Source organism: Sebastes fasciatus, chromosome 2, assembly GCF_043250625.1.
Source record: "Sebastes fasciatus isolate fSebFas1 chromosome 2, fSebFas1.pri, whole genome shotgun sequence".
Lineage (NCBI taxonomy): Eukaryota > Metazoa > Chordata > Actinopteri > Perciformes > Sebastidae > Sebastes > Sebastes fasciatus.
This window is the reverse complement of record NC_133796.1, coordinates 17,212,860-17,284,948: the sequence shown is the minus strand read 5'-3', so window position 1 is coordinate 17,284,948 and position 72,089 is coordinate 17,212,860. Positions and strand designations below refer to the sequence as shown.

Here is a 72,089-nt window from a genome sequence, read left to right as displayed (position 1 = left end):
GCTCACAATGGCCTTTACACAGCTGGCTTTGTGTGGGAGATGCAGGCTATCCAGTAGATTAGATTAGAGGGACCTTGAGGATGTGCCTGATATCAAACGTGTGAAACTGATTCTGTCTGGTGATTGGAGACACTGAGACTGACTCCATTAGATATCTCCTTATGATGTGTTACACACGACTGTCTGTCGAACATATACGCTGGAAAGACCAGATTTGTGTTGAAATAGACAATATACTCAAGTAAGGACAACTTGTAACGAGGAAAGTTTCCTTATAACAATTTCTGGTTGAATTTCCCTGCAGATATAGGGAATGTACGGAGCTACGGTAGACTATTATTATCTGTCACCGGTCTATTCATCTGTCATCTGTCAACCGTTCATCATCAGAAATGTATAAAGTACGTGTGAAAGACAACTCATATAAAGAGAGGCTGACACAGGCAAAGGGGCCATATATTATACAATTAAAGTTAGTTAATGATATCAATTCTTATGAATAAGGAGATCGATAGTCTGGCGACCTGTCCACGGTGTACCTCGTCTTCTGTGGTTAATACTGCATATTTAATCTACTGGTATCTTGCAAAATGAAACCTATGACATAAGCCTACCTTTGTGTCTGACTGTATACTACTACAATTCAGCTTTTGAATTTTATTCACTCTGCAGTGTTTTGTGTTATCTTTTGACACTTGACACTTAAACAGCCAGCGGATGGCACTCTTACCCTTTACCCTCCAAAAATGTCCGACTAGCTGTCGGTGACGTCACATTCCCATTTCCAAGTTCAACTGTATTGAACCTGTACCATTGTTTCTTCATGTGTGTGCTCAGATTGGTCTGATAAGTGGTATCTGTCTGATTGTGGGGACAATGATTGGCTCGGGCATCTTCATCTCTCCCAAATCTGTTCTGCTGTACTCTGGAGCTGTGGGACCGTGCCTCCTCATCTGGGCGGCCTGTGGCGTGTTAGCCACTCTCGGTGAGAACAACATCCAAACCAATACATCACTTTACAGTAATCAGCATGAGAGATGTCTGTCTCTGTGCTTTGATTTCTATATCTTAATATAGAGACTGGCTCAGAGATTCATAGTGCACTTAACCTAATACACATTGCTCTTGTCATATTTTTGGCATCTTCTTATGGGATTATTTACTTGATTTTAAAGCAAAAACATACATTACTATGTACGTAGTCATTGCTAACACACAAAAAAGATCTGTGTAATGAAACAATTATGAGCTGCAGTTCGTTTGGCTTTGAACCTTTATGACATATAAACTTTATTTCAGATTAGTTTTCAGGTCACTGTGATCTTGGCACGTTTACTTGACCATTCCAGGGAAAACACTGGATCGGATATGGTTTACGCAATAGACTCATTTGTATTTTGTTTTCTAAAGTCTATTATTATATTTCCCTTTAATCCCTTTATTTCCTTTTCAATAAAAAAAACTAACAATTAATGTGAAATGTGTTGTATAATATTTCACATAAACTATCACCTTTAGTCTTTTAGTCTACTCTCTATCATTGAGGTTGCGTTATTATCCTTGGGGATAAAGTTATTAACACAGATCTGGCTTTAAAGGGTGTATGCAGAGAGGTTGTTTGAACCTGTTTCTTTGTAGGAGCAACTTCTGATCTTTCCTTGATTTTTTCTACCAGATGCAATTATAAAAGTCCCCTATGAGTTTGTTTTACATCTCTCCTCTTCTCTCTGTGTGTATCTGTATGTGTGGCTACACAGGAGCACTGTGCTATGCTGAACTTGGCACCATGATCACCAAGTCAGGGGGAGAGTACTCATATTTAATGGAGGCGTTTGGTCCCCTCCCAGCCTACCTTTTCTCCTGGACCACCGTCATGGTGCTGAAGCCCTCGTCGTTCGCCATCATCACTCTGAGCTTTGCAGAATATGCCTCTGCTCCTTTCTACCCCGGCTGTACTCCTCCTCTTGTTGTTACCAAGTGTCTGGCAGCAGCAGCTATATGTAAGTTTTACTTTAATCCTTGTGACTTAAAGCTGCAGTGGGTAGAATTGGAGCAAATATAATTTAAAAAAGTTATTTTTATAAAACGGTCACTATATCCTGACAGTAGTGCATGAGACAGGTAATCTGAAAAAAATAATGTGCCTCTGTGTCCTCCGGTGCTCCTAATAGCATCTGCAAGATTTCACAGACCGGAGAAAAACAACCAATCAGAGCCGAGCTGGAGCCTGCCGTCTCTGAGCAGCTGTCAATCAGTCGCGACCTCTGATCAAACGGTCAAACTAGGCAGCAATGATCAAATATGAATCAATATTCTGTTACTGTAATGCCTATTTCTCGCCTCAAATGTTTTCAGAAACATCTTGTAGTGTACTGTTTAGCTGTAAAATGAGAACGTTTGTGACCTGGCAACCATGTTGAGATAAGCTGAGGAAATACCGAGCACCAAAACACTGGCCAACTATTTTTTAATTAAAAATTTGCAGATGTGAATAAAAAATGACCTAAGTTTAAAGTTATAAGAAAGACAGCTTGCCTGGTGAATGATATACTGTATGTTCAGTACAGTTTGTAATTAGCTTGTCTGGGGACTCCAGGACATAAGAGGCAACATAGTTCACTGACAGCTTTGACTATATGCTATATCTAATTCTCTACATCATTACAACAGTTTAACAAGACAAAGGAAAACAATTGTGAACTATTATATATATTATATAACATTGTTCACATCTACGTCAAAAGGAAAGGGACATTTTTTAAGTAATAAAAGTATAGAAATAACTCTTCTTTGAGATATGCAATTAATTTCAAATGTCTAAGAAAGAACGTTGTTCTGCATTTATATTCTTAAATTTCTTGTGTCTTCTCAGTTTTGATCGTCTCCATCAATTGTTTGAGTGTCAAACTGGCGAACTACGTGCAGAACTTCTTCACTCTCGCCAAACTTTTCATCATTCTTATCATAGCGGTAGCTGGCATGGTTATGTTGGCACAAGGTGAGCCTGCTTGTACTACCAGTGTCTTGAATATACAACTCTTTACGTTTAATAATAACAATTAACATTACATACGTATTGTTGTGTATTTGTGTGCAGGAAACACTGAGAATTTGTCAAATGCGTTTGGTGGCACATCGTCGTCTGTTGGATCAATCGGACTTGCATTTTATAATGGGCTTTGGGCTTATGACGGATGGTAACGATTATACTTAACTTCACTTTGCCCTTTAACATGATGTATAGGATTGACCACACTCCTCTCTAAAGCTATGCATTGAAGTGTGCTTTCTCAACCGATACGATGAGCCTTTTCCTGCTATACTGACTTTACATAAGGAGCACTGTGACCCCTCTCAGCCTTTCTCTCTTTCTCTGCCCTTTCTCCAAATGTGTGGATTCAACCCTCGGAAAACCAAAGAAATTTGTATTTCTTATTTTATGGCATTATGCTACCTTTAAATGACACATATTCCTTGTTTTCTTAGGAATCAATTGAATTTCATTACAGAAGAGCTGAAAAACCCATTCAGGTAAGACAAATTAAGACTCATCTTTCATTTTGAAGAGGTCTTTATCAGGGCTGGCTTAAGGCAGAGACCATATAGGTGGTCAACTAGGGCGCCACTTTCCTGGGGCGTTGGTCCCCCTTTAAAATAAGTAAATAAATAAATAAATAAATAAATAAATAAATAAATAAATAAATAAATAAATAAATAAATAAATAAATAAATAAATAAATAAATAAATAAATAAATAAATAAATAAATAAATAAATAAATAAATGCCAGTGAGTGCCCTTGCTCTTTTTTTGCATTGAGAAATGAACAAATAAAGAAAGAAAGAAAAAAATACACTTTTCACCCCTGTAACTCTCGTTACAGCAAAAATGATCAGGGACCAATTATTTATTTATGTTATTAATGAATACAGTTATTTATAGAATTAAAAATGTTAATTTCACTCCAAACCATTGTGATGTCTGATGTGTGTTGTGGTTTATGGGGCCAGGGTTAGGTTTCTAGGGGGTTGAACCCTAAACCTAGAGTGACGGGGCTCCAAATCCAAATTTCGCCCAGGGCTAGAGCCGGCCCTGGTCCTTTTACTTCTCATTGGTTTTAAGAGGTATCTATACAAGTTTTTTTTTAATTGTGTAATTACATTAATTATGTAATGGTCATTATAAACAGTCAGAGCAGCATGTCTGACAAGGTAGGCTGCACTTGAGTAAATCGATTTTCTGTCAATTCATCTCAGGAACTTGCCACTGGCCATCCTCATTGGGATCCCTTTGGTATCTGTGTGCTACATGTTGGTCAACGTCTCCTACTTCACTGTTATGACCCCCACCGAAATGCTGGTGTCTCCAGCTGTTGCCGTGGTAAGAAGCATAGAAGGTTGCCATGGTTATAGGTAGAGACGTTGATAGCCAGGGAGTTTTGAAATTAGATTGCGTCCGTAAATCCATACTAACATGCCACTTAGTACGCTAAAACAGTATGTGAGATATTCTAGTACGTCCGAAGCCTTAGTATGGAACCAATAGCTAATTGCATACTATTTCCAGTGAAATATTACGCTACGGCGGCATAAATATCAATGCAATAGTGACTATTTTAAATTAATTCACACTATGATACTAACAAACCGTCAATTTGGTCACATGAGGTTGGCCCAGATCACCATGGTTACATGGTTACAACGATAGTACACATATTGGATATGTAGTGCACAGTGTAAGATTTTGGACAAAGCCTAAGTTTGTAATGTCTTGGTGGTGTTCGCGCTGTTAGCACCGTTAGCTGTGAGCACCGTTAGCTGTGAGCTGCTGGCTCAGCCGTCGCCATGTTGAGAGCTGTGCGGAGGCAACAGAAATGCTCCCAATGTTGCATTTAGCACCTTTAAATTAAAAGAAGATTTACAGTAGGGGAGAGTGGGGTAAAATGAGCCAGTGGGTAAGTTGACCCACCCCCTGTATCTTGGCAACTGTGATTATGTTTTGTCATGTGACCATAAATTCAGGAAGTACCCATCATTTCTATCTTGCTGTGATGGAGTTAAGCACATGGGAGAAGTAGTAAGTACTTTTTTACACCAAAAACAGTTTTTTCCCTATCAAAGTAAATTTTCTGCATGTCAGGAATAATGAATGTTAGGTCAAAGCAAATTTATCCAGGTCTAAAAAAATATATTATACACGTTGGTGATTTACTCAGGTATAACACCATGTTAATCCCTTCGCTAAAGATTAGCCTGAATTGCTAAACTGGGCCATTTTTTTCCAAAATGGTAGCTATGGGGCAAAGTGAGCCAAAGGTTATGGGGTAAATTGAGCCAATGGCTCACTAATATTCTACTATTATTCCGAGCCACTGGCTCAACTTACCCCACCATAAATTAACCAAATTAATTCTCTGATGTATAAAATGGTATTACCGTTGAGTGTTACACAACTTGGTTTGATTTTTTTATGTGTTAACCTTTATAGAAGAGGGAGATAAAGGAAGTTAAAACAGTTGGTTATAGTGGAACAGCAGAGGCAAAGAGGGTCCTCACAGAGGAGGTAGAGAAGGAGCTTGCAGACCATATCAAGAAGCTGGCTGAACAGTTCCACGGCCTTACTCCAAAGAAATGCTGTGAACTGGCATTGGAATTGGCAGAAAGAACAACCTTCCTGTCCCCAACAACTGGAAAGAGAAGGGTTTAGCAGGTAGGCCTAGGTCAAACCAAAGACCAAGACGAAAATCACAGCGTACAGCAGTTCTGAGGAGAGTGTGATGCCATCCCATTTGATGACACTTCTGAGCATGAGAGTTCTAATGATGAGAGAAGTGAATCAGACATCTCAGATCTGTCAGTTGGTGACTTTGTCATAGTAAACTTTGTATCCAAAGGCAGAAGCTACCATTACATTGGCTTGGTTGAGAGCCTGGAGGGCAACGAAGTGAGTGCAAGATTTCTCAGAAGAATCCGGGGGAACACTTGACGTGAGAAGCCCACCTTTGTATTAAAGGAAAAGGATGAGGCATCTTTTCCACTGAGTGATGTGCTGAAGGAGCTACCTCAACCTCAAAAGGCTGGAGGAACTGCAAGGAGGGAGCAACAGTTCATATTTCACTGCAACCTTGACGACTGGAATATAGTCGAATATTGAATGATATTTTGATTGTTCAATGGTCTTGAAACTCACTGGTGGTTTGTTCTCACAAGTTCATAACTGTGAAACTGTTTATTAACACACTTATGCTGAGGTTTAAACTTAAAAACTCAGATGTTCAGTTTACCCCACGATGGCTCAACTTACCCACTGACTCGGATCAACTTACCCCTTACCTGGGGCAAGTTGAGCCACAGGAGCACTTTTTTTGGGAAGGTCATTTTTTCCAGACAGCTTTGTGATGGATGCATGCTGATCATTTCATTTGATAGGAGAGATCCTGAATTTAAGGTTCAAGTTTTCATTCTGCTTCTGTCTCATTTTTCCTAACCTCGAGGACAGCATAAGTAAAAATTGGCTCATCTTACCCCACTCTCCCCTAATGAGAACTGCCTACAGCAGCCAATCGTTTTTTCACATATGTTTACAGTATGTGTATCATTTTTGGTTATTCCAAAAAGATTTTTCGATTAAACCTCTTACAGTTCAGTATTCCCTTGTCTTTTCTGAAGGTTTTGTTTGTGCCTCCTTATAGACTTTTGGAGACAGAGTCCTTCACCCTCTGTCCTGGATCGTTCCTCTCTTTGTTGTCTTCTCGACATTCGGCTCTGCCAATGGAAGCTGCTTCACCGCTGGCAGGTAAAATAAACAAATGTCAAATTATTTACGAAATACAGTAGGTGTAAAACAATGTGATGGGCATATTTGTAGGTGTGAGAAAGAAAGCACAAGTAAACAGACTTTGAATTAAGTGAAAGCAAGAATACTGATGTGGCGTTAAAGACTTTGACAGACAAGAGGAAAGAGATAGAAGTTAAAAAAAGAAAACTCAAGAAAGTGCAGTACGAATACTCAACAACCCAAAACATATTTCTATCTCTTTCTTCTCACAGGCTGGCTTTTGTATCTGGCAGAGAAGGTCACATGGTTAAAATCTTATCCTATATTAGCCTGAGGCGCTACACTCCAGCCCCTGCTCTCATATTCAATGTGAGTCCTGCATATTTAATGATTCCCTTTCAGTTTAGTCTTACATGATCAGCTGACTTTTTAATGATTAAATCACTGCATGGTCGTTCACTTTGTGTTAAGTATAGTTTGTGACAATTTAAAGCTTATAAATTTTACAATATATCATGCAAGTTCTGATAAATAATTGATTCACTGTGTTGTTTCCTCATAAGTAGACAAATATTTCTCGGTTTGGTTTCTGTCTGTTTTAGGGTGCGTTGGCTATTCTCTACATTATCCCAGCAGACATCAACACCCTCATTAACTACTTCAGCTTTCCTCATTGGGCGTTTTATGGTCTGACAGCGCTGGCTTTAATAGTCATGCGTTTCACCCGAAAGAAGCTCCATCGACCAGTTAAGGTGAGGTTTCGCTGATCCAAGAGTTTTCAGTTGTCTTTTTTTGGAGGAAGCTCCTCTTTTATAGTGGTATGACTCAACAGGTTTATGGTTTCTGGTGCTTTGTGTTATCTTGAAACTGCAATCTGTATCTTTACGCACAGTCAAATGAGTCTAGTGCCGCTTTTCTGTGATTGTTTCAAGTCATTGATGTTGGTATGCACAGTGATAGTGTTATGAACTGATTAGGTGGCGAGACAGTGAATATAATATTTGCTGAAGAGGTTAATCTAGACAACATCTGCATTTTTAACTGGACAGGTGTTACCCGATCAACATTTCTTAAAGGTACAGTGTGTAGGATTTGGCGGCATCTAATGGTGTGGTTGCAGATTGCAACCAACTGAATACCCCTCCGCTCACTCCTCCCTTTCCAAGACCGCAGTAACGTAACCCGCCAAGCGCAAAACCGTGGTAACACCATTCGCCTGGCTCAGAGGCCATCCATACCATAATAACACTACTTTAGGAGCAACGGAAGTCAGATGGCAGCTGGCGGTACCAAGGTTTTGCACTCTGCGGCTCACGTAACCGCAGTTTCACAAATGTGTCGGAGAACTACGGTGGCCTTCAGGTAACACACAAACATGAAAGGCTCTCTCTAAAGCCAGTGGTTGGTTTGTCCGTACTGGACTGCTGTAGAAACATGGCGGTGCAACATGGCGGATTTCACGAGTAGGACCCGCTCCATGTAGATATGAAGGGCTCATTCTAAGCTAACGAAAACACAACACACAACACACAATGATTATACACTAATGAAAACATGGTTATGAATATTATATTCCATTTCTGCGAAATCCTACACACTGTTCCTTTAATAGAAACCCCAATATAGGCTTGAATTTTTAAAATGAAATCAAGCTTTTGCAAACACACTGTCTTTTTTTGTCTCACCTCTATGCACTAGATCAAATTTTAGTCTTATTTTTTGCTTATATTTTTGCTGGTTGAAAGTGAAATGCCACCAAGTTGATTTTTGACTCTCAATAGGCTAATGCATTATTTGTTTGCAGTTGTAGAAATAATGAAAGTGTCCGTTTGGAGCTATAATTTATATAAAATAATATTGTATACTATTTAAGGGAATTCAGGTGGGGTTGTGATCACGGGGCAGAAGCACAAGTAAACACTTAACAGTCGACGTTGTGTAATTGTGTGACTACTCGAAGGTGCCGATTGTCATACCAGGCCTGATTGTCCTGGTGTCCTGCTACTTAGTCCTGGCTCCCATCATTGACAAGCCAGAGCTGGAGTACCTCTACTGCACTATCTTCATCTTCGGTGGACTTCTCCTCTACTACCCTTTCGTCCACCTGAAGGTCAAATGGGCACGCAACATCATGAGTAAGTTTACTCTTCATTTTTACTGAAATTCAGGAGTTTCTATCAAAATTGAAGTTATTGAAATATGTCTGATAATTCTTGACCAACAGTATCCTATAGAATAAAATGGGTGCTCAAAACGTACAACTCAAATTAATTAAATACAGTTTCATGTTGTGCTGACGACGACATGGAGACCTCATGACCTCCGTTCCCCTGTAGGGCCCATCACCATCCACCTCCAGCTGCTGATGGAAGTAGTTCCTCCTGAGAAAATCGAATGAGGAGGGACAGAACTGACAACCAGGATAACTTCTGCTGCTTGTCGTGAAAAACATGTCGAGGCTGGTTTTGGAGAGAGCGGGATACAACTTTGGTGCCCAAAGTGGATCAGAGCCAAAATAATCAGAGCTCACCTCTGAAATAAATCACTGACAAAAACTTTTATTAAAGAACTTAACCACACCTTTAGCAATCATTAAGCAACCGTGTTAAACATTTTCATAATGTGTGCAATATAAAACGTTTCCTGGGCCAAAGATCACCTATGTTTCATGTGTAGCTGCTGAAGGAGTTACTGTAGATATGCATGAATCTGCCCTTGACCAAAGGGAAGGGGTAAACGTTTTAAAAGGAGACAACATGAAGGGTCAGCAGATCATGCAACAAGATGTGGAAACATTTATTTATTTACGTTGCTCCTGTGGTTGTAAACTCAAGCTGTCAGAGCTTCTTCAATGATGTTTGTGCATTATTTAAAAATACTCTCACTCTTATCTTTCACACTGGAATGTGCTGGAACAGTACTGCATTGTGTAAGCTGCTGGTTATTAAACGTATCAATCTTGTAGATCATAAAGTGGACATGGGTAAATAAACAACTTGTGATTCCAGTAAATATCCCTACTGTGTCACCCTGACCTGGCTGCTGCTTTAGCTCTGTATCCTTTGTGAAACTGTGTGTATTCTGTCTATTGTATATAGGGTATAAACTCACAAACAATACAGCCAAGTGTGCTGTGATTATGAGATATTATGAGATATATCTGCTATTGACTAGACACCACAAGCTGTTTCCCTAAAATGTGTTGGAGTTGACTCTATTTCTGGTAGTCTTAAACATTATGAACTTCACCAAGTTGACACAAAATGCAAATATCTCACACTACTCTTGTGGTAAATATGAATTTGGTGGTCTATTTATATAAATGCATAAATGTGTGGGCTATGTATGAGTTTTATTTATTTATTTTTGGATTTATTTAACCAGAAAAAGCCTCATTGAGATTCAAAATCTCATTTTTACGAGTCTCCTGGTCAGGACAGCAGCAGCACATAAACAACAAACAACAAATAACAGTTACAAAATTTTCAATTTCAGGTCACAGCATAAAAAATAAGATTCTGGTCATCATATTCTAGGGGCAAATAGATCAGAAAAAGCGTTCACAGCCTGATACAGTGTTCCTCAGCTCTTTCAAACTATGTTTAAAAACACTTAAAGAGACCAGCTCCCCTAGACCCAAACCAGTCTGCAGTAAATTCCAAGCTACTGGAGCAGCGTACCTAAACACCCTTTTTCCCATTTCAAGGCAGACGTTGGGGACATATAGCAAAAGTAAGTGTTGTGAATATGTCACAGAGCGGAGATGATAGCTTCCAGCATTTTTCAGATGGATACATTTACAAAGATATGAAGGAAGCAAGTTAAGAATTGCTTCATAAATAAGGACATGCCCGTGATTAGTTCTATGGGCGGACAATCCAGGCCAACCAACCCTAGCATACAGGGTGAGTGAGGGCCTTAAGGTTTGTAATGAACCTCAGTGCTCCATGATACACAGTATCTAAGGAGTGAAGGCACTGAGAAGATGCATGCATATATAAAAAAAAAAATCACCATAGTCAACCATAGACATAAAAGTAGCAGCAGCAAGTCTTCGTTTTGCATCAAAAGAAAAACAAGACTTATTTCTGAAATAAAAACCCAGTTGCAGCTTGATGCCAGGGAATTTCAGACCTTTGCTTATGGAAAAGACTGGCTGGTTATGTTTGTGGCCACAATTATGAGTTAAGAGCAATAAAATGAGTGATTTGACTGCATCAAGGTCCCAATTGTCCACCAGATGTCAGTACAGCACTGTCAAACAGAACTGCAAAATGATGATGTATCATTATCATATTTCTATAGTAGTATTATTACTATATTATGTCTTCATGTATGTATATTTAATATCTAATATTACTTTAATGTTATTGTGATTAATGGCAGTGGTGGAAGAAGTATTCAGATATTTAACTTGAGTAAAAGTAACAATAGTGTTAGCATGAAAATATACTCAAAGTACCAAAAGTAAAAGTACTCATTATGCAGAATGACCCATTTCAGAATAACATGTATTAAATTACTGGATTATAATTATTGATGCATTGAGCATCACTTTAATGTTGCAGCTTGTAGCTTTTCTTACCTAATATACTGCTGGGTGGCTTAACCTGTAATAATACATCATACTTTATATAAGTTGATATATTTTGTATTAATAATTCAAACCTGCAAAGTAACTAGTAACTAGAGTTATCAAATAAATGTAGTGGAGTATAAAGTACAATATTTGCCTTCAAAATGTCGTTGCACAAAATGGAAATACTCAAGTAAAGTACAAGTACCTCAAAATTGTACTTAAGTGCAGTACTTGAGTAAATGTACTTCATTACATTCCACCACTGATTTATGGTAGTAGTGGTTGCTGTAAAAGTAGTGAAAGGGTGAAGATGTGGAGCAGTATTCTTAATGATTGTTGTCATTATTGTCATAATATGAAGTCAACACCTTACCTTGGACGGCAGAATGAGTAAATCTAAGTAAAGGTAATATGTCTCTGGCCAAGTATATTGTATGTTAACACTATGTAGTTTCAGAAATAACACAGGCATGTGTAGAAACTGCATTTGGTCTTGGTTGCCCTCTAGGGGCACACAGTCTCTCCACAAATAGAGTCAAACTATATCCCCCAGTGCGATGGTGTAAAAGTGAAGGTTTTCTATTGCAGGAGCCACTAAATCTGCATTGGCTGGTCTGAATGAGAGGAAGCTGCTCAGCAACTTCTGCCAAATTAGGTTGGAACTGTTTAGAGAAGCAGCATGTTGGTTATGTGGCCTGTTGCGTTTGGCTCCGTTTAAATGTTCATGGTGCTTCTGATAAAAAATGCTGTTGTCCTGCAGAATAACCAAGTCAACGGGTCCCACATGAAAGCTGAGTACATGTTGACAAGATGCAGGACTGATCTGATGCCCTGGCTTACTTCATTATATCGCCTCCTATATTTTTGGGCTTTTGGAAATGTTGGACTGAACAGCCAGACGAGCAGTTACGTTGTGTTTCATCACTCTTTAATGGGCATTGGGTCCCAGGATGAAAGAAACAACATTGTTCATTTGGGTCCTCGGAAGAAAAAAGTAAACCTCTGAATTTACAAAAAAAAACCTTTATGATGCAAGACAACTCTCCACTCAGTGTCAGTGGAGTTCAGGGAGCTCAGGGATTTGATGGCATTAAACCTGCAGTAGGCAGAATGTTTTTGGCATTATTGGGCAAAAAATCAATAAAGATCTTTCAGCATATTGTAATTCAAGTGCTCTGAGAGAAAACTAGACTTCTGCACCTCCTCATGGCTCTGTTTTCAGGCTTTAAAAAATATAGCGACGAGAGACTTTGGCCAATCACAGGTCATTTCAGAGAGAGAGCGTTCCTATTGGCTGTTAATTCAACGGAGGCAGCTGTCAATCACTCGCGAACTCCGACGAAACGGTCAAACTAGGCAGCGCTGATCAAATATGAATCAATATTCTGTTACTGTAATGCCTATTTCTCACCTCAAATGTTTTCAGAAACATCTTGTAGTGTACTGTTTAGCTGTAAAATTAGAAAGTTTGCTCTGGCTGGTGGGCGGTGCTTGGTATTTCCTCGAATTATCTCAACATGGCTGCCGGGTCACAAACTTTCTAATTTTACAGCTAAACATTACACTACAAGATGTTTCTGAAAACACCTTCGGCAAGAAATAGACATTACAGTAACATAATATTGATTCATATTTGATCAGCTCTGCCTAGTTTGACCGTTTGATTGGAGTTTGCAAACGATTTACAGCTGCCTCCATTGAATGAATAGCCAATAGAAACAGAGCGTTCCTATTGGCTGTTCATTCAATGACTTGAGACTTTGGCCAAGTTAATTTCAGAGAGAGCCTCTCTGAAATTAACTTGGCCAAAGTCTCCCGTAGATTTTTTAAAGCCTGAAAACTGAGCCATGACGAGGTGCAGAAGTCTAGTTTTCTCTTGTTATGCTGAAAGATTATTATGTAATTTTTGCCCAATGATGCCAAAAACATTCTGCCTACTGCAGGTTTAATGCCTGTTTGATATTTCAATAATTGTCTCAGTGTTAAAAGGATCTGACTATATGTTTTATACACAGTGCTCACAGTCTCAGCTGCAAATCTGTTTAACTGAAATATCACAATCTGGTAAATAAATATATAGTCTGTGATTCTTGCTTTATCACAAACTATTTCCACATTTTTTGGGAATATTTTCTTCCTCAGTTAGTTGATATGCAGCACTGAAAGTACACTCAATTGTTGCTATAAATGCACAGTCAGATCTTAAGCCCCAGTGAACGTGTCTGAAACTTTTTTTTGGTCATACATTTTTGTTCTCTGGGTTACTGAGTTCATATGTTTTAGCAGATTACCATGAGCAGGCGAGGCTGGCTGTCTGCGGCCGCTGTTCAAATTCTCTTACAGGCTTCATAAAAACATGTCATTTATATTTCAACAATGCCTCAAGAGCTGCAGCCATCAGAGGAGGTCAGTGATACAAAGCAATAGTAGATGAGACAGTAAAACTTCCAGATTGTTGTCATTTGACTAGCCTATACGTACATGTCCTGTATTATTTTGTTAGACTTAAATTTACTTTTATAAATAGTGTAAATAAATAGAGCACAGTGCAAACCTGCTACTTATTTCTGTTTATGAGACTATATCATACTACACCCTGCGCATTCATCAAAGGCTGAATTATTGAAGTTATTCCTACCTTTGATTTTAAATGTTAAGAAATTCAACTTAAAGCATTCCTCAAAAGTCATACATGTGCTATTGAAAACAATCCACAGATCTGCACATTTTAGTGCACAAATTTCTTCTTTTTGTCCGACTATATGAACTAGTTTGTCTCATATTTATAGCTCAACCCCTTGTCATTTCAGAGGCTTTAACAGTCTGCAACAAAAAGCTGGAGCTTACACACACATGCAACGAAGCTGAGGCTTGACATTTCAATACAACTGATGCTGAAGTGGAGACTAATAAAATCTGATAATACACTGATAAAAAAAAAAAGGTCTGCTCAGGGAAATAAAACAGGAGAACATACTGTAAAGCATTAAATGCAAGTTGTCTGACAGAGAGAGACTTTTGAAGAGAGGCAGACTAGAAAGGGAATGTAACACACATACACAAATGTACACACACACACACACACACACACACACACACACATGCAGGGGTGTCATGTGTCCTTATCAAAGAAGCATTGTGGAGGCTAGGTACGCTCAGCGAGGAGGAAGTTTCTCAATGTTTTCTGTTGAAAATTGAAACTGTCCTGAAAGTGTCTGCAGAGCAACTCTGCTTCACCCACCTCCCTTTCATCCAGGGCTGTCCAGGATGTCCAATCAGATGTGAGAACCTCCCACTGGAGCGGTGTGCTCGGTCACAGGGAGCCCCAGGTTTTCATTTGTATCAAGACATTCCTGCTCTCCTCTGTTGAACTTGACCCAGTATCATTTGTGGGTTGTTCATATCTCTGTTACCTGCTGGGGCTTGAAACATTCAAGGTTCATGGAGCATTACTGAGGTGGTTTTCGTCATATGTGAGTGAAAGATTTGTTGAAATATGTATTTATTCATCTATTTATTGTCATGTATCAAGATCAACTTCTTTAACTCAGCTTTATCCATTACATTACATAGTTATCACAACATTTTGAAGTTAAACACTAACATATTGACTGAGTGTGGTCTATACTCTCTATCTAACTATGTATTTATCTATCCATCTATCTATCTATCTGTCTGTCTATAAAATTATATCACAATCAGAAACTGGTTTACACAGGGTACTTCTTTGAATATATGGTGGTCCTCTTACAGCAAAATTAAAATCCACCCTAAACCAAAATAAAGAATTTTAGCTGCTTTTCTGTAAACAAAAGTCTCTTTATAAAAGACTAAACCTGTCAACCCTTTTGTGAGCTGCTCCACTGACAGTTACAGTTTTTCTCCATCGCTTTGGCTCATTATCTTTTTTAAACAGTCTTAAATTTCTCTAAACTGTAAGTGCAATTATCACAACTGTTTGATGGGACAACACAACTCTATTTGCATGTTTGCAAAAGGTAGTAACTCACTCAAAACACTTCATCCATGCTTCAAAACCTAGTTATTGTGTCAGTAAACTGGCCAATGCCACCAAAATGAAAATTGTTTTGTCATCATGTGAGCCGTGCTGGTCAAAATGTTTACATGTTTTTTCACCAGTCAACCCTGTAAATTATTCTTATACTCTGTACAAATCTCTGTTTTGTTGATATTGACTACTTCCTGCATGCTACTATACAAGAATGTCAGTTTTATATAGCTGAAGGTTCACACTGAGCTTTTCAGATTCAACAGTAGGTCAAAGTTTACTGAGAAAAGTCAATACTGTAGTATGTTGAAACAGTAATAGGTGTGTTTATACAGTAAATATATGTGTAACAATGTGTTACATGTATTTTAAACTCACCCTTGATCCTTCATGTAAAGTCATATACAGTAAACAGAATATGACACAAAATGACGTCTATGCCTAAAAACAAAGCCTGCAACAATGAAAAAAATAGGTAAGAAACAACAAATTGTACCTCCTCACAGTACGTAACACCATGTCATTATGCGATATACATGTAGTCTGGCAGATTTTGACAATTGAATGGATCATTTTGCATGTGATGGCTCAAACGATGAAATAATGTTTAGAAGTTATGAAGAGTATTCAGACAATTTCTCTGAGAGTCAACTCCTCAGTTTTGATCAGAGAGACGTGTGCAAGTGGTTATTGTGCAAATTGTAGACAATTGTTCTTTCTCTTTGCACACATGTGCCAAAACACATGCAATTTGCTTGAATGAATGAGCAATTCTAATCTGTTGTGAACAACAAACAAATTGTTCAGAGATTTGAACCTATTGTTTTGAAAAAAATAATTCTCATTTGAGAATTGAGCCAAAGCAAATGAGAAAAACTATAATGCTGTAAGATATCACTTGGTATGTCTATACATTTGTGGCTCAGAACCACTGTGCCACAGTGAAATATTCATAAACCTAAAGAAACACTGTGCAAAGTCAAACTCAAAGTCAAAATCCGGATCAAAGCCTTTTACAGTAATACAATCAGTAAAATCACAGGATTAACAATGTAAATACAGTGGGTGTTGGATGGAAGTTGTTTTGCTTGTGTGAGCCTCATTGTTTAGCTAAATGAGAGGAAATTATACTGCAGGTACTAGCAGGTCACATTGTTTCCTTGTAAACCTTATCAAGATTAGATAACTTAACAATGCAACATAAACTAATGCAACTTGTGTCATTAAAAAGTCATGTAACTTGTGTAAAATGTGGTCATGCATTTGCGTTTTCTCATGCACTAGCAGACTGAAATGGATGAAGACAGATCCATGAAAAGGAAGGAGTCACAGAACGGCTCCACCGGCCACGGCTTGGAATGTCTGACCAAAGACAAGAAGCCTGTGAAGGCTACTGTGCTTCAAAAAGATGTGAGTGTGTGTATCTGTTTGCCTGTATGCGTGTGTGTTCCTGAGAACAAGTCTGATTAGGTGTTCACACAGTAGGATCCCACCATCCGTACCTTTTCGCAGTAATGGGGACTTGATCTGAGTACCAGGGAGTACCACAACAACCGTCTCTACATATTAACTCCACAGTGATCCACTCAGTGGGGTTGTCCAGACCCCCTAAGCTCCCTAAGCCCTAATGTGAATTTACAGGGACTGAAAGGATAAATTTCACTGAATAAATTAGAATTATTATGACAAATTAAAAACTAGCACTACCTAATTTCCCCTCACTCTACTAAAAGTGTATTTAAGGTGACATATCTGGTTAGTTGAGATGAAAAACAGGCCATCATGATGAAATCCACGAAGTGTCTATGTTGCTTGTGGATGAATTTGGATTCTTTCTAAGCATCCATTCCAGTTGCAAATAACCGCATCATAGTGGTCATTAATCATTTTTGCATGCTCAGATAAAACAAGACCAAAGTACAGCCATACGAGCAGCTCTGTAAAGCTGGACTTTTGCACAGTGGTGCTTTAAGCTAAATACTAAGGTTAGCATGCAAACATGCTTGGTAATGTTTACCATCTTAGTTTAGTGTTTTATTATGCTAACATTTGCTAATCAGTACTAAACACAAAATACTCCTGAGACTGGTGGGAATATAGTAGTTAGTGGGTCACTAAAGTCATTAGGATCAGTGGGCTACCTTTAGGTCTGAAAAGTGAAGCCAATACTGAAGCGTCTTGTACTTGCCTTCTTTCTAACAGCCAGCAGGGGGTGACTCCTCTGGTTGCAAAGACAAGTCTGATTGTAGAGAAGTCCCTACTTTACCCTACTTCTCACTTGATTTATTACCTCAGTAAACATTGTAAACATGAGTTTATGGTCTTGATGTATAATAAGCATGATGTTCACTTCGTAAATTATGGTCCCATTTAAAGTCAAATAGACCATAAAGACGGGTATGCTTTAGGGCGTGGCTAACTTGTAGTTGACAGGTTGCTACTACAGCGTTGTCCGGCCTGGGAGTTGTCCGTGTTTTCGTCTTAGAACTTTAACCCTTTTACAGTGTGTTTTCAGTTCATGAAAGTTAATTTTCACATTTTTGGTCGCCTAAATTGTCCTGTTCAGCGTTTGGCTGTACTTAGCTCCACCCTCTCGTGTCACTTCTGGTGGCAAAAAAACCAACATGGTGACAGCAAAAATGCCGAACTCGAGGCTTTAAAATGTCAGTCCACAAACCAATGGGTGACGTCACGGTGACTATGTCCACTTCTTGTATACAGTCTATGCTTAGGATACATCCTAAGGGGCACAATGAATGTGTTTACCTAATATCATGGGGATCCATTTAGTTGTTCTTGAGACTTTTTACTAAAAAACAACAGTGTCGGCCTCGTGGTGGCTCAAGAGGAAAAGTCAGGGGATCACCAAAGTCAAGAGGCGTCTTCCTCCTCTGGGGACCATGAATGTCTTTAAAAGAAAATCATGACAACCCATCCAATAGTTGTTGAAATATTTCAGTCTGGACCAAACACATGAACAAATCTAAAACAAAGGCCTTATTTCTGCAGTTTTTGCAACATTGTACATAAAACATCTATTTGGTACACAGCAAAAAACTCGCCTTTTAGCTTTGGTTGGCTTTCATCTAATTCAGTAGAGGGCTCACAATGGCCTTTACACAGCTGGCTTTGTGTGGGAGATGCAGGCTATCCAGTAGATTAGATTAGAGGGACCTTGAGGATGTGCCTGATATCAAACGTGTGAAACTGATTCTGTCTGGTGATTGGAGACACTGAGACTGACTCCATTAGATATCTCCTTATGATGTGTTACACACGACTGTCTGTCGAACATATACGCTGGAAAGACCAGATTTGTGTTGAAATAGACAATATACTCAAGTAAGGACAACTTGTAACGAGGAAAGTTTCCTTATAACAATTTCTGGTTGAATTTCCCTGCAGATATAGGGAATGTACGGAGCTACGGTAGACTATTATTATCTGTCACCGGTCTATTCATCTGTCATCTGTCAACCGTTCATCATCAGAAATGTATAAAGTACGTGTGAAAGACAACTCATATAAAGAGAGGCTGACACAGGCAAAGGGGCCATATATTATACAATTAAAGTTAGTTAATGATATCAATTCTTATGAATAAGGAGATCGATAGTCTGGCGACCTGTCCACGGTGTACCTCGTCTTCTGTGGTTAATACTGCATATTTAATCTACTGGTATCTTGCAAAATGAAACCTATGACATAAGCCTACCTTTGTGTCTGACTGTATACTACTACAATTCAGCTTTTGAATTTTATTCACTCTGCAGTGTTTTGTGTTATCTTTTGACACTTGACACTTAAACAGCCAGCGGATGGCACTCTTACCCTTTACCCTCCAAAAATGTCCGACTAGCTGTCGGTGACGTCACATTCCCATTTCCAAGTTCAACTGTATTGAACCTGTACCATTGTTTCTTCATGTGTGTGCTCAGATTGGTCTGATAAGTGGTATCTGTCTGATTGTGGGGACAATGATTGGCTCGGGCATCTTCATCTCTCCCAAATCTGTTCTGCTGTACTCTGGAGCTGTGGGACCGTGCCTCCTCATCTGGGCGGCCTGTGGCGTGTTAGCCACTCTCGGTGAGAACAACATCCAAACCAATACATCACTTTACAGTAATCAGCATGAGAGATGTCTGTCTCTGTGCTTTGATTTCTATATCTTAATATAGAGACTGGCTCAGAGATTCATAGTGCACTTAACCTAATACACATTGCTCTTGTCATATTTTTGGCATCTTCTTATGGGATTATTTACTTGATTTTAAAGCAAAAACATACATTACTATGTACGTAGTCATTGCTAACACACAAAAAAGATCTGTGTAATGAAACAATTATGAGCTGCAGTTCGTTTGGCTTTGAACCTTTATGACATATAAACTTTATTTCAGATTAGTTTTCAGGTCACTGTGATCTTGGCACGTTTACTTGACCATTCCAGGGAAAACACTGGATCGGATATGGTTTACGCAATAGACTCATTTGTATTTTGTTTTCTAAAGTCTATTATTATATTTCCCTTTAATCCCTTTATTTCCTTTTCAATAAAAAAAACTAACAATTAATGTGAAATGTGTTGTATAATATTTCACATAAACTATCACCTTTAGTCTTTTAGTCTACTCTCTATCATTGAGGTTGCGTTATTATCCTTGGGGATAAAGTTATTAACACAGATCTGGCTTTAAAGGGTGTATGCAGAGAGGTTGTTTGAACCTGTTTCTTTGTAGGAGCAACTTCTGATCTTTCCTTGATTTTTTCTACCAGATGCAATTATAAAAGTCCCCTATGAGTTTGTTTTACATCTCTCCTCTTCTCTCTGTGTGTATCTGTATGTGTGGCTACACAGGAGCACTGTGCTATGCTGAACTTGGCACCATGATCACCAAGTCAGGGGGAGAGTACTCATATTTAATGGAGGCGTTTGGTCCCCTCCCAGCCTACCTTTTCTCCTGGACCACCGTCATGGTGCTGAAGCCCTCGTCGTTCGCCATCATCACTCTGAGCTTTGCAGAATATGCCTCTGCTCCTTTCTACCCCGGCTGTACTCCTCCTCTTGTTGTTACCAAGTGTCTGGCAGCAGCAGCTATATGTAAGTTTTACTTTAATCCTTGTGACTTAAAGCTGCAGTGGGTAGAATTGGAGCAAATATAATTTAAAAAAGTTATTTTTATAAAACGGTCACTATATCCTGACAGTAGTGCATGAGACAGGTAATCTGAAAAAAATAATGTGCCTCTGTGTCCTCCGGTGCTCCTAATAGCATCTGCAAGATTTCACAGACCGGAGAAAAACAACCAATCAGAGCCGAGCTGGAGCCTGCCGTCTCTGAGCAGCTGTCAATCAGTCGCGACCTCTGATCAAACGGTCAAACTAGGCAGCAATGATCAAATATGAATCAATATTCTGTTACTGTAATGCCTATTTCTCGCCTCAAATGTTTTCAGAAACATATTGTAGTGTACTGTTTAGCTGTAAAATGAGAACGTTTGTGACCTGGCAACCATGTTGAGATAAGCTGAGGAAATACCGAGCACCAAAACACTGGCCAACTATTTTTTAATTAAAAATTTGCAGATGTGAATAAAAAATGACCTAAGTTTAAAGTTATAAGAAAGACAGCTTGCCTGGTGAATGATATACTGTATGTTCAGTACAGTTTGTAATTAGCTTGTCTGGGGACTCCAGGACATAAGAGGCAACATAGTTCACTGACAGCTTTGACTATATGCTATATCTAATTCTCTACATCATTACAACAGTTTAACAAGACAAAGGAAAACAATTGTGAACTATTATATATATTATATAACATTGTTCACATCTACGTCAAAAGGAAAGGGACATTTTTTAAGTAATAAAAGTATAGAAATAACTCTTCTTTGAGATATGCAATTAATTTCAAATGTCTAAGAAAGAACGTTGTTCTGCATTTATATTCTTAAATTTCTTGTGTCTTCTCAGTTTTGATCGTCTCCATCAATTGTTTGAGTGTCAAACTGGCGAACTACGTGCAGAACTTCTTCACTCTCGCCAAACTTTTCATCATTCTTATCATAGCGGTAGCTGGCATGGTTATGTTGGCACAAGGTGAGCCTGCTTGTACTACCAGTGTCTTGAATATACAACTCTTTACGTTTAATAATAACAATTAACATTACATACGTATTGTTGTGTATTTGTGTGCAGGAAACACTGAGAATTTGTCAAATGCGTTTGGTGGCACATCGTCGTCTGTTGGATCAATCGGACTTGCATTTTATAATGGGCTTTGGGCTTATGACGGATGGTAACGATTATACTTAACTTCACTTTGCCCTTTAACATGATGTATAGGATTGACCACACTCCTCTCTAAAGCTATGCATTGAAGTGTGCTTTCTCAACCGATACGATGAGCCTTTTCCTGTTATACTGACTTTACATAAGGAGCACTGTGACCCCTCTCAGCCTTTCTCTCTTTCTCTGCCCTTTCTCCAAATGTGTGGATTCAACCCTCGGAAAACCAAAGAAATTTGTATTTCTTATTTTATGGCATTATGCTACCTTTAAATGACACATATTCCTTGTTTTCTTAGGAATCAATTGAATTTCATTACAGAAGAGCTGAAAAACCCATTCAGGTAAGACAAATTAAGACTCATCTTTCATTTTGAAGAGGTCTTTATCAGGGCTGGCTTAAGGCAGAGACCATATAGGTGGTCGACCAGGGCGCCACTTTCCTGGGGCGTTGGTCCCCCTTTAAAATAAATAAATAAATAAATAAATAAATAAATAAATAAATAAATAAATAAATAAATAAATAGATAGATAAATAAATAAATAAATAAATAAATAAATAAATAAATAAATAAATAAATAAATAAATAAATAAATAAATAAATAAATAAATGCCAGTGAGTGCCCTTGCTCTTTTTTTGCATTGAGAAATGAACAAATAAAGAAAGAAAGAAAAAAATACACTTTTCACCCCTGTAACTCTCGTTACAGCAAAAATGATCAGGGACCAATTATTTATTTATGTTATTAATAAATACAGTTATTTATAGAATTAAAAATGTTAATTTCACTCCAAACCATTGTGATGTCTGATGTGTGTTGTGGTTTATGGGGCCAGGGTTAGGTTTCTAGGGGGTTGAACCCTAAACCTAGAGTGACGGGGCTCCAAATCCAAATTTCGCCCAGGGCTAGAGCCGGCCCTGGTCCTTTTACTTCTCATTGGTTTTAAGAGGTATCTATACAAGTTTTTTTTTAATTGTGTAATTACATTAATTATGTAATGGTCATTATAAACAGTCAGAGCAGCATGTCTGACAAGGTAGGCTGCACTTGAGTAAATCGATTTTCTGTCAATTCATCTCAGGAACTTGCCACTGGCCATCCTCATTGGGATCCCTTTGGTATCTGTGTGCTACGTGTTGGTCAACGTCTCCTACTTCACTGTTATGACCCCCACCGAAATGCTGGTGTCTCCAGCTGTTGCCGTGGTAAGAAGCATAGAAGGTTGCCATGGTTATAGGTAGAGACGTTGATAGCCAGGGAGTTTTGAAATTAGATTGCGTCCGTAAATCCATACTAACATGCCACTTAGTACGCTAAAACAGTATGTGAGATATTCTAGTACGTCCGAAGCCTTAGTATGGAACCAATAGCTAATTGCATACTATTTCCAGTGAAATATTACGCTACGGCGGCATAAATATCAATGCAATAGTGACTATTTTAAATTAATTCACACTATGATACTAACAAACCGTCAATTTGGTCACATGAGGTTGGCCCAGATCACCATGGTTACATGGTTACAACGATAGTACACATATTGGATATGTAGTGCACAGTGTAAGATTTTGGACAAAGCCTAAGTTTGTAATGTCTTGGTGGTGTTCGCGCTGTTAGCACCGTTAGCTGTGAGCACCGTTAGCTGTGAGCACCGTTAGCTGTGAGCACCGTTAGCTGTGAGCTGCTGGCTCAGCCGTCGCCATGTTGAGAGCTGTGCGGAGGCAACAGAAATGCTCCCAATGTTGCATTTAGCACCTTTAAATTAAAAGAAGATTTACAGTAGGCTAATGAGAACTGCCTACAGCAGCCAATCGTTTTTTCACAAATGTTTACAGTATGTGTATCATTTTTGGTTATTCCAAAAAGATTTTTCGATTAAACCTCTTACAGTTCAGTATTCCCTTGTCTTTTCTGAAGGTTTTGTTTGTGCCTCCTTATAGACTTTTGGAGACAGAGTCCTTCACCCTCTGTCCTGGATCGTTCCTCTCTTTGTTGTCTTCTCGACATTCGGCTCTGCCAATGGAAGCTGCTTCACCGCTGGCAGGTAAAATAAACAAATGTCAAATTATTTACGAAATACAGTAGGTGTAAAACAATGTGATGGGCATATTTGTAGGTGTGAGAAAGAAAGCACAAGTAAACAGACTTTGAATTAAGTGAAAGCAAGAATACTGATGTGGCGTTAAAGACTTTGACAGACAAGAGGAAAGAGATAGAAGTTAAAAAAAGAAAACTCAAGAAAGTGCAGTACGAATACTCAACAACCCAAAACATATTTCTATCTCTTTCTTCTCACAGGCTGGCCTATGTATCTGGCAGAGAAGGTCACATGGTTAAAATCTTATCCTATATTAGCCTGAGGCGCTACACTCCAGCCCCTGCTCTCATATTCAATGTGAGTCCTGCATATTTAATGATTCCCTTTCAGTTTAGTCTTACATGATCAACTGACTTTTTAATGATTAAATCACTGCATGGTCGTTCACTTTGTGTTAAGTATAGTTTGTGACAATTTAAAGCTTATAAATTTTACAATATATCATGCAAGTTCTGATAAATAATTGATTCACTGTGTTGTTTCCTCATAAGTAGACAAATATTTCTCGGTTTGGTTTCTGTCTGTTTTAGGGTGCGTTGGCTATTCTCTACATTATCCCAGCAGACATCAACACCCTCATTAACTACTTCAGCTTTGCTCAGTGGGCGTTTCATGGTCTGACAGCGCTGGCTGTAATAGTCATGCGTTTCACCCGAAAGAAGCTCCATCGACCAGTTAAGGTGAGGTTTCGCTGATCCAAGAGTTTTCAGTTGTCTTTTTTTGGAGGAAGCTCCTCTTTTATAGTGGTATGACTCAACAGGTTTATGGTTTCTGGTGCTTTGTGTTATCTTGAAACTGCAATCTGTATCTTTACGCACAATCAAATGAGTCTAGTGCCGCTTTTCTGTGATTGTTTCAAGTCATTGATGTTGGTATGCACAGTGATAGTGTTATGAACTGATTAGGTGGCGAGACAGTGAATATAATATTTGCTGAAGAGGTTAATCTAGACAACATCTGCATTTTTAACTGGACAGGTGTTACCCGATCAACATTTCTTAAAGGTACAGTGTGTAGGATTTGGCGGCATCTAATGGTGTGGTTGCAGATTGCAACCAACTGAATACCCCTCCGCTCACTCCTCCCTTTCCAAGACCGCAGTAACGTAACCCGCCAAGCGCAAAACCGTGGTAACACCATTCGCCTCGCTCAGAGGCCATCCATACCATAATAACACTACTTTAGGAGCAACGGAAGTCAGATGGCAGCTGGCGGTACCACGGTTTTGCACTCTGCGGCTCACGTAACCGCAGTTTCACAAATGTGTCGGAGAACTACGGTGGCCTTCAGGTAACACACAAACATGAAAGGCTCTCTCTAAAGCCAGTGGTTGGTTTGTCCGTACTGGACTGCTGTAGAAACATGGCGGTGCAACATGGCGGATTTCACGAGTAGGACCCGCTCCATGTAGATATGAAGGGCTCATTCTAAGCTAACGAAAACACAACACACAACACACAATGATTATACACTAATGAAAACATGGTTATGAATATTATATTCCATTTCTGCGAAATCCTACACACTGTTCCTTTAATAGAAACCCCAATATAGGCTTGAATTTTTAAAATGAAATCAAGCTTTTGCAAACACACTGTCTTTTTTTGTCTCACCTCTATGCACTAGATCAAATTTTAGTCTTATTTTTTGCTTATATTTTTGCTGGTTGAAAGTGAAATGCCACCAAGTTGATTTTTGACTCTCAATAGGCTAATGCATTATTTGTTTGCAGTTGTAGAAATAATGAAAGTGTCCGTTTGGAGCTATAATTTATATAAAATAATATTGTATACTATTTAAGGGAATTCAGGTGGGGTTGTGATCACGGGGCAGAAGCACAAGTAAACACTTAACAGTCGACGTTGTGTAATTGTGTGACTACTCGAAGGTGCCGATTGTCATACCAGGCCTGATTGTCCTGGTGTCCTGCTACTTAGTCCTGGCTCCCATCATTGACAAGCCAGAGCTGGAGTACCTCTACTGCACTATCTTCATCTTCGGTGGACTTCTCCTCTACTACCCTTTCGTCCACCTGAAGGTCAAATGGGCACGCAACATCATGAGTAAGTTTACTCTTCATTTTTACTGAAATTCAGGAGTTTCTATCAAAATTGAAGTTATTGAAATATGTCTGATAATTCTTGACCAACAGTATCCTATAGAATAAAATGGGTGCTCAAAACGTACAACTCAAATGAATTAAATACAGTTTCATGTTGTGCTGACGACGACATGGAGACCTCATGACCTCCGTTCCCCTGTAGGGCCCATCACCATCCACCTCCAGCTGCTGATGGAAGTAGTTCCTCCTGAGAAAATCGAATGAGGAGGGACAGAACTGACAACCAGGATAACTTCTGCTGCTTGTCGTGAAAAACATGTCGAGGCTGGTTTTGGAGAGAGCGGGATACAACTTTGGTGCCCAAAGTGGATCAGAGCCAAAATAATCAGAGCTCACCTCTGAAATAAATCACTGACAAAAACTTTTATTAAAGAACTTAACCACACCTTTAGCAATCATTAAGCAACCGTGTTAAACATTTTCATAATGTGTGCAATATAAAACGTTTCCTGGGCCAAAGATCACCTATGTTTCATGTGTAGCTGCTGAAGGAGTTACTGTAGATATGCATGAATCTGCCCTTGACCAAAGGGAAGGGGTAAACGTTTTAAAAGGAGACAACATGAAGGGTCAGCAGATCATGCAACAAGATGTGGAAACATTTATTTATTTACGTTGCTCCTGTGGTTGTAAACTCAAGCTGTCAGAGCTTCTTCAATGATGTTTGTGCATTATTTAAAAATACTCTCACTCTTATCTTTCACACTGGAATGTGCTGGAACAGTACTGCATTGTGTAAGCTGCTGGTTATTAAACGTATCAATCTTGTAGATCATAAAGTGGACATGGGTAAATAAACAACTTGTGATTCCAGTAAATATCCCTACTGTGTCACCCTGACCTGGCTGCTGCTTTAGCTCTGTATCCTTTGTGAAACTGTGTGTATTCTGTCTATTGTATATAGGGTATAAACTCACAAACAATACAGCCAAGTGTGCTGTGATTATGAGATATTATGAGATATATCTGCTATTGACTAGACACCACAAGCTGTTTCCCTAAAATGTGTTGGAGTTGACTCTATTTCTGGTAGTCTTAAACATTATGAACTTCACCAAGTTGACACAAAATGCAAATATCTCACACTACTCTTGTGGTAAATATGAATTTGGTGGTCTATTTATATAAATGCATAAATGTGTGGGCTATGTATGAGTTTTATTTATTTATTTTTGGATTTATTTAACCAGAAAAAGCCTCATTGAGATTCAAAATCTCATTTTTACGAGTCTCCTGGTCAGGACAGCAGCAGCACATAAACAACAAACAACAAATAACAGTTACAAAATTTTCAATTTCAGGTCACAGCATAAAAAATAAGATTCTGGTCATCATATTCTAGGGGCAAATAGATCAGAAAAAGCGTTCACAGCCTGATACAGTGTTCCTCAGCTCTTTCAAACTATGTTTAAAAACACTTAAAGAGTCCAGCTCCCCTAGACCCAAACCAGTCTGCAGTAAATTCCAAGCTGCTGGAGCAGCGTACCTAAACACCCTTTTTCCCATTTCAAGGCAGACGTTGGGGACATATAGCAAAAGTAAGTGTTGTGAATATGTCACAGAGCGGAGATGATAGCTTCCAGCATTTTTCAGATGGATACATTTACAAAGATATGAAGGAAGCAAGTTAAGAATTGCTTCATAAATAAGGACATGCCCGTGATTAGTTCTATGGGCGGACAATCCAGGCCAACCAACCCTAGCATACAGGGTGAGTGAGGGCCTTAAGGTTTGTAATGAACCTCAGTGCTCCATGATACACAGTATCTAAGGAGTGAAGGCACTGAGAAGATGCATGCATATATAAAAAAAAAAATCACCACAGTCAACCATAGACATAAAAGTAGCAGCAGCAAGTCTTCGTTTTGCATCAAAAGAAAAACAAGACTTATTTCTGAAATAAAAACCCAGCTGCAGCTTGATGCCAGGGAATTTCAGACCTTTGCTTATGGAAAAGACTGGCTGGTTATGTTTGTGGCCACAATTATGAGTTAAGAGCAATAAAATGAGTGATTTGACTGCATCAAGGTCCCAATTGTCCACCAGATGTCAGTACAGCACTGTCAAACAGAACTGCAAAATGATGATGTATCATTATCATATTTCTATAGTAGTATTATTACTATATTATGTCTTCATGTATGTATATTTAATATCTAATATTACTTTAATGTTATTGTGATTAATGGCAGTGGTGGAAGAAGTATTCAGATATTTAACTTGAGTAAAAGTAACAATAGTGTTAGCATGAAAATATACTCAAAGTACCAAAAGTAAAAGTACTCATTATGCAGAATGACCCATTTCAGAATAACATGTATTAAATTACTGGATTATAATTATTGATGCATTGAGCATCACTTTAATGTTGCAGCTTGTAGCTTTTCTTACCTAATATACTGCTGGGTGGCTTAACCTGTAATAATACATCATACTTTATATAAGTTGATATATTTTGTATTAATAATTCAAACCTGCAAAGTAACTAGTAACTAGAGTTATCAAATAAATGTAGTGGAGTATAAAGTACAATATTTGCCTTCAAAATGTCGTTGCACAAAACGGAAATACTCAAGTAAAGTACAAGTACCTCAAAATTGTACTTAAGTGCAGTACTTGAGTAAATGTACTTCATTACATTCCACCACTGATTTATGGTAGTAGTGGTTGCTGTAAAAGTAGTGAAAGGGTGAAGATGTGGAGCAGTATTCTTAATGATTGTTGTCATTATTGTCATAATATGAAGTCAACACCTTACCTTGGACGGCAGAATGAGTAAATCTAAGTAAAGGTAATATGTCTCTGGCCAAGTATATTGTATGTTAACACTATGTAGTTTCAGAATGAACACAGGCATGTGTAGAAACTGCATTTGGTCTTGGTTGCCCTCTAGGGGCACACAGTCTCTCCACAAATAGAGTCAAACTATATCCCCCAGTGCGATGGTGTAAAAGTGAAGGTTTTCTATTGCAGGAGCCACTAAATCTGCATTGGCTGGTCTGAATGAGAGGAAGCTGCTCAGCAACTTCTGCCAAATTAGGTTGGAACTGTTTAGAGAAGCAGCATGTTGGTTATGTGGCCTGTTGCATTTGGCTCCGTTTAAATGTTCATGGTGCTTCTGATAAAAAATGCTGTTATCCTGCAGAATAACCAAGTCAACGGGTCCCACATGAAAGCTGAGTACATGTTGACAAGATGCAGGACTGATCTTGGCAGCGGACAGCTCAAAGATGGAGTTGTGATTCAGTGCACATACAGTGGCTGTAACATAAATGCCCTGGCTTACTTCATTATATCGCCTCCTATATTTTGGGGCTTTTTGAAATGTTGGACTGAACAGCCAGACGAGCAGTTACGTTGTGTTTCATCACTCTTTAATGGGCATTGGGTCCCAGGATGAAAGAAACAACATTGTTCATTTGGGTCCTCGGAAGAAAAAAGTAAACCTCTGAATTTACAAAAAAAAAACTTTATGATGCAAGACAACTCTCCACTCAGTGTCAGTGGAGTTCAGGGAGCTCAGGGATTTGATGGCATTAAATCTGCAGTAGGCAGAATGTTTTTGGCATTATTGGGCAAAAAATCAATAAAGATCTTTCAGCATATTGTAATTCAAGTGCTCTGAGAGAAAACTAGACTTCTGCACCTCCTCATGGCTCTGTTTTCAGGCTTTAAAAAATATAGCGACGAGAGACTTTGGCCAATCACAGGTCATTTCAGAGAGAGAGCGTTCCTATTGGCTGTTAATTCAACGGAGGCAGCTGTCAATCACTCGTGAACTCCGACGAAACGGTCAAACTAGGCAGCGCTGATCAAATATGAATCAATATTCTGTTACTGTAATGCCTATTTCTCACCTCAAATGTTTTCAGAAACATCTTGTAGTGTACTGTTTTAGCTGTAAAATTAGAAAGTTTGCTCCGGCTGGTGGGCGATGCTTGGTATTTCCTCGAATTATCTCAACATGGCTGCCGGGTCACAAACTTTCTAATTTTACAGCTAAACATTACACTACAAGATGTTTCTGAAAACACCTTCGGCAAGAAATAGACATTACAGTAACAGAATATTGATTCATATTTGATCAGCACTGCCTAGTTTGACCGTTTGATCAGAGTTTGTGAGTGATTGACAGCTGCTCAGAGACGGCAGGCTCCAGCTCGGCTCTGATTGGTTGTTTTCCTCCGGTCTGTGAAATCTTGCAGATGCCATTAGGAGCACCAAAGGACACAGAGACATATGATTTTTTTCAGATTACCTGTCTCATGCACTACTGTCAGGATATAGTGAGCATTTTATAAAAATAACTTTTTTTATTCATATTTGCTCCAATCTCGCCTACTGCTGCTTTAAAGAATGAGACTTTTTCTGTGGTTTGTGATTATTCATGTTCAGAGATCACAGGGAAGTGTGATTTGTGGCTCTGTTGGATATGTGTGTGTGAATGTTCATGAATGACTCAGCGTGCTTGACAACATGAGGCATCATTCATCCCGCTGCTGATGGTGAGGGGGCCGGGCAGATGAAGCAGTTTACTGCTCAGCTCAATGTCATGAATACAAGCCTGCTAAATAGATCAGATGCATACAGATTGTGTTTTACTGGTTTGACATTGTCCCCCATCAGAAAAGAAACACATAACTCTTTCTTGACATTTTGTTACATTGGATCAGTGGTGGAAGAAATACTCAGATCTTTTGCTTCAGCAAAAATACTAAAACAACAATGTAAAAAATACTCCATTACAAGTAAAGTCATGCATTCAAAATCCTACTTAAGTGTTATCAGCAAAATATGGCCCATTTAAAGTATCAAAAGAAAAGAAGAAGAAGAAATAAAGTTCTACTTCATAAAGTGTATTAATTTTTTTTTTTTTTACCTTTCTCTGATCTTTGCTTTGTTTTTGTGAAATATTGGATCATTTTACATCTTTGGGCCTCTAACAGTTGTTTAAACTAGTGGTTTAGTCTTTAACAATGGGTTGTATATTATAATCCTATCATATGAATTGTTTAAAGGACCAGTGTGTAACATTTAAGGGGATCTACTGGCAGAAATGGAATATAATATTAATAAGTATGTTTTCTTCAGTGTTTAATCACCTGAAAATAAGAATCATTGTGTTTTGTTACCTTAGAACGAACCGTTTATATCTACATAGGGAGCGGGTCCTCTTCACGGAGTCCGCCATGTTGCTCCGCCATCTTTAGTACAGTAGCCCAGAACGGACAAACCAAACACTGGCTCTAGATAAGGCCCTTCGTGTTTTCAAGTTTTTGCGTCGGCCACCGTAGTTTTCAGTTGGTTGCAATCTGAAACCTCACCGGTAGATATCACATGGTTCCTTTAATGTAAAATCTCAATATGTCACAATATTTCCCATTGAAATGTAGTGGAGTAGAAGTATTAAGTAACGTAAAACGAGGTACAAGCACGTCAAAAGTGTACTTAAAGTTAGTCTTGAAGATCTCCGTTTTGTTCTCTTTGGCGGCACCTATGGCGATAAAAGGTAATTGCGGGTGGATCTCACTTCCCAGAGATCCAAACAGTGTCGCCTTTCCAGGGAATTTCTCCACTGACACCGAGTTTGTAACACTGCAAATGCAAGGGGCTTTCATCAGTGGGCCATAGGCTCAATCATCATTGTATTACATCATTTGGCAATAAATAGGTTGGTGACTCAACACACATTTATTTAAATGAAAATCTTCAAGATTATTACTTTAAATACAGTTCATGTGTAAGCCTACCACTGCTTTGAATTCATATTCAAAAGTTCAGTTTAATACTCACCTGCATATTTTGGGTGAGTGAATTGAACCCAAATCTTTCTGGCAGGAAAAGGAGATAATCAAAAATGCCACATGTGCTGTATCTGATGCTAACCTGTATTACAACCCATCGTGAACATACAACATTTTTACATGCTCGCATATAAGTTTTCCAGGCTGTATAACTTTCCTAAAAGGAGACAAACTGGTCATGTAAGCTGACTGTGATATAATCAGGTTCAGTTGCTTCCTGGCTGTTCTGTTTATTACCAGCTATGGCTTGTCCTAATCAAACTTTGCATTAGTGCAGTGGTAGATTGATTAAACATTAATATGCTAAATATTCTGATGAAAGTGAATGTGCACTCTAACATATGCACACACACTTTCTGTACATATGCATGCAGCCTTGTCTGCATGGATACACACACACACACACACACACACACACACACACACACACACACACACACACACACACACACACACACACACACACACACACACACACACACACACACACACACGTACAGTACACTCAAATATCATCTCATTAATGGAACGACAGCTCTGATGAGAACTCATCTGCATATTATTATCATCACATTACGGCGCTTTTCCAATCAGTTACTGAATTAGCATTCGGATAAGAAGCTCGCAATCATTCAGCGACCTTTCCCAAAAAACTGCATTGTAATGTGTCAGTAATGAACATATGCTACAAATCAAGTCTGCGCTTCTTCTGATTGTTTTTTGGATTATCAGAAATTATACTTCAAGACCTCAGACAGTGAAAAGTATTCAATTTGCAAAAGTTTGGGTTTGCAATTTCCTGTAGCTCAAGGTTTATCTGACATCCTCCTGATTCGGATATTTGACTTATTCACCGTTTGCTCCGCTGAGGATTTTGTGATATTAAATTAGACTTAATGGTTAGAAGTGGCTGTAATTTCAGAGTTTAACTGTAAATGCACTCAGCTCACTGATTTTAGCACCTGAGGGCAGAGGAAATTAAGTCTCACAGTGAGAAATAACAGTTTCGCAGAGCAACACAGTTGGGGAAAATGAACCAAGTATCACTTAAACACCCAGCAGAGGAGTTTATTTTGTCAACATGACCTGTTTTCCTCCATTGGAGGGCACACTTGAACAAGCAGTGGCGGTGAAGTGAGCTGGAGCCATTTCATGTACACTGTGATCCTTTTACAGTAGAGGATCCACATCCATTTTTTCCCAGACACATTCCCCAGATTTGTGGCTCACCCCCACCTGGCACGGCTCCCAGAAATGTCCTGGCATTGCCTTTAGTGTTAAGAACATTATGAAAAAATGCTCTTCATTTGAATTATTATGTTTCAAATGACTGTTCTCTCACAAATGTCTCATTAATAACTTTGACAGCCTTTCTCTTGCCACTGTGAATGCCTGTTTGTCTTTCTTTCTTTTTCCAGCCAGAAGTTGAGCCTGCTGCTGATAAGTTTGCTGAATAAAGTCATTTGTGGCATTTATGGGATGATGTTGATTGCTAAAATGTAATAGAACAGTAGCACAAGTAGAAAAGAGTCTTGAAATCAACTCAGTAATGTCAGTTACACAGAAATATATATCTTAAGTTTGTTAATATTAGGTAACATTAGCCATCAAAGCTACTGGTCCTACCAGAACAAGACAGGCCGTAGCAGTGTGCAAGCTGTTCTCATACACCGTTCGTAGCTATACCTACAAAAAGTAATGCACTAATTTGTATATATCCAATGAATCAGTTCGTATGTAATCCACATAATTGTGAACCAGGTATAAAGAGCGTCAAATGCGTCAAATAAACAAGTTTATTTTGAAAAGACTGGGGCGCAAATTGACACGTGCGTCACGTGTTGCTGGACATTCATAGAAAAATGCATGAAAAATGAGGAATAACTTTGCATAAGATATCATACAAACCATTGTATGATAATATGTTGTGCTGTAGTAGTGTTAAATTGAGCAAGGGTGTGTTTCATTGCTTATGAATTGTGTTGCGAAACTCACATAGTCTTGCTTTAATTCTCAAGCATTGTGTGGGAGAAGCTTCCAAAAAGACCACATATTCATGTTATTTATTCATTATTCATTCATTTATCATTTTGGCACTTGAGTTGCCTTTTGTCTCTCTGTCACACACACAAAACACAGTTGCTCATCAATCTTAAAAATGTGGATTGGTTTGTTTGCCTCATATGTTTCAACCGTTTCCAGGTGTGGATGAGCTGAGCCCAAGGCGGTGGACACTGCTGCTGATAAATTGTTAATGACACGAGTTGACCTCTGTTTTCTCACAAACTCTGCCAGTTTACGGGGGTTTTACAATAAAAATGACTTCTGCAATGACTCCTACATCAAGGACAATTAATTACAACAGAAACCTGAATTTCAGGGTGACTTTTTTTTGTCTATGCTGCCATCCCTTGTCTTTCTCTTTAAGTACGCATTCTGTCTCTCTTACTATCCATTTATTTCACTGTCTTCCTCTCTCCCTCACACCCTGTGCACTCTCTCACATACTCTTCCTCTCTCTCCCTTTCTCCTGCCAGGATTTTCTGTGTATTCCCTTTGATCATCCTCCTCCTCTTCCTCTCCTCGTCCTGTTAAGGCTCTTCGCTAACTTTAATTGAGCAACTTAGAGATCAGTGGATGCCATCGTGAACAGTCACTCACAGGTGAAACCTCAGATCATCATACTCAGATCATATATATACATATATATTTATGTGTGTGTGTGTGTGTGTGTGTGTGTGTGTGTGTGTGTGTGTGTGTGTGTGCGTGTGTGTGTATACATAATGTAGAGGTATTTGCATGTTTGTGTTTCCCAAATTTGTATGCACATATATGCACGCCTGTTCGTGAAAATGTCAGGGATCGGGAGTGGAATTTAAATAAATATATATATATACTGTATATAAAAAAGTGGTGCTTGCTAATTGTGTTGCTGTGCATGCTCCGCTCTTGCACCCGCTGTAGTTTCTGGCTGTTTAGCGAGTCTTTGATCAGCAGATAGTGAGATGGTGGGGAGGCTGGTTATGCTGGCTCCCCCGCCTGATGCATGGGTGGCTTCACTGCACATTCTGCACACAGTGGGAGGCTGGACGGCTGGTGTGTGTGTGTGTGCATAAGTGTGTGTAAAAGAGTGAAAGAGAGACAGAAAAAGAGAGAGGAAGAGGCATAGAAGAAGAGGAGAGGCAGAGGAATAGGTAGAACATAGTTTGTGGTGAAATTATCTCTCCTTTTCCCCTCATTTTGTCTTGAATGAAGGAGTGCAAACAGGTTTTGCTGGCTGCCTGGCAGGGTCCTCTCTGATGTGCATCATCCCTGCGTGTACTTCTAAACATCACCTACAGCCAATGCTGCTTCACAGCCGAGTTATGATCTCTCAGCTCCTTGTCAAAGATGTTTTTCTTCGTCTGTCTATGAGCATTTGTGCAGCTGGAAAAATCATATTGATAAAAAAACCACAATCAACACACAGCAAGTGCATTACATTACGCTGTTTTCCAAAAATGCAGCCACTAGCAGGATTGTTATGTCATTTTGTTATTATTAAATATCCCTAAAATCCTGGCCATCAGTAAATATCACTGTTGGATATACTGAAGAACCAATATCCAAAGTCCAAATAGCTCGCTTATTCAAATCAATAATACTGTTTTCACAGCTATCTGACTAAACTAGGTAATCCTGTTTTCTGATATACCCCCTCAGAGCAAATCTACAAGCTGTGACATGTTGCTTGTCCTCCAGTCAATAGCAGTCAGCCTGCCTATCTGGGCATGGCATTAAAAGATAAGAAAAGACTCTCATTTATGGACAAATGTGTTCACATGGATTTCCCATACAATCCATCTACGGCTTGTCGTAGAGAGCTTGCCTCTCATATTAGCGGCCATGAATCAACTCTCTTTATCGACACGTGGAGTAATGCAAAGTGTAGCTGGGTAATCAGCATGCACGGTGCAGCCTGTGATTTGTTACTCTACCTATAAATAAAGATATTATATTGGTGGTATACTGGGGCTGGATGGAGAAGAAACACCTTGGATAGAGATTAGACCATATGTACTGCAAAACTACGCCACCTTTTCACCTGTAACATCAACAGGATTATGTAATGTTTCACACATTATCAAAAACTTCTTGCTTCTTTGATGTGAGCCATGGGAAAATGAATTTGGGAGCTGCCCCTTGTGGCAGAGACTCTCTTTAAAGAACAGGCCTTCGAGGAGCAGTTGCTGTATCGAGGACATTTTTCAATGCAATTCCTACAGAGCTGTGGTGCTGTCCCTCAGCGTGAGGAGCAAAGCCTGCAAAATATCCCTATAACCGTATCCCTCAGTGAATAAGAGAGGGGTCAAGAGACTGCCAGTGTAAGCTGTCATGCTGGATCTGAAATGAAATGCTCTCCACATACATATCAAAGATTTGACGAGGGATACAACGCTCAACATGTGATTACACTCTTCCTGGTATCTTCAGTGAGCTGAATTTACTAACCCGTGTTTGATCCAGTGTCTAATTAATTCCTTAAGTTCTTGTGTTTATAGCGAGAGAGGGGAGAGAGGCTATACGGTATGTAAGGAGAGGGGCTCTGTCTTTGAAGTGGTGTTCTGCAAATCTCTAGAGGATAACCAAGCCCGAGGCTGGACTCAGGCTGTGGGGAGAGAAGCAACAACCACTCTTCCACTGTGGGGCCAAAATTGGGGCTCGCTATGGCCATGTTTTCCACACTGAATTACCATCTGTTTATCTGAAACAATACATCCCATCAGAAATACAAAGTCTTAAAAGGTCAACAGAGAAAAGTTTGCTTTGATTGAGACCGAGAGGCAAAACAACAGCTAAGCCTCTGCTAGCATTGTTTGGCCCTGAACTGGAATATGGGCTCTTAGCAACACTGAAAAACGAGATTCTGCAATCCTCTGCGGTATTCACCCCTCCCTGCGCCTAACTAGCTAATGAACTATCAGCTATCTATCTTCATTCCACCCAGGGCCCACTTGTCCTTCCCTGCAGACAGAAGCTACTTCTTGGCAGGTCTTGCTGAGGGGAATCCAAACCTCCTGGCTCCGAAGTAAAGTGTTGCGTTCTTCTGAAAGTCATTTTGAGGTGAAAAACAGAATTCATTGATGCTATTTCTGTGGTCGCAGACAGCACCATCAATATTTGTGAACATGAAACAACCCCATTCCCAAGCTAGAAACCAGACAGCTGTAATCATCTGTGATGTCAACAAAAAATACTAAACCTTAGGTTTCTCCAGTCAGAACAAGTCGGAGACGTTTTGTGGAGTAAATGATTTCTCGAGATTAATCTCACACATGAACCTATTGATTGGTAATGAATTAAGCTGTACAAACTCTCTTTTGGTTGACTTGTCCCCAATTCAAGGCCAACAAGACATACTGTTAATGTCACATATATATACTACTCTTTGCAGAACTGACGTTTCTTAATTACAGTGTGTCAAAGGAAACACATTTGGTAGCAATCCATACTGTAAAGATACACAAGACAAAGCAGTGCCTATATATCTTATAGGTGGGTTCAGGGCCGGCTTATTTAGGCAGTCGCCTAGGGCGCCACCTTCTGGGGGGCGCTATAGTCGCCCTCTAAAAAAAAAAAAAAGCTGGTGCGCGTCCTTCCTCATTTTCTGCATTGAGGTAACTAATGAACACATGAATAAAGAAAGAAAGAATTTCACTTTTCACCCCTGTAACTCTCGTTGTAGTGAAACTGACTAAATAAAAATCTTATTTTTTGTCTTAAAACCATTGTGATGTCTGATGTGTGTTGCGGTTTATGAGGCTTGGGTTCTGGGGGGTTGAACCCTAGTGGTGTGGTTGCAGATTGCAACCGAGTACCCCTCCGCTCACTCCTACCTTTCCAAGACTGCGGTAACGTGAGACGCTGAGTGCAAAACTGTGGTAATTCCGTTAACCTCGCTCAGAGGCCATCCTTACCATAATAACACTACTACAGGAGCAACGGTCAGACGGCGGCTGGCGGTACCACGGTTTTACACTCTGCGGCTCACGTTATCGCAGTTTCACAAGCGTTTCAGAGAACTATGGTGGCCTTCAGGTAACATAAAAACGCTAAAGGCTCTCTGTAGAGCCAGTGTTTGGTTTGTCCGTTCTGGGCTATTGTAGAAACATGGCGGAGCAACATGGCGGACTCCGTGAAGAAGACCCGCTCCCTATATGAAGGGCTCATTCTAAAATAACGAAAACACAATAATTCTTAGTTTCAGGCGGTTATACACTAAAGAAAACATATTTTATGAATATTATATTCCATTTCTGCGAAATCCTACACACTGTTCCTGTAATAGAAACCCAAACATAGGCTTAATTTTTGAAAATTAAACCAAGTTTTTGCAAACACACTGTCTTTCTTTGTCTCACCTCTATGCAGTAGATCATATTTTAGTCTTATTTTTTTGCTTATTTGTTTTTAGATCCCCCGAAATATTACACACTTTAAGTATATTAGTACTAAGCCATGTCAGCGAGGCAAGAATCAAACAGAGGATCGGCGCATTGTATTAAAACCTCCCAGCGATTTTAATTGGGGAACGTTTCCATCTAACAGAGATCTTCGTCAGGCATTGTCTAATCACCATCACAAAGCACAACAAGCAACATATAGACACAAACACATTCATCACTCAGGTGATTGTGAGCTGCGTGATTGAGAGTCAATCTACTCTCAAGTTGGCCCAATCAGAGCAGAGCTGAACGACGCTGTGTGATGCTCCCACATGGGGGACAGAAAAAGGAACTGGAAACATCAAGATTGATATTAAACAAGCATAATATATAACATAAAAAATTGTCATATTTATATTACAAATCACAAAAATTATCCCAAAAATTATCGTAAAAACAACTATATAGAAAAATACAGAATACAAACAGTAGAAAAATATGTTAGAATAATAGATCACGCGCCCAAAAAGAGTTCTTCAGTAAAATACAGGCCGGTTCAGTCTAGCAGTTGGCCAGAATTTGTATTGATTCCTACAACACAATCAAAAAAGGAATAAAATGAAAAGGGAGGCTGCATCAACAGAAATAAACCTTTTGGAGAGACAATTTGTAAAAGTAGGGTAAAGCCTGTCAATCATACTTAGAAAATGTTTTTTGTTTTATATAACCACTTAAAAAAAAGATTCAAGATCAAAATCTAAATTTAAGCCCTTAGGTGCAGGACGGTATTAAGGGTAAATATATAGAATGCTTTTCAAAATGCTGTTGATGTCCCCTCCCCTTCTGGGGGTTTCCATGTGTTCAATCCCAGTGTATCTTAGTGTGGATGGGTCATAAGTCAGTTGAAATGCACAGCCACAGGATTCATTTGATCATTAGTATGTATATGTTACTTCTATGTTTTGAAATATGGGTCTTGAGACAGCATGTACAATGCCAGGGCCCTGGAACTAGCATAATGAACCTAAACTGAAGTTATTAGTTACACCTCTACCTGATGAGTCAGAATGAAAGAGGCCTAATCGATGTTGCATGTTGATGTTTTATCATGTGATATTGTGCATGCAGGCTGTTAGTACAATACAGCTAAGGCTGAGAGGAATTTGATCATTAGTTTATCATGTCATGAACTGTGTTGGACAAGTGGACAAATGGTGGTGCTCAATTAAATTTCAGGGGTCACCACTACTAATTGGGATTCATCCTCGTGGGACCACAACATTGGATGAATAGCCAAATTTCAAGGCCATTCATCCAATAGATGTTAAGTTAATTTACTCTGCAGTGTAATTAAGTGTTGGACAAACAGACTGAAGGACATCCTGAACGACCTTGCCGTCCTAAAGCCAACAAGCATAAAAACTGTTTAAGCAGCCTTTTAAGGTTCGTGTAATGGTAATTTTAGGTGAAAGGAGCATTTAATAAACCACTTTCAGAAGTAGTCCCTCTTGAAGGCATGCTGTTTTGTGTTGGTGTGAGGGCTGCATTCCATTTAGGTATGTTTTTCCTATGAAAAGTCACAATGTGCAATACGTCATACCTTTTCATGGCAGACATTTTGACTTCTCATAGTAGGAAAAGCACCAATTACAATAATGATGGCTCTGTTGTTTTCACATATTGTGCATTCTGGCAGTGTAAGTAAAAATAACACTGTGACAGTCAGCCAGCATGCACAATAGAGTACTTCAGGAAATGAGTCCTAAAATCCACAAATGAGTTAGCATTTTAGCACTTCCGGTTCCCTTAAAATTATAATGTTTTGTATAAGCAAGGGATAATGTACATTGAGCCCATCATTGCTGTGAAAGAATCCCCGACAGAGCGATGCTGCACCCCGACGCGCACTCATCGCCCTGAAGGGGATTCTTTCACAACAATGACCCGCTAGCTAAGAAAAGGATAATTTACAACCTATTGCACACCTGTTGCTAGGTAAATTTCATTAGCCTACATACAAAAAAAAGTCCATGCAGTTAGATTGTATATTTTGCATATTCAAGTTTCCAGTATCACAGTTCCATAGTGCAAAACATGTTAGTAAAAAGGCAGTAAAAAATTTAGTAGTGCAAAGTACAAAGTACAAAACAAAATATACCTGATATAAAAATACAAGGAGATGAAGAAAACTGTTAAAACTGAATATAGTGCAGGGTAACAGCTGTGATACAGGACTATTAAAAGTGAATATAGTGCAGAAGAGACTGTTAATAATGAGTATAGTGCAGAAGAGAGTGTTAAAAATGAATATAGTGCAGGGTAACTCCATAGCTTAGTCTATGAAAGTGCCATGTGTGCATTATTATCTGTCCTGCAGACCGTCCTCCTTTGTCCCACCCTTCCCTAGAGAGGTGTTGTACAATGATAAGGGTGGCAGTAATTACGACTCAGATGTAAGTCCAGTTCAACAAACAGCAGATATTTCCGTAGAAAGTGAAAGAAATGTAGACGAAATTTCACTCTTTTCCCTTCTTAAAATATGCCTGCTAACAGCACTGGATACCACGGTAATGTTGTGGGCTTTCTTTTCTTTTTTTTTCTGTTGACCTGTTTTTATTCTGTCTATGTCTGTAAAACACTTTGGTCAGCTCATGTTGTTTTAAATGTGCTATAGAAATAAATTTGACTTGACTTTAATATTTTAAAATTGATTTCTTTTGCTTTGGGAGTTATGGGGGAATCTTTTTTTTTTTTTTGATAAATTTTGTATTGGTATTTAAGCATAATTATATAGGGTGTGGTTACAAATTGATAGATCACCATTAGAGTAAATTAATATAATCAAAAATGTCCATGTACTAATCAATACAAAATTGGCAAGCAGCTACAGCAAAAGAAAAAAACAAACACTAAGAAGGAAAAAACAAACAACAACAAAAAGCCATTTAAATAAAACGTGATGGGGGAATTTCAGATAGTTGTGGGGCTTTCTAGTAGTAGGAAGATAGTTTTAGTACGGATCATACCATGTTAAGTACTTCTCAAAACCAGACTTTTTAAAAAAAATAAACCACACTGAGTTCAAGTGGCATTTTCAGTCTGTAAAACATTTAAAATTATTACAACTACATATTTTTTTTATCAATTTCTGTCACATCAGTTTAACTTTTGTCCGTCCAGTTACCAACACGCCTCCCCCCTCTGTCTGGTGTTGGTTTGCTCCTCCTCTCTCCAGCTGATCGGCCCAGGACTCCCCGGTGGCTCCGGTGGCTCTACTGCCCGTCCTCCGCTGGCTCTACCGGCTCTTATATCGGTTTAAACAGTTATAATTTAACGTAGTCAGTGGCCGCTCGTGTCGGCAAGTTGTTCCTCGTCTTGTTGACACTCTGACAGGATAATCTGACTCTTTTATTGACTCTAGTACTTGTCAGAACCAGGGAGATCTGAAAGGCCTTCACTCCATCCCCGGATTCACCTGCTGAACGGCGGAGGAGAAGAAGCCTCTCACACGGTAGAACCGACCATGGGTGACACCGGGAGTGAAGGCAGCAAGCCTCCGAGTAACGTTAACGTCGTACCTCCACGCTGCCTCTGTGGTTTCTGGGGGTAAGGAGAAATACGTCCTCATAATGTCTTCTCTTTCTCTGCCAAACAACAGCTAGCTTAGCTGTTAGCAGCTCAAACAGGGATGAGCTGCTCTTCTTGTTATTACACCCCCTCCCCATTGTTTTGTAGCTTTAGCTGCTAGGTAACAGCAGCTAACCTGCTCCTGTAGAGCTAGAGAGAGCAGCAGGCTGAGAGGCTGTGGGGCATAAGCCCTCCAGGTAATGTGACAGGTGTGCGTTTTTTTGTTGTTTTTTTTTCAATGGTCTTTTTATTAATTGTAAATAATCAATAGAACAGTCACTATACAAGGAACGTTAATTTTTTTTAGTTAGCTTTTCTGAACAAAACACATCAATCAATCATACCTGACAACAACATACACACAAACAGCCACAGCTGGCCACAAAGGACCTCACCTACATACACACACACACACACACACATATATACACGTACACACATATACACATACATACACATGTATACATATATATATGTGACAGGTGTGCTAATAAACTAGTTACACTTGTCTGCAATATGTCTTTTGATGCAATATACACCTCAACTATTTTACAAGTGCAACTACCTTTGTTTACATTTTATTTATTACATCTAACTTACCTATTTTACAAGTGCAACTACCTTTGTTTATATTTTTTTGATTACATCTACCCTACCTGTTTTACAAGTGCAATTATGTCTGTTTATATTACATTTATTTTTATATTTTATACTTCTAGTGTAACACTTCTGTTTATATTTATTTATTACATCTACCCTACCTGTTTTACAAGTGCAATTATCTCTGTTTACATTACATCTATTTTTATATTTTATACTTCTAGTATTACACTTCTGTTTATATTTATTTATTACATCTACTTTACCTGTTTTATTTGCTTTATAACTGTGTGTGTGTTTTTACCTGTTATATGTTTTATCTGCCTCGTTTAGTCTTGTCAAGTATTTGTTTTAAAGCACTGACCAGAAAGTGGCAACTGCGAATCTCGTTGTATTTAATACAATGACAATAAAGCTTTTTATTCTATTCTATTAAAATATTTAGTTAATGAATGAAGCAGTTGGTTAGAGAAACCACACAGGACAGTTGTTAAACCATAAACTGGACCTGGGTGGAAACTGAGGATTTTATCAGTTCAAATTAGCTGTAAAGCAGGATATGTGCTAATATACTCACACACACATACACTGCACACATTGACACAGTATGAATAGAATAGAATAGAATAGAAAGCTTTATTGTCATTGTATTAAATACGAGTTTCACAGTTGCCACTTCTGGTCAGTGCTTTAAAAATTACTCAAACCAATTAATCAGTTATCAAAATAGTTCATTTAATTCATTTAATAGTTGATAACTAATCGATTGATCGTTGCAGCTGAATTTGTGATGATGACCCACCTGATCAGAGTTCACCGTGGTTCCAAATATCTGTCTGCACCAAAGTCATGGCATCTCTGCGTCTTGTTCCAGTATCAAAACTAAGCACTAAAAGTTCCACATGTGCTTACAAGATATCATATTTCCAGCATTAAACGTCCTTCACATTTACAACAGATGTGATATGGAAACTGATTATGTTATTTTCTCTATCTACGTTCTCAATGTAATATCAGCCAGTCTGTCCTTGTGATTTATTTACCCAGTTACTGCTATAAACATTTTTTTTTTGTTAGTTTTAATTAGTTAGTTTTGAGTTTGGTTTTGATTAAATTGTTAGTTGATGATGTGTGACTGACGACGTAGATGATGTTCAGACATTGTGACATGAGAGATTACTTTTTTTATCTTTAATCTTTAAACCCAATTAATCAGATGTGCTGTCAGTTACAGTATTGCCTGAATATGAGTCAACCCTGATTATAAGATGCACCTCTCCCATTGAAGATAAGAAACAGGTCCACGTCTGTGGTAAAAATCAATTGGACGTGCTTTATTTCATCTATAGCAGCAAGACACAAAACATGAGCTGATTAGTCGATTAATAAATTACTTGATTACATTGAATATTAATTAGCAACAACTTTTTGGATATCGATTCATCGTTTAAGTTTAAGCAAAAATGTCAAAAGTTCACTGGTTCCACTTTCTCAAATGTAAATTTAAAACACTTATAGATCAGACAATTAATCTATCAATCAAATAATTTATCTGCAGACTAACTGATAATGAAAATGATTGCTAGTTGCTACACTACTTCAGAGGATATGAAGCCCAAGCTGAACCTGCTCTTGCAACACTAATGATGCAGTCCTGCTGTCAACACGTGAAGTTGAATATTTCAAAGTTTATGATCAACACTGACTCTGTAAACGTGGGCGTAGTTTGAAGACACCAGAGTGTTCAGTGCAAGTTGTGATGTTTCACTTAACTAGAAGATGGACAACAGTGTGCCAGGCTAATGTTTAATAAATCCATACAGTATAACTTCCATGTATGTGTAATACCCCTGGGGACATGTCCATGCTCATTTCAGGGTGAATATATATATATATATATATATATATATGAGGGTACACTGAGAAAAGTATGCACCAATGGTGTCCTCCAAATTTAGGCAAAAGAAAGCTGCGTTATTAGGAGGAGCCTTTGAAATGGAGCAGGCCTTGTCGCCTGGTTGTGATGGATTTGGTGTAGAAGTCCAGCCCCTGAATTAGATTTTCCTGCTTATAGGCTTTGTTGTGAAAGTGCGTGGGTCCTTGGATCACCCATAGGACAGGAGGACTATTACATTAAGTCAGTGGGTTTGGGATGGAAAAATGGGAAGTGGTTTGAATCACCTGTGAGTTGTTTAGTATGCTGCAGACTTGTCAGCATGATGTATGACAACATTTGAAACACAAGTTCCTCCAGGTTGTTTTATAGCGTCAGTGCACTCACTTCTGTCCCTTTTTTACTTTTTTGACTTCCACATGTCTCTCTCTGCCTCAAACTCGTTTGAAGAGGCACATTCAGGGGCACCATGGTGCTCTGTGGCTCATAAACCGTAAATGCATCTGACATTTAGGAAGAGATTAATGCTTGTTCTTCCTTTTGTTATTCCTCCCCGAGAGCAGAAGGCTTACTTGTCTCAAAGTGGGAGGCAAAGAAAGAAGGGAATTCACCCACACCGCTTTTATTCACCTTTTTCTCGATGTGGTATCGGAGAAGTTCTCTGCGTCTCTTAATAATGATCTTGTTGCAGAGGGCTTTAGTAAAATCAAAATTGAGATTGTAGCTAATTTGGCAAAGCTGTATGGACTGTGGCTTTTTAAATTGTACCATAATAAATCAAGGTTACTGAATGCCTTGTTTAGGTTGCCTGATTTGGTGGAGGACATTTTTTGTTTGCAGATAGAATGAACCTGAATCTGGGTTTAGTATTTACATATGTCAGATGTAAGCCTAGTTATTAACAATCTGCTGGTGCAAGTTTCATGTTATCAGTTGTTACATTACTTTTCCTTGCAGGTGTGGATTGTTTGTGTTGGTCTCTGTTAGTTTTGTGTGTAGCTCATTGTCAAGGTTGGCTAGTGCAGCTTAACTGGGACTTGTCTCACATAGTAAGCTGAACATAATTCTGTATCACCGTCATATCCCACCACTCTATTTGCTAAAAAAAACATGGCTAAAGACACCTCTTCTGTTTGTTGCTACTATGGTTATCTGCTAGGTTACTGTAATTGGTTGTTCATGGAGCATTGATTTAATGTTATCTCAAGGTTCAAATGTGACGTTATCTTCAATTTCATTTACAATGTCAGATATGGAAGTAGGATTTTCTATTCTGGTACATGCAGTATATGTTGTGATGTACAAAGTTTTCTGGGAATTCAATTGAGAAAGAGATATGTAAAATAATCAGATTGGAGTGTCTGGTTTTGGGTAATCCAGTGGTTTTAAACCTAAAATTAAGGTAATTTAATTCCAATTTGCCATAAATCAGTCCTATTAGGCCAGTCGCACAGCAGTTTGTGAAATAGTCACAAAATTGAATGTATTGATTCATGTAGATAGATACAAATTTCAATTTTTTTTCGTGATGGTCAGCACAAAATCAATTTGTATGTAATCCACGTAATTGTGAACTGGCAAGTACAAAGAGCGGCGAACGCCGTGTAGGGAGGAGGTCGGGGTGGATGGGTGGGTCAAAAAACACCGGACTTCCGCCCAGGAGACCAGCGTTCGTGTCCCGTGTGAAACCACAAGTCAAAGTTGATTATTTGTCACTGAACTTCCACACTTAAGTTACGGCACTTCCGGAGTTATTTTAAGCCAAACCGTGACCTTTTCCTAAACCTAACTAAGTAGTCTTGTTGCCTAAGCCTAACTAAGTCCATCTTTTCCTGAGCTTAACTAAGTAGTTTTTTGCTTAACCAAGTCGATCTATTCCTAAACCTAACTAAGTATTTTTATTCTGAAAAGACTGGAGAGCAAATTGACACTTGCATCACATGTTTCTGGACAAAAAATACATTGTTGAGAGTTGCGCTGAGCGTCACGAAAAAAAAGGGAAATTTGTGTCAATGTACACGAATCAAATAGATTGTGTTGGTCCTGTTCGAAGATATACAGTATAACATTGCAATGGCTCAACACATTTAGAGGTATTAAAGGGATAGCTACCTTTTGTTTAAGTATACTGTGTGAGATGCATGAGAAAGAAATTGATTTCTAAAATCCATTCTACTACAGTACCAACCCATCGTAATGATTTCATATTAGCACAAAAGACGCTGATAAGTAATGAGATTGCTGTTGCCAAGGCTATAGAGAATAGCTGGATTAGTAAAGCAATTGCATTATCAATTAGTTTATTAATTAGCCCTATATTGCTATTCATAACAAAAATGTTTTAGATTAACAAAAGTATTGAATGCATGGGTTTTCTACATGGAAGTTGCTTTTTTGACTCCTTGATGGACGTGCTGAACAAGCTTGTTCTGCCCTTACAGTTTCTATTGAAGGGCCCATCAGCAAAGCAAAACGTCTGGATATGTTCCAGGTGCAAACGTAGAGCTGTAATGTATAATCTCTCCTCTCCCTGTAACATAAAACACAGCTGATCCCTTCTCTGTCGCCATTTTATTCCCCATAGATAATATACCATTGTCTAATAACTAATTCAGCCTATTAACAGACTTCTATCTGTATTTATGAAGGTATTTTGTACTTTACTGCTCATGTCAGTAGTATTAATTTAACTTAATTCCCTCTAAACATTTATCACCCATTCAAGCCTTTGCTCCTTTGTGTCACTCGAACTGCATCACCAAGGCGACGGAGCCCGACTTCTTGTCTGTTCCAATCAGATATTCTCATTAGTAACAGCAGTGGGCTAACTATGTTGTCTGTTCAGACTTCACTCTGCCTAACAAGCATGCAGGAAAGAAGCTTATTTCCTGCATGTTTTTCTTTTCCTCATCCTTTCTCACCCCTTTTAGTTCCTTAATCTGTGAGTTGATTACCTCTGATTCATAAGGCTGACAACAGGATATGACTTGTTGTTCACCCAGTATCGGCTTCCTCCCCGCCCGTGTCTCATGATGAGGTTTCTCCTCTATCCTTACTCCTTGCTTCCTCCTTTCTCTTTTACACCCAAGACCACACAGCAGCAGCAGCAGGCTGACAGACAGCCCTCAGGTTGACTGCAGCTGACCCTACATTTAGAAATGAGGACAAAGGTGTGCAACGAAGCACCCAAAATAAATAGGATGTGACTGATAGCAGCGACCGTCACGCTCGGTGCGCAGACAGTAAGGACGAGGGCTGGAGAGGAAATGAGAGGAGCCCTCTCTCAGAGGAAAGCTAGAGCCATCTGTTGTGATAGAGTTGTGCCACTGAAATCAGCAAGGCTTCAGTGATCAGCCCCATAACAACCGCTATTTTATATCTTTAGCCATGATTAGGAGGGGGAGAAGTATGTTTAGAAGCTGTTGTAGCTGGTAAAAAGGCCAAGTTAATGAGGTTTGTAATGTTCTCCATTACAGCCTCTTGCTCACCTTCATCAGACCAGCTGAGCGGTTGTTGTGCCAGTTGTGTACATTGCCAACACACTGGCGATGAGAGGGCTTCACATTTTTGTTGGAAATTAACTGTTTACTTGCGAAATAGAGCCAACTTGTTCCACCATGTGGACATTTTGGACCCCACTGCTACTACATTGTACAGAGTCAATGTTTATTAGTCAGAGACAACTGATGATCTTGATCATTACATACAACTGTTTGATCATGTTATATATTCACTTCTACCAATAACTATACTATATTCATGACAGATATATGTAAAAAGTTACAAAAACAAAAAATGAAAATCTAACTTTAAACCAATAGAATTGTTTTAACTATATAACAAACAGACAGGCAACAAGTGACTTCCATTCATCTCATTTTAAAGGAACAGTGTGTAGTATTTAGGGGGATCTATATATTCCATTTCTATTTCAGAAATGGAATATAATATGAATAACTATGTTTTCTTTAGTGTATTATCACCTGAAAATAAGAATTAGTTTAGTTTTTGTTTGCGTTACCACGGTTTTGCACTCTGCGGCTCACGTTATCGCAGTTTCACCAGCGTGTCGGAGAACTACGGTGGCCTTCAGGTAACATAAAAACGTGAAAGGCTCTCTCTTCCATCCTGGAAGAGGGATCCCTCCTCTGTTGCTCTTCCTGAGGTTTCTTCCATTTTTTCTCCCTGTTAAAAGTTTTTTTTTTTTGGGTTAAGATTTTCCTTATCCGATGTGAGGGTCGCTCCCTATGTAGATATGAAGGGCTCATTCTAAGCTAAAAGAAACACAACCATTCTTAGTTTCAGGTGATTATACACTAAAGAAAACATAGTTATGAATATTATATTCAATAGATACACACTGTTCCTTTAAGTTCTGGTTTGGTCAACCAACTCCTGAGAACAATATCCGTTTACTATGACTGTCTTGCTTTACAGTAAAATTTGTTTGCTGGAATGAGACTCATTTAATTGAATGTTAATATTGAAAAAAATGCTTGATGTGGGTTTAAAGTGACCTCTCTACATCTGTAATTAATTGTATTAACTGTCTACAACTTGGACACCCGGATGACAGTGTAAATTCCTAAAACAAATGTACGATACGATTGTATGTTTAATATTCCTGTATGTGTTTCAAGACGGGCCGAAATAGATCTAAATAAAAGTCACACCTCAGTTGATGTAGCCTCCTAGCTAGTCTGCTACTTAGACCTTGACAGCCTCATACATAGCATGGCAGCTTTGGATTCAGTGAATAATTTAATACCGCAGTCTGGATCACACTCTTCATCTTGAATGTTTCCCTACCAGGATCTCAAATGAGAAATAAAGTCTCAGTCTGGGACTTGGGGATCATGGAAACATGTTGTTAGTCTTGCTGCGTGGATACCCACCAGCAAAAGGCATATGCATTTTTTTTTATTGCATCCCGCTCTGGAGCTCTTATACAAGCTATTTGATTAACACATATGCTTTTCCCTCTCTACTCTTTTCCTCAGGTCGAGCAAAACTATGAATCTCTGCTCAAAATGTTTTGCAGGTAAGTTCTTCTTTTTCTGTGTGCTTGTTTGCTCAACTGATCTTATGTCTGACATAGCCTGTGTGTCGGGGAGGGGGGGTCAAAAACTGTCTCCACTCGTCTAGCTGTTCTGGAAAGTCCTTGGAAGTGATGAAAAGTGGAGAAAGTTTTAGAAAGAAAGTGGAGTGTTATGTTCACCCCTAACCTCCTAATTCAATACTCTTTAGAAACATATAAGTGTGGGACTTGAGCTCAAGTCTCATCAGAATATTTTGTCCCCTGTCATTCAGTTCACTATAGTTCATCCTCTGACAAGATCAGTGCCAGAGATATGAGTAGAAAACTATTCCCATTTACATAAGCTTTAAACAGAACTGTCAGTGTACCCCTATGCCACACTTGTTTGGCTGATAGATGCATTCGCAGATGCACACAAATGTCTCACCATTTGACTTATTTTTCATAGACATTCAGAAGAAACAGCCAGACGATGATTGTGCCCCAAAGGCCTCCTCAAGCTCCAGCAGCAGCAGCAGCCAAGCAGACATCTTCTGTAATGAAACAAACAGCAGCATCACTCAGACACTGATGTCGATGCCTAACACATCAGAAGACCCTTCGCCAGGAGAGACGGGAGCGGCGTCTCTACCTGCTCAGGACGGTAAGACAGCAGAAAGAAATTAAATATCAGGTTTTCAGTTCAACTCCAATGGTATTAGGGCCAGGGGCTCTTTTATTATGAAGTTAAAGTCTATGCGATGTGGTCTGTTTGGTTTGTAATGCTTACCATACACGTTGAAGTAATGTACGCCTAATGTGCTGCAAATTTAGAAGTGCGTTTTAATGCACAATCTCTTTAGTGGTCAAAAGCAGAGTATTGTAGCTTTTAGTCGGGGGCATCTTTCTGCTACTAGTTTCTACCAGCAGCAGCTGCAGTGCCCCTGCCCTGGCTATATTTGTCCTCATGGCACAGATAGAGAGAGTGATAGCAAAGGGTATCCATTCAGAAGTGAAGGTTTTAAGAGGACACCTACAAGTGCCAGTTCATCGGTCATCGCTATGCAGTGACAAGGTTATTTGTGGAGGCCGATCCAGGACAGGACAACAAAGTGGCTAAAACAAAAATGTATCCACACTAACCTGGTCCTCGGTTACAGCAGCAGGAGCTCTTTAGTACAATACATGAGCACATGATTATTGCTGATTTGTTAAATAAAAAGAAATATCCTCATGGTAATTCACTCACAATCTGACAAACTCATTCATTCACGTTTACTCATTCATGCACCTAAAGAAAGAAACCTCTAGAATGAATGACTGAATACCCATCAGCCTTAGGTGTACTTTGAGACTGATGCTAAAATATTACTTATTACATGTTATTAGAGCTGAAACAATTCAATTATTAATTAATTAGTCACTTGACAGAAAATTAATCTGCAACTATTTTAGGGCTGCAACTAATGATTATTTTCATTGTCGATTAATCTGTAGATTATTTTCTTGATTAATCGGTGAGTTGTTTTGTCTATAGAATGTCATAAAATGGTGAAAAATGTCAATCAGTGTTTCCTAAAGTCCAAGATGACGTCCTCAAATGTCTTGTTCTGTCCACAACTCAAAGATATTCAGTTTACTGTCATAGAGGAGTAAATAAATCAGAAAATATTCACATTTAAGAAGCTGGAATCAGATAATTTAGACTTTTTTTTTCCCTTAAAAAAATGACTCAAACCAATTATTCGATTATCAAAATAGTCTGCGATTAATTTAATGGTTGACAACTAATCGATTAATCGTTGCAGCTCTAAACTATTTTGATAATTAATTAATTGTTTAAGTAATCTTTTTCTAGCAAAAATGGCAACAGGTCATTGCTTGTAGCTTTTCAATTGTCTTGTCTCTGTTATATTATTGTAAACTGACATTTGAAGACCAACTTTTAAAACGGTATTGGGATCAGGTGGATATCCTTTTTTACCACCCACAGTCAGCCGTCTCTTGGCGGGCTTCAGTCTGCACACATGCACACTGCAGTCTCTCCTTCACAGATATCTATCACAGTTTCTGTGAAAGAGAGAAGAAGCTCACAGCATAATAAAGGATTCCACACATCCCAGTCACAGTCTGTTTTATCTTGCTACCGTGTGGAAAACGGTACCGCAGTATCCAGGAAACCACCAGAAGACTCTGCAACAGCTTCTGTCCTCAGGCTGTTACCATTATAAACTATGTTCTTTTCAGGGCAACCTAACACGTGACCTAATCTGTCAATCAGTTGCAGTTTGCCAATTTTTTTTATACGATTGCTTGGCTTCTATATTTAGTCTGTGTTTCTATTGTGTGTATTTTTCAAGTGTGGATTTCAGGACTTTTCTACAGTTTGCAATTGTGTTCTCTATTTTTAGATGATTTATTGTTGAATTATTTATTGCTCTGTTCTAAATCAATATAGCCAGAAGACATTTGATTTTGTTTTACACTTAAATGAGAGAAATTGAAACAAAGTCTTACAAGAAACTAATGTCCTCTCTTTTCTTCCATTCTCCTTTCTCATCTCTTCTCCTTTTCTCTCTTTCAGAAGTATCCAGCACAGACACAGTCTTCAGTTCACTCTCCACTCCCACAAAACGCTCCTTTGAGTCAGGTATGCCTCAGCTCTAACATTACAGTGTCCATTATTGTGTTTTGCACTGCGCGCTTGTCATGTCCACTTATGGTCTAGGAGTGTGGGACCTATTTGCATAAACGGCACTCAAGATGTTTCTGAAAACATTTGAGGCAAGAAATAGGCATTACAGTAACAGAATATTGATTCATATTTGATCAGCGCTGCCTAGTTTGACCGTTTGATCGGAGTTCGCGAGTGATTGACAGCTGCCTCTGTTGAATGAACTCTCTCTCTGAAATGACCTGTGATTGGTCAAAGTCTCCCGTCACGGGCTAGATTTTTTTAAAGCCTGAAAACAGCCATGAGGAGTTGCAGAAGTTTAGTTTTCTCTCAGAGCACTTGAATTACAATATGCTTAAAGGTTATTATAGATTTTTTGCCCAATGATGCCAAAAATATTCTGCCTACTGCAGGTTTAAATACAGATCGCTTCCTGAACAGATTTCACTATCAGCAGATGTATTTTATTAGTAGTTTAGCTTTTGAAATCATGCTAAAATCACATCCTTTCATACACAAACGAACTGCACCAGAATCTGCTTGGACTCAGACGGTCTCGGTTCAGTTGCTGGGTCCGCACTGGGGTTCGACCGACAGCTTTGACACCATCCCAAACTAACCGTACTAACCTGGCAGTCGCAGCAACCAAACAGGTTAGGTGTGCTTTCACCCTTAGGTGACACAACCTGCTGTACTCGCACACGTGATAACTCGCACACGACTTAAAGACAACTGCAGAGTAGCCAAGGCTCAGCAATGGTGTGTGAACATGGTGATCCCGTGTCTAATGCAGCGGGATCATGTGAGCACACATATGCATACACAGCATCGTTTAAACCCTGTGCTAGGGCTGAGTTGACATTTCACTTTTTACAGCCTTTCTAAATGTATTTTAGTTTAAAGCCTGGATCCTCTTTAGTGTAACCTCTTAAATCAGACCATAGTTCAAATGTATTTTTCTTTTTTTTTTTAATAAAACAAAGAACTTGCGAACTTGACGTTTCAGCCGGTGTAAATTGACCACAGAAATTTACCAGGATAACAGAAGGCAGGCACGACATTCACTTGCACATGTACAGACACACATGCTCTTGCACATATAGGGATCGATGGGGCAGGCTGGGGGGATCTGGCTGCTCAGCTTGGCCTAGTTCTCAGAGATTTATTGAGCGCTGATCAGCATTCGGCCGGGCCGGGGAAAAAGTCTGCAGGATTGATGAGAAAAGCTGAGTTGAAATTCCAGCCGACCGGTGGAGCTCGCTGCATGCTCTCCCTGTCTCAGGTGCTGGGTTGAATGTAATCTAATGCAGGACGATCATTAATCTCCAAAGCACCTTTTTATCTCCCACAAAGGAGTTTTTGTTCCAGCGTGTCATCATCTGTTCTCTCCCAGTTTATATCAAATGAAAGTTGTTATGGAGCTTATTATTGGAGGTCCTAAGTTTTCTCTTGAAATTCTAGTCAAAGCCGCTCTCCTCAATACACAGGAGATGAATGCTTTGTGGATTATTATGTATGTGGGTAGTAAAGGTGTAGAACGTTTGGCTGTAAGTCTATCGGTAGATTAATTATTTAAAACCATATCTTGCAGGTCGATTAACCTTCACATGCTTTTGTATCTGTCCACAACAGAAAACAGATTTCTTCATGGCTATCTATTCTGTGTATCTGACTAGCTGTTTGGATATTTCATTTAATACTGCCACATGATGATGTTGGAATGACTGAAAATGATTATTTTGCTGACATCGTAGAAGGAATATTTTGGATCATACAACCTCACATTGGGCATTTTTCAAATACAGTACAGCACAGCACAGGGGCAGGGGGGCATATGCATTGAAACAGACATAGGCCTATATTTGTATTGAGTAGTTACAGAACACTTCATTGGTTTAACCATGCAATAGCCTCAGGAAGGTGAAATAACAACAACAACAGCATAAGGCTATTATTTCAAAATCAAAGAACAGCCTACATTTATTAATCAGAGCACTCGCATAAGAACTATCAATGTGTTATAAACAGCTGTTTGCGGAGGTGGATACAGCTGTTTGCAGCTTTCAGTGCTTCTCTCTTTCTCTCTTTACAACCATGAAAAGCAAGCAAGCTGAACCGAACTCAGAAACCTTGTTCTGTCCATCGACCTCCTCCCCTCCATTTCAGTGCTACGGACAGCATCACACTCGACACACAACAAACAACGCTGTCCATGGTTCTGAAACAACATTGTTAATAAACAATGCATGTGATAGGTAAAAGTCAAATTGCATCGCAGCAGTCAGTGGGAGTGGGTGACGGTGACCAATATCATTTGGCTCGTTTAAAGTACAAGCTTTGTGATAAAACACAAATACAATTCAGGCTTTTAGTCATAAAAATATTATATCATAATATCACATTTTTACCCTTTGTTGATGAGTAGAGTATAAACAGATGGGATGGAGCAATTATTATTATTCAGCCCAATAGAAATAGAATTAAGATATTTAATACCTGCTGTTGAGCTATCAAGGTTTTACGATTCATTTTGCATTTTGCGTCACACTTTCAGTTGTTCACGGCATTAATAGTACATCCAGGAACTTCTGCTGTACATTTTCGTACTTTTGTCAAACAAAAATGTTTAATATAAAAACTAATTTATGGAGTGGCAGTTATGGAGCACAGCGATTGCAGCTTATAGCCTCTTTTTTCTACTATGTGTCCCCAGCCTCGGAGTCAGAGAGCGATGTTTCACCCGAGAAGCGAGCAAGAGTGGGTGACATGCCAGAGGGTGAGGAGTCTTCATCGTCATCTTTGTCTGCGTCATCATCATCCTCGCCTCGCAGTGGCTCCAAACAGCGGAGCCGCAAACGTTGCCATCGCTGCCAAACCAAACTGGAGCTGGTTCAGCAAGAGCTGGGCTCCTGTCGCTGTGGTACGATAACACAACTCTACACACACATAAACATACATTCAAACTCATATTTGAACCCACGACCAGATATACGCTAATACCTGTACATGTAAAGGCTCACTACACATTCATTAGTGGTGGCTATTATTAAAGACGTGTGTCTTGCATGTGCATGAGGTAGTAAATTACTTTTTCATTGTTTAATATTAGCCTCTTATATACATAAATAGATGTTGGTTAACTTGGTCATAGCTTTGTGAATTTTACATCCAGTGCAGTGAAATGCATCTACTACCTGAGCATGTGTTTGTGTGTTGACTGAAATGTCGATGACCAGAGTGCCTTTGCTAGCCTTGGGGGACCATTACAGAAAGCCTGAATGTTTCACATTGCACATAAAACATAAGCCAATTACCACGAACACTAATGCAGTTTAAAGCAATACTTGGCTCGCTAATCAACTTGTTTGCATACAAATTAAAGTACTTAAAAAATCACAGCTCTTCACTGCTTAAAGACCATCTGCTTAAACCCACGCAATCATTTCTAAATTGGAAATTGACTCGCCTTTTTTTCCCCACCAGGCGCTGCTTAATGCATGGGCCATCCATCCTTAATAGTCCAATGCTTACTATGGTAACATGCTTTTTACAGACTGAAGGGGAAATGGTGGCAATTACAGTGATTTCTGACTATTGCTGTAATTGCAGATTACTTTGCTAATGGTTCTGCAGAACGTTTCACAGTGTAAGCCAAGAAGGTCTGATAATGAGCTGAAAGCACGAATGCTTTTCAGATAGTAAATGGGGGAGAAAATAGAGCTCCGATGGAGTATCTGATCCAATGTTGTCACACTCGGTAGACTTCTGCTGCTCCACAGTGACTATAATATTCATCTGACTAGGTACTAAAATGAAACGGAGTGAAGGCACAGGAACTTAAAATGCTAATTAGATCATACAGGTTCTCCTCTGAGATCTAACAGAAGCAGGACCTTATCCCTGCCTGGCACTTGTCCCATGTCCTTCACTTTGCAAGCGGTGGTCCTAAAATTAGAGAAACACTATGATACCTTATCCATAACCAGTAGTGTGGTTTTCTGAATTTACTGTAAGTTGAGTAAGTAATCATTCAGACATATGGGGCATTATAATGACACAATGGCTGCAATCAATTTGTCCTTGCCAGCATGCAGTAATGGTAGAAGCCACTTAATACCATAAGTTGTCTATTAATTAACGTATTTACTACAATAAGTGGTTATGGTTAAAGGATTTCTGTGCTGTGCGTGTGCATGCATTTTTCAGCTACTCTCATGAAATTGCTTTTTTTAATTTTTAAGTTAGGTAGAATAAATATTTAAGACCGCTTGGATTTTATGCAATAAAAACTTTGAAAACTTGAAACTTACTGAACACATATGGATTTTACTGTATTACCCAAAAGCATTCTGAAATCACTAAACGTCCTCCCAGCTCACTGATGTTTTAAAACTCAACTCGATTCACAGTTCAGCTACAAAAACATCAGCAGTGAGCTTGGTGGAAACATTTTGGGGGATTTCTAATAGGGGAAATAACAAAATCACGGTCTGGTAGCTATAGGACTGCATGATTATGGCCAAAATGATAATCTTGATTATTTTGATCAATATTGAGATCACGATTTTGCATCATGATTATACATTGTTGTTGTACAAATGTACAAATCTTTGCATAAAACTAAGACTTAAAATACGTTTTTTTTTCACCTGAATTCAGTGCATTTTCATTTTGCAAAACGAGTAATATACTATTAGTACTATCTACTCTGGACAGCTGCTGTGTGCAGCGGCATGACAGCTCCTAAAAAGTGAAGCCAAAACATGTTGATCGCCCCCTGGTGGCTGGCACTTGATTTGATATGCAGCGGAATTTTCTATGAGCGGAGCACGCATTTTAAACATCATGTTCATTTAATTGTGGGAAGCCAAAATCGTGATCGAGATTAATATTTGATTAATGTGCAGCCCTACTGGTAGCCCTAACTTTTGAAAATACTGAAAGAGTCCTAAATATCTCGCTTATTATCAGTGGGTGCAGTTAAATTTGGGACAAATGGTGTATTGGAAATCTGTCATAACCCACACAGCTTATTTTCAGGGTGCTAAAAAAAACGCATTTATCACAGTCCCTGTAATATCCAACATCGTAGCACTACTTTGAGAGGGCACATATGCTGAGAGGGTGCATCTCTTTGCAAATGAAATAAAGTATTGACTGAGTTAATCTTTGCATTTAAACTAATTAAAAACCCATAGTGTTTTTGAGATTCAATTCAGTGTTGCAAAACATAATATCGTGATATTTGATATTTTCAATATTTTCTTACACCTCTATTGTACATATTATTAAGTGTCTTTCATTTGCCCTTTCCACTTGTACTATGTCATCAAGGCATCTTTCTGTACATTTAAACAACTGTAAGTTAGTTTTGATTTCCACTGTTTCCCCCGGTGTCTTTAGCAGCCCATCCTTTTTAAAAGCCTACACAACGTTCTCCCTTCCACCCCATTCGTGTGCACTGTAATCACACGGGTTTTAATTGCATAGCAACCAGCTGTCAAACTGGGCTTTTAATCACCGCTCATTGAATGCCAGCAGTGTTATTATGTGTATTAATGAATGAATTTAAGACGACGAGAGCTAACGAGCTTCTCTGAGCTTAACGAGCCTCCTACAGTGGCAGGGCCTTTTGTCGAGAGCGCTACAGTAGAGACAGAGAGTCAATGAGAGAGATGAGGGCTGTCTGCCTTTGTTGAATAGAGTCAAAAGAAGAGGCTATCAACTAGAATGTCTTCTCTGGTAACAAGACCCTTTTAGAAATGCATGGTGGCAAAGCAGTAAATATTATCTGCCCTTGGCCATTTAAACAGACGAGCATATTTAAAGAGATGTTTATCAACCTGTATTGGCATCTGTTGCTTTTTTATCTTTTGTATAAATAGTAGGGGTTTCAAACGTTTTCAAATCATTTCAATTCAAGTCATTCACATTCAAAGGAAAACGCACGAAAAATGTGGAATAGCTTTTCGTAGGATATCACATGAACCGTTGTATGAGGATACGTTGAATAATTAGCCTGCATGTAGAGATGCATGTTTAATGTACTGTTTATATACCATATTCTTTTGCATTCAGTGTCCTGTCTTGTTCTTCGTCAAAGTACAGCCACCGTAATATTTGTATATTTGCTAAACTTGGTAAATTGTCCCCTTCTCCCTCTCCCTCTCACCCACCCTCCAGGTAACGTCTTCTGTATGCTCCATCGGCTCCCAGAGCAGCACGAGTGTCTGTTCGACCACCTGGGCCGCGGTCGCCAGGAGGCTGTCCTAAAGATGGTCAAGCTCGACCGCAAGGTGGGCCGCTCGTGCCAGCGCATCGGAGAAGAGTGCTCCTGAGCGGCCGTTCCCTCAGAAGAATCTCGGTGTTCAGACGGTGTCTTAGCACCAACAGGGATTTCGTTTTTCTTTTCTTCTCATTTTGTTTTTCAAGATTTTTGCAGTTTTTGTTTTTATTTGGATACAAACCACCCCTCCAACCATTTCTTTTAAATTATGCTCGCTCTTTTTAAATCCCACTGTTATACCCACATCCCTGTTGTTTTCTGCTTCTGTTGGCTTGATCATATCCCTGCTGCTAAGATGCCTTTTGGAAAATCCAAACCCAGGAATGACAGAACAATAAAGAGCAAAGGAAATATACCATTTCTTCACTTTTTTGCAAGCTCCTGACTACACAAGTATGAGCAGAGAAAGAACGGATAAAAGGATGACGAGAAGAAATAACAATGCTTTATACAAATGTTTGTCCCGGAAGCCAGTTTAAGACTATACTCTTTACCTCAAAAAAAAAATAAAAAAATAAAGAATGACAAGAAGGAGGAGAAAAGGATGGGTTACCCTTTGTGTACACTTCTGCTTCGGTGCTGTTTGTAGACTGTGCTCTTTACCTCAAAATCAGACAGAGCTGCTTTGTACTCTGCGCCAAGCATGGACTTTGTGAAGCAAACCGAGCAAGCCAGCCTCAGTTAAAGTCAGTGTCTTACCCCCTGGCCGTCCACTACCCATAATCCTTTAGAAACACCTGTTAATCATCCACCTCAGGATATCAAAGCCCAGTCTTCGCCCCTCCTCCCCTCACCAAGTTGCATCCTTCTCTTTTCCTCTATAGGACACCTTTTTACTCCTTTTGTTTGTTTGAAGATGAAGCTGTTTCTGCTTTGTCGAGGGCGCCATCGTGGACGATGAAACTGGGGCGAAACTGTGAGTCCAAATACAGAACATGCAGTGTGAGCCGGAATCCAACACATTACGCCGGTGGGAGTGAGCTGGTTGTCCTCGGATCGCACGCAGTGCTGTCTCCAACGTCGTGATTGATCGAGACTTAATTTGTCGCAGATTTCCTCTCTGTCTTCCTCTTTTCGTCTCAGTCTTCATCTCCTTAATCCTCCCAGCCCTCCCCACACGAAGACACGTCCTCTCCACACGTCTGTTTTCAGCAAAACATGTGGATCTATGTGTACAAACTTCAGGAAGACAACATTTACAGGACATGACGTATGATTTATGACTGGACCTGAAATGTGTGCGTTGTACACGTCCACACATCTCTATACTTTTTACAAATCTCACACCTTTTTATGTGGTTTCATGTGCTCGGCTGTTCACATTGAGCACAAGCAGGCAAGATCAAACGTGGCTGTACACTTTGAGTTTGGACTGAAGCTGAGACGGCAGAGCGCCACTCAGAGGTTCCTGTTTAAGATGTGTGATGGTTGTTATAGTTCAGGTTTCTCATAATGTCTTAGGCCTTCGTTTCAGTTATCCACATTTTAAAAGGTAATTTGATACAAGACTAATCTTTGGGTTTTCACTACTTTAATGTCCCTCCCCCATGTTTTCATTTCCACCTAGCATGATGAGTTCACATGCATTCTCCTCCTCCTGCCTTTCCCTTTCCCTTTTCTCATCTTTCCCCTTATTGATTGCTCTATTTTTCCTTATTTCGCCCTCTCTGTCTTCCTCCCTCTTTTCTTGCTGTAGAGGAGGGAGGTGGCGGCTGGGGGTGAGCAGTGCGCTGAAAGTTAAAATCAGCAAATAATTACTTTCCAAACGTTTTTCCTGGTGGACGATAGAAGGAATGAACAGAAAATGCATAATGAATGAATATTCTGTATCTTAAAGAAAACCTTATTTAACCCCCTTTTTTTGCTTTTCACTTACACTTTAGTGTGTAGAGCTGCTTTTCTTTTGGGTTGTATTGTGGTTATACAATGGGAAGATGAACGTGGAAAATTCAATATTTTTGTTTCCATTGCTTTACTTTATGCTTACCCTTTCCAACTTTTTCTTTTACGGAGAAAGAATAAACTGGATTAGACAAAGTGTGAACATCTCTGGTGTGCTTATTGACATGATTGATGGAAAGTTGAAGGATTGTTTGGGTGAAGAAAGACAAGAGGTTTATCTTTTTTCACCCACTCTGTGAGAGGAAATTCGGGAGTGAGATGAGCATATCTATATATACACATTGTGTGTATTTGTAATGCATGTGTGAGTTGAGGTTGGTTAAGAGTCGAAGCCTTCTTGCAACATGTCGCTGGCTCCCTGCCACGTCTTAACATCCTGTCAATTTCTTATAATGATGTAAACGTCTGTTTACTGCTCACAGAGGGCTTCTATAAAGCTACTCTCATTTACTTAACAAATCTGTTTGTGTGTGTGTGTGTGTGTGTGTGTGTGTGTGTGTGAACATGTGTGCTCGCTAATGGAGAATTTTAACTAAAGAAGCTTCCGATGGCTGCTACGAGCCTTGTGGGCCGGCTGCACTAATTAATGTTGTGAAAAAAAAGAAAACATATGTAGCCATGATCAAAAGGCATCTTCAAACATTAAAGTTGGCCGGCCGCCAGCCTGGGCGTCATCCCTCGCCCTCCTCCTCGCCCAAACTGAGCCAAAACTGAGGAAGTTAACACCTAAATGTAAAGTTGTTGTATTAGAAGTTTCTCCTTTGTCAAGGTGGTTGAACAACCCTGCTGGGTTACAGACAGCATTTAGATCTCTTTAAAACCTGCCCTGTGTGTCTTTGTGTAATTCTCATTTCACATCCGAAGTTTCTCAGCCGCGGTGACATTGACATGCAGACGGTATCGCAGGAGATCTCCAAGACTGATAAACTGATATCTGTTTGACACATGTTTGATTAAATTTACTGTGCTTATTTTCAGGTTCATGCTTGTATTTGAGGTTTCTACTAGAACATGTTTATATGCTTTTAATGTTCAAAAAACGCTTTATTTTACCCATACCGGCTGTTCCGCAGCACCTCTTTTCACCCTTTGTCTGAAACACTCCTGAAAAGCCCAGTCTGCTCTGATTGGTCAGCTGGCCCGCTGTTGTGATTGGTCAACCAAACCAAACTCTTCGGACTCTGCTGCAGCTCCGCTCTAACTAGCTTTGTTTGAGGGCGTGCCAAACTAGACGCTAAACAGGTATTATATAAATGTGTTACTTGGTGACATCACCATTACAGAAGAAAAGGCGGGACTTCGAGCAACAAAACAATTCATCCAGTAGGTATGCATTTGCTCTCATGGAGGTCCATGACCACCTCCAGGTTTTACTCTTCTTTTCCTTATCCTACTCCCAAATTGTGATTCAGTCATGGTCACATTTACCTGTTGAGGGTACCTGCTGGGCCCAGATTGACCAGCCCGATGTCCTGCCCTCTGCTGCCCCCAAGTTCCCCTCAAAACAACAGCATAATTATTTTGAATATAATTTTGTATATAATTAAGGAATAAAGATGAATGTCTCACTTCATAAAGTGCTATGGGACTACAAGCTACAAACAAACATATAGTATAAATGACTTTCCTTTGTTGTTTTAGCTCACATCTTGTTTCACTACATGTGTACCATGTTATTTAGAGTGATGGTTGAAAAGTGAGTGAAAAGTGTCATTCAGACACGCATTCAAATAAAAACACATTGAAGTTTATATTCTGCATAATTATTGCAAGGACATTACAGCAGAACACCATTAATAGGATATAGTATTAATTTAAACCAAACATAATAAAAAAAAACATTTTGGTGTTCATAAGGATGCAGTCACATCTGCATTCATAGTTAGATTTGGACTTCAGGCTGATACAACTTTAGATCACAGAGGTGAGATGTGGATGGGAAAACAGATGTATACAAATGGCCGCTGAGGATTCCATGGTTGCTATGGATATCTCAGGTGCATCTTTTCTACAAGTTTGTCATTTGAACATAAACAAGCCCTCAAACGGTCGAGAGAAGTTGTTTCTCAAGTTTCTCTCGACGATTTCTTTGAAATTATCGCTTCAACTGAGGACTTTTTACATCCTGATGAGAATAAAGACTCACAGAGACTGACGAGAGCCCCACTACTAACTTCCATAATGGAAAATGTGAGATTTGTTTTCTATGTATTTTACCGTTGAGACAAAGGTTCACTGATAGCAGGCAAGGCTAACAGGCTCTGCCATGAACAGACCCACACACCTGTAGAGCTGAGCAATATGGAAATATAAGCTAGATAAAACATAATTTACAACAGATAATATAAACATAGCCGATATAATATTATAGAAGAAATATGATATAATGATTTGAAGATGAGCTGATATGGATATTTAGCCTATTAGATCCTCTCTGTCATCAGACGTTAATCAACATTAGTTGCAGGATAAAACCAAATTAAATTCTATTAAACATTAAATCTCATATTTTTATGCAAAACATTGTAGGCAACAAAAATAGCCTAAATGTTATAAATTAAAGGCGAAGCTTGGTCTAGTTGCCACTATATACACAAGAAATTTAAGTCCCTGATGACAAATGAACATAATGATTAAATATAGGCTAAAGTAGATTGAAAAACTCAGAATAGAGATTAAAAGAAGTGCCAGATTTTAAGGAGCTCATTGTAACTTCAATGTGTTGTTCTGTTGATTTTCACTCAGGCTGTGATATGAACTGACAGATTTTGCTGCTTCTGTTCGTGTCAATTTTATAGGCCTACTTTCATACAGAACTTAGATTTACTTTGACTCCAATAATCTTGCAGAGAAATCAATAACAGGTGTAGTGAAGAAGTATGTTAAAGTTTGACACAATTCTGCATGAGTCAAGCTTCGCCTGTTTAAAAAAAAGTTTTGTAATAACGTCACACATCTGGCATAGTGTCCTGGCAAACAGCAGAGATATGAAACATACGTAGCGGGCTGTACTCTAAAGCGTTAACATGATAACTCTCTAAATGCTGAGTTTTTTTTTCTGACTCCAATTATTTCTAATGGAGATAGGTCCCTGCTTTTCATTCTTTTGAATTTGTCTGTTGGGGTTTCTTCTAATCTTTTAAGTCCCCCTCAGGCTTCTTAGAGCCCTCTCTTTGTTTTGGTTGTCAGTGTCTGCACCCTCTTGTGTTTTATGTTGTCTTGATTATATCCTGACTCACAGGATGAAGCACAGTGCCAGGATTGGGTTGCAACAAGGAGCATGAGATCTGTATTTGCTGGAGGCTGCTATAGTGTTAGAGGGGGATTTGGGGGATAAGATGTTGTGGCCGGTGGTAAGTAATCTCCTTACAGCTCAACAAACAAGGAAGCCTGTCATTCTTACTGCCTTGATTGGCTGACATCAGTTATGTACACACCATTCTTGTATTGGATTTTGCTTTGTTAAACACTTAGTCTCTCTTGCTACACTATCAGTGCCTTCTTGTCTCGACTGTTGAAACCATAATACCTTATTTTATACTGTACAAGTGTGAGTAAGCACAAGTGAGGAAAGCACCAGTTTGAATCATACATTAAGAATGATCTCATCCTGTATATACAGTAAACAGAAAGGAAGGTAACAATGTGTGCAAAGTGATCTCAGGATCAGTTTCAATGTCTCATCTCATGCGTCATAGTCTATATTCCGGGCAGCGCTGGTGTTACCCAGTGTAATGGTAACGTCACTTGTCAGTCTTATTAAATTTGTCGAGCACTTGTCATTATGAAAGCATGTCTGTAATTACATAAGACGCATTACATCCACTTAAACACAGATGATGTTCCTTCCTCATTTATTATTCAAATAAATGACGGGGACATCGGTCATCAGATCTTCATAACACAGCATTTGTACTTGAGTTAAAAATATTTAAAAGACAAAATTTGCCACTTTCTATATTAATTCCTCAGCGTATGCTATTTTGAAAGCTGCAGTTTTCCAGCTGCAAAATCTTTTTTTTTCACATTTCTATATTGTGGAAATCATTATTCATGCAAACATCATATACTGTATGCGTGACAATATGACAAAACAGAGAATATTAGGCATCATACTGACATACAGGTACCAAAACAAGCATGACTCCATTCCTACTAGGCTGATACACGAGTCCATGTCCGTTTCTCTTCTCATGCACTGATTCCTAACATTTTGGACGCCTAAAATCAGTCTTTTTCAGCGTTCGGTTGTCCTTAACTCCACCCTCTCGTGTAAGTTCTGGTTGCAAATAACCAAGATGGCGACTGCCAAAATGCCGAACTCGAGGCTTCAAAACGGCAGTCCACAAACCAATGTGTGACGTCACGGTGACTACTTCCACTTCTTATATACAGTTCATGAAACACATAATGCATAAATGTATGTCATTAAACCATGGGTAGACCATGTGCATCTCCTCTAAAGCAGGTAGCAAGTTGGGGAACCCAGCTCATTAGTCATTTGTGACTTGCCCTTGTGGACTCTTCACTGCCGTTAACAATTAAAACTAAGTGTCTAAAACAAGCTAACTTTATCATTAAATAAGCACTTTCAAATGCATTCATTGCCATGCATTCCTGCTGATGTCACCTATTAGTATGTATCAGGAGTTCAGATGCTTTGAGTGTAACTCTACCCAGAGACACATAAGGCATAATCCCCTCTCATACCATAGCTAATGACTCCAACACCATTCATCACCATCCCAACCATCTTTAACCACCACAAACTGACACTATGCTGCAGGAACCTCAAAGAGGCGTGCTGCTGACATTTGGTCAAGTTTAAGAGCAAATTAACAGAGACGGTGGTAGATCCAATCCCAGTGTAGCCATTACTGTCAGGCGGACATTTTTTTTCTTGCATGTGACCTTTAAGGAGGAAGCTGACTGCACACTTCTCTTCAATTACTGGATGACTTCAACAGAGTGAGGTAAACCAGTGGAAAGGGTGAGACCGTAATGAAGAATTACTGACGAATTGGGAGGTCTGTATTACAGTGAGAGAGGCCTCTAAAGGATACAAGGAGAGAGGGTTGCAGGTTTCAGATTGCAAAAGGATGAGCTCAGTTTCACAAAGCTTTATTGATCTTAAGCGTTACCGGCCGTGTGTATAATTTCCTGCTCTGATTGTGTGTCAATTTTGCAATTAAACTGTTCCGTATAGAGAGAGAGAAATGTATTATATCCTCATCCCTTATTTACCTGATTGAATGCCCTGCTTCACACATTATGTCGTGATTTAAGAAAACTGAAGGCTAAACAATCTCCACAGTCTATAACATATTCAAAACACCTCTCACTAGATTAATGTAATTTAACCCTTACTAAAAATGGTTCATAACTTTACAGAAAAATCAATACTGGTTGCAAATCTTGAATGCTTTCTGTCCAACCTCCAATGTTTTCTTTGCAACATTTTCTGCTTTTCAGTCTTACACGTAGTAATATTGATTTCACATTACACCACTATGAGGTAAGGCCATAGTATAAACAGCACATTGTCATGTTTTAATTACTTGCACTAAGTAACAATCATCAACATGAGCATTTATTTTTGCTAAAGTGTAGATTTTTGCATTGCATTTCACATTTTTGCAGCACCCGCTCTGTCTATTTCTCATTTCACAACAAGGCCCCAGCCCACGATAACGTCTCATTTCCCCCAAATAGCATTTTCCTTATTAATGTGTGGTCATCGTTTGCTGTGTGCCACTATAAAGCCTCCATTATTTGGCTGCCTGGCCGCTGCTATTGATTTCCTGTTTCTCAATTCTCTAAACAGAAGCCAAACTGGGCAGCTTGTATGGATCTATCCCCCTTTCTCTGTTTCTCTCTCCCCGTCTTTCTCACCTATCCCTCGTCTTCCTAACCTTTATCTCTAAACTGTCCTCTTTTAGCTTTCAGCTCTTTCTTACTCATTGGTGTAATGTTCTGCTCTACTTCTGTCGTTGGTATGCTTGGTCTGCCTCCAAGACCCAGAGGTTAAAAAAATTTGAATCCAGTTTGGACTGAAGAAGCAGCTTTGACAGCCGCAGCATAACAAGCAGCAAAACATCCTGCCCACTGTGTGCTTCAGTGGATTTAAAAGACCACATTGGCTTTTTTTTTTTGGTAGGAGGCAAAATACTCCCTTTATCAACTTTCTGACATTTGATTAGAAGTTTGGTGCTTCTCTGTTGTTAGTATTTAGTGCATGTATTACCCAGTAAATACTAGATGTGCTTAAATGATTCCATGCGATGAAAAATACAGAATGAAAGGAGCATGATTTTACACAATAAGCTCTCCATCCCTCACACAAGAATGCGAACTTTTGGGGACAGAGCCTTCAGTGTGACAGCCCCCACACTTTGGAACTCTCTCCCCATAGAGCTCCGCAACGCACCATCTCTGGACACCTTCAAAAGACTCCTCAAAACCCACCTCTTCACCAAGGCCTATGGCCCCTAGCTTCTGTTACAGTTGTTGTGTTTATTTATGTCTTTGTTAAGCGTCCTTGGGTTTCATGAAAGGCGCTATATAAATCCAAGCTATTATTATTATTATTATTATTATTACTACTTGCTTACTCCACCTGAAGAATACTACTCAGTCTGTGAAAACAATTGTATGATTTTTTCTGTGGCCAAAGAGTATAGTAGCAAAGAGGCAAAATCTGGTGGTTTTTTGACAATGGCCGCTAGATGGCGCTGTTTTAGACTGTAAACGCCAGTGAGTCCATAGCCATAAATGTATAAGGAGATGTCTGTAAATAAGAGGATACTTTTTTTTCGAGGTAAATCAACTTCCCAGTACGGACACTTAAATAACCCTCATTTAAATCATTATGTCCTAAAAGATGTAAAATTCACTAATAGCTGAATCCAGAGTTATTTTCCTCGCCATAATGAACGTGCATCAGAACCACAGGATAGCACCGCCCTGCACGTTCATATGATTTAAAAAAAGTTATTTTTCTAAATTAAAAAAAGTAATTTTTATAAAACGGTCGCTATATCCTGACAGTAGTACATGAAACAGGTAATCTGAACAATATCATGTGCCTCTGTGTCCTCTGGTGCTCCTAATGGCATCTGCAAGATTTCACAGACCTGAGGAAAACAACCAATCAGAGCTGACGTGGAGTCCGCTGTCCAGCTGCCGTCTATGAGAGCCAGCTGTCAATCACTTGCGAACTCCCACTAAACGGTCAAACTAGGCAGCGCTGATCGATTACAAATCAATATTCTGTTACTGTAATGCCTATTTTTCTCGCCTCAAATGTTTTCAGAATCATCTTGTAGTGCACGGTTTAGCTGTAAAATGAGAAAGTTTGTGACCCAGCAGCCATGTTGGGATCATTTGAGGGAATAGTAAGCAGCTCTCACATGGCCGGAGCACAGCCAATAGGAACGCTCTTTGTGAAATGACCTGTGATTGGTCAAAGTCTTCCGTCACAGGCTAGATTATCTAAAGCCTGAAAACAGCCATGAGGAGGTACAGCAATCTAGTTTTCTCTCTGAACACTTGAATTACAATATGCTGAAAGGTTGTTATGGAATTTTTGCCCAATGATGCCAAAGAATTGTTGCCTACTGAAGCTTTAAGCCTTCATAATGCATTATCAGTCAGGAGACATTCGTAAGATGTTACATGAACATCAGTGTGCTTTCTGTTGCCATAATGGATGAAGAATGTGGTTGTGAAAAGCTCATTGTCTGCTTCAAGCTATGTACGGCTGTCTTGGTTTTGTATCCAGTGAACACACTTTGCTGTGGGGCTCTGAGAGGGGCAGGACACAACCACCTTGCTGTTTGTTGATCCCAACACCACAGTCCACATTCACAACCTCCAGAGAGCATGACAGACATTCAAAGCAGAAGTACGGTAGCACAGGCAGAGCCACAGCCTTGTTAAAAGAACATCACCAGCTGACTGGGAATACTGTCTGTCTGCGACCCACAGACCTGGCATTCTTCAAAAATAACATCAGAAAATACAAGTGTGAATGTCAATGAATTGAAGAGTGTCAACTATCTAACTCTGCTTTCGCTCATATTTCTACAGCCGCATAGAATTAATTGTAATAAGGATATGTGCATGTGTCACATCTTGACTTTTCTTACTGTGTACCTGTTTGAAGCAACCAAAAATGTGTCATGGCTCACACCTTACATAGCCATTTTCATTACATCAAGCAGACCAACGTTTATGAAAAATGTAACAAATACAGCCAATTATTTGTTAATGGCAATGCTTTAAGACTTATTTTAATAAATCATCATAATGCATCATGAATAATTGATTATATAAATTCTTTTCATATATTTTGTATGTCTTACAATGCATTATGCATGTATCTGTAGTGCATTATACATATGTGCTTCATATGCTAATAATCCTTTAATAGACATCCTAAGAGCTACACCATATGTGGAAACTTACGTTCTTATCAAGAGATTTAACTTATAAATGTGTACTTTGATAATGAAAATGAAAACTGAAATTGGACTTCATTTGATAGAAGACATTTTTCCATTTAATTAGTTGTTGCCACTGAAGAGTTTATTTATTTATGGAGGCACTCTGCAGCGGGTGTGAGCTTCCATCTGTGATTTACAGTATTTGCAAATCACAAGCTGCAATAGTGGACTAATGGGAATCATTTATTGCCATTGCTTTTTGGATAATTTTATAATAATATGATTCAGAGTACAAATTGCTGCGCACATTAGCCAGTTAAGGCCACCTAATGTCCTCCAGATTTGGGAACAGTTCACTGTATGACAAGACAGAGATTTTGACATATATTTCTCATGTGCAGTCAATTTTTTCAAGCTCGCATGCTGTTTTTCCCTGCAAAGCCTGCAGCCGTTCACACATGGGTGCTGCCTCTATCCAGCTGAGTCACAATCCTCCGCTGTTAGCACCTGAGCGGAGCAGCTGGGGATGCTGCTCCTGAAGAACAGCTGCTGAGAAAAAACAGACAATGTTTCTCACTCACTAGCGTTAATATTCCTGTGTTTTTTTCAAATTGGAATATATATAGCAGAAAAAAATATTGCAATGTCAGTTTTTTTCCAACATTGTGCAGCTCTAAATGTACATGAGCAAGAATGTAGCACAGCATGGAAGTGAAAACAGTGCTCTGTTTATTTCAATATGAAAGTGCTATAAAAATGTTGTCTCTAAAATCAATGAATAATCGTGATAAATAATCGTGATATCAATATTGATCAAAATAATCGCGATTATCATTTTGACCATAATCTAGCAGCCCTATGTCTAACACACTTGATGTGCATAGGGGCACACGCCGTGCATGCTTTAGTTGATAATACTAAGAGATCAGCACCAGTTATCGCTCCACTGGCATTTTATTGGATCATGTAAAGTCACAAGCGTCAAAGCTGTGTATTTCCGCCGTGTGATCTATGAGAGGTACCAGCTGAGAGAGAAAAAAAAATCCATTTGCACAAAACTCTTGTGACTTGATGTCCTTGTTTGACATGCAAGACACAACAGAGTGGCGTTCCTACTTTTATTCCCTCTTTAGATAGAATAAACTACACAAGAGCGGAATAAAATAAGTTTATAAACTCACACTATTATGCACACACACACTGCTACATCACGTCAGAAGTCCTTCAGTATCAGCTCGATCTAGCAGACTTTCATTTTCCACCACCTCACCTTTAGACACACACACACACAGGTTTAGCCGAGGAAACCACATACATGGTTTATCAATCAGAGGACGGCTCTACAATCCATTTCCTTCTCTCTCTCTCCTCAAGTGGGAAACCAATCCAAGCAGAGGCCCATCTCCTGAAATGAGATCCCAGATAACCCAGGATAAACCCCATGGACTGTGTGTGTGTTCATGTACTGTATGTGTGCCTATATATCTGTATGTAAGTGCATCTGCTCTTTGTGTGTATGTGTGTGCCTCTAAAGTGTGTATCTGGTAAATGTCAGCCTGAGTGAGTTTTTTTTTTTTTCAGCTTTTTCATTGCACATGTTTTGGATTAGTTGTTTTATTGTATTAGCTGTTAAATGCTAAATAGGCTTTAAAGTACACCTCAGAGGGTTTACACACTCACTTACACACTCATTTTTCTATCGTAGATTGTTAGATACATGCATGGCCAGGCCGACTTGTTTTGTTTCCGGTTCGGATTGGCAACCTCTACTTCTTCTACTCTGTTTACTGGCGCATTACAGCCATGCATATAGCCTATAGCACCACCTTCTGACCAAACTACGCTGTAGCCGACAAGCCGAGTTTACTCGCTCCAAACCAGTTGATGCAAACGCGCCTAATTCGCATTTCTTTTTTTTGCAACATTTCAAAAGTTCACTTAAAATTTGCTTGACAATTGAATGGAAACACAGCTACTGACACAAATATACATCTATACCCTTTTTCCTCTTACCCATTTCTCTGACTCACATCTTATAAAACTCAACATTCAGGACTTAGGGAAATTTGACCACTAATTATTTTGTATTTTCCATGAATTTCTCAAATCTCTCTCTCTCTCTCTCTGTCTCCCTCTCTGTCTCTTTACCCTTGTTGACCTTTCATATTCACCAGAATCTCTCCCACACACTGCTCTCCTTATCAGCTGATATTGCAACTTTATAGGACAGAGAGACAGCCAATCTGTGTGTGTGTGTGTGTGTGTGTGTGTGTGTATAGGATCATGTCCACACTAAGGCATCTAAATGTGAAAACAACACTACACTTTTTGGGCTTTTCATCCACACTATGTTGGTATTACGACCAGCAAAAATGGTCATCTTTTTGAAAAGATGACGTGTGATTTTCAGAACTAAAGCTATAACAAACATGGCTAACACACCGCTCGTCCGTGATGTTAAGAAGCCATCTTTCTAGCCTCTGACACTCTGTGATGTCTTTTTTTGTGTTTCACTATAGCTGATCAAACAAAACAGGTGTTGTCATAGACATATTTTTTTGTTATCGGCTGCCTGCACAAAAATGATTGAGGGTGTTCATACATAATAACACCCCAGTAATCACCCCAGGAATTACTCAGCCTTGCTGAGCAGGTAACATTTATGACCCTCGATCATCGCCAAAGCATCGTAATGTTTTTTGGCGAAATGCCTTTGGCAATCGTTTTCACTGCAGATTACACTCAGGGCTGTTTTGAAAGTCTGATGTGGATGATCCAAATATAATGATTGGGTTTGGAGGGTTCCTTGATTTAAGCAAAACTGATTTTTTTGGCCACTTGGGAGCAACATTAACAAGTTGATATGGCAAAATTGATGGCAATCAGTTGCTTATTTACATATCCAGCAGTCATGGAGCAACATTATCATTCATTTATAAGTGTGATTCTCTCTGCTTGGCAAATCTAAGTCCAATATTCACTTTCTTTTAACTCTGTTTTTGGTCTCTACGGCTAAATGCGTGTTGATGTGCAGAAGAAATTGTCTAGCATAATTAATCAAAACAACACATTTGATGTGCACATTAGCACGGGGATTCTGTGGTTATTTTACAACAGTCTGATGCTGGTTGTACAAAATGTCAACCGGCAGATCTGCCGTGCGTAATTGTGGCTTGACAGTGTGCATCATCTCTCCAGTTAGAGACTGCTGGAACAGATGCCTGCTGCCTTCAGATGGCTGTAAAGAGAGTCACCAGTGTGAAGGAAAAACCGTCAGTGGTAACTGTCAGGACAAACAGAGCTTCATTCTGCCATTAAACGCTGGTTGAAAAATCAGTGTTATCATGTTGGAATAAAGTTATCATTGCTGTCACAACAATAAACTAAATTACACATATTACCAAACTAATTCATGTTTGCAAATTCATGTTTCTGTTAATGCCACTATAACTGCGTGTGCCATCTTAAGAAGTCATTTCAGCAAATAGAAATTGTCAAATAGAAATTATAGAAAAGCATCATAAACCACCAAACAGTTAAG

General features: G+C 39.1%; 2 protein-coding genes and 1 pseudogene across 3 annotated transcripts; all 3 read left to right on the top strand.

Annotated features, from left to right (window-relative positions):
- Positions 1 to 9,306, top strand: part of LOC141753457 (b(0,+)-type amino acid transporter 1-like) — an 11,132-nt pseudogene extending 1,826 nt beyond the window's left edge.
- A 5,367-nt stretch (positions 9,307 to 14,673) lies between these two features.
- Positions 14,674 to 26,216, top strand: LOC141753439 (b(0,+)-type amino acid transporter 1-like). 2 transcript variants are annotated; one of them, XM_074612134.1, is made up of 13 exons: positions 14,674 to 14,828; positions 16,649 to 16,774; positions 19,303 to 19,450; positions 20,223 to 20,465; positions 21,338 to 21,463; positions 21,563 to 21,662; positions 21,952 to 21,996; positions 22,737 to 22,860; positions 23,596 to 23,699; positions 23,954 to 24,050; positions 24,284 to 24,433; positions 25,642 to 25,816; positions 26,018 to 26,216. In XM_074612134.1, exons 2-13 carry the CDS (start codon positions 16,658 to 16,660, stop codon positions 26,077 to 26,079), a joined length of 1,491 nt encoding a protein of 496 aa, XP_074468235.1. In that variant the 5' UTR covers positions 14,674 to 14,828; positions 16,649 to 16,657; the 3' UTR covers positions 26,080 to 26,216. The 2 variants fall into 2 exon arrangements, with proteins under 2 accessions (XP_074468235.1, XP_074468227.1); XM_074612126.1 differs by having other exon boundaries at positions 14,698 to 14,828; positions 16,652 to 16,774.
- Positions 26,217 to 41,334: 15,118 nt separating this feature from the next.
- Positions 41,335 to 60,240, top strand: LOC141753436 (AN1-type zinc finger protein 3-like). The gene is made up of 6 exons (XM_074612110.1): positions 41,335 to 41,710; positions 49,226 to 49,266; positions 49,712 to 49,906; positions 51,827 to 51,892; positions 54,630 to 54,836; positions 58,100 to 60,240. The coding sequence occupies exons 1-6, from the start codon at positions 41,628 to 41,630 to the stop codon at positions 58,252 to 58,254; spliced, it is 747 nt and encodes a 248-aa protein (XP_074468211.1). The 5' UTR covers positions 41,335 to 41,627; the 3' UTR covers positions 58,255 to 60,240.
- Positions 60,241 to 72,089: the final 11,849 nt, after the last annotated feature.

Coding starts and splice junctions, on each gene's coding strand:
- LOC141753436 (XM_074612110.1), top strand. CDS start 41,628: ATGGGTGACACCGGGAGTGAAGGCAGCAAGCCTCCGAGTAACGTTAAC. Junction 49,267..49,711: donor CTGCTCAAAATGTTTTGCAG/GTAAGTTCTTCT, acceptor TATTTTTCATAG/ACATTCAGAAGAAACAGCCA. Junction 51,893..54,629: donor AAAACGCTCCTTTGAGTCAG/GTATGCCTCAGC, acceptor ATGTGTCCCCAG/CCTCGGAGTCAGAGAGCGAT.
- LOC141753439 (XM_074612134.1), top strand. CDS start 16,658: ATGGATGAAGACAGATCCATGAAAAGGAAGGAGTCACAGAACGGCTCC. Junction 20,466..21,337: donor TCTGGCAGCAGCAGCTATAT/GTAAGTTTTACT, acceptor GTGTCTTCTCAG/TTTTGATCGTCTCCATCAAT. Junction 21,464..21,562: donor CATGGTTATGTTGGCACAAG/GTGAGCCTGCTT, acceptor ATTTGTGTGCAG/GAAACACTGAGAATTTGTCA.